Genomic DNA, 72,089 nt, shown 5'->3' with positions numbered 1-72,089 from the left:
TCATTAGTGCAGCACTATGCAAATTCTGTACTGCAAATGTTTTGCAACATGAGTTAAGGTGTCTGTAGTCCAAGACTAGATGATACGAATCGTCTGGTTGGAGACAGGAAACAAAGGATTGTTCATTTGAGAGGTGCATGTTACAATCACCCCCTGGTATTCAAGTTGATCTAAAATCTCCCTGACCTGTTTTTTAGCTTCTTGCTTAACTGGGTACTTCCTTTGTGCAGTCGGTTGACATTTTAACTGGATTTTGTGAGGAGGAGAGTCCTCATCCCATCCTACATGATTTTTATATAATGCTGGTGCCTGGGCTACTGCCCATTTCCTTGCATATATATATTTAGTGTGAATCGGAATGTGATTTGAGAAGGCAGGCATAATCATTTCTTCGCCACGAGGGCACTCCCTGACAAACTCCGGGGGCCAATCTTTCTATAACAGGATGTCATAGCCTTTTGAGAGATTATCCCAAAATAGACCCCTTATTTTTCTAGTCTTATCACCCTTTATACGCAGTGTTATTTCGTATATCTTATGAGGTTCGCTAACTCTGGTGTAGGCAGTTTCTACTTGAATGTATTCATTCGTGTCCACTGTCTCCAGATGACTCATCAGGATCTTGCGAGCTATGGTGATTTCTGCTGCACTGTCTAGCATTGTCTGTGCCCACTCCCCGTTTTTCAACTGTGTCCTCAGTATTCTCGGCATGTTCGATTACTCTAATACTGGCTACCTTCTTTCTTGGAAATTGTAATTTTTTACTTTGAGCAGGTTCCTTGTCTTTGGACTTGGTGTGCTCTCCTGGGTCTGACCGTCCTCTTCTTTCCAATTTCTGCAAAAAAGATCGAGAGGGACGTGTATCCATACTTTGATATCTATCAGGCTTTTTCAAGGTATCCCTATTTCTAAGGTTATATCTTTTCTCAGAGGGCTCCTCCACCTGTAGCCTCATGTCTTTTAAAGCAGCACCCCGTGCTTGAAAGACATACTCATTGATTACCAAGTACTGCTCAAACAGATGCTCAAGCATGTAGAAGGTTGAGTTCCAAAGTGTTGCCACCTCCTGGATGAGTCCTCTGACTGGCACTTTACGGGCACGATGAATGATCCTCAGCTGCTTCCGAGCCTTAAAAGAATGGCTGAAATGTGTACAGATTCTTCGATAGGTGGTCAGTAACTTGCTGGCAGTGTTTTCTTTTTTCAAGAAATCTTGAACAACAATGTTAATGCTGTGTGCCAAACATGGCACTCTGAAATAGCCACCATCATGCATGGCCTTAACTGTATTACTGCCATTATCCGTGGAAACATAACCAATCATGCGCCTTCTTGGATGCAGCCATTGAAAGACCTTACTGTTAAACTCCTCCAAAATGTTTTCTGCAGTGTAAAATTTCTCCATGGCAAACATGGCTACTGTTGATGTTTCCGAGTAGCTTAAAAAACGTATGACACTGTCAACACCTACAGCTATCTTGTCTCTAAGACCCGCAAAAGAGACCCAGTGTGCAGTGATGCACATGTAATCAACGGCTTGGCAACTGGTCCACATGTCGGTTGTCAGGTGGATAGTGTGAACAGCACTCTTCTGCAAAGCTGCCCCAAGAACTTCCAGCACATCTTGGTGTAGTGCTGGAACTGCAACACTGGCAAAATAGGACCGGCTAGGAACCTTCCATTTAGGGCATACATTTGCCATGAATTCTCAAAAACCCACCCCTTCCACTAAAGAAAAAGGGAGAAGGTCCAGCGCTAACATTTTCGCCAGCATTGTATTATATAGACGTGCTGTTGGGTGGTTGCGTTCAAAAGGCGCCTCCGACCAAAACATGCTTTTAATGGTGGTCTGGACCATTTTTTTCATATGTGATGATGATGATCCAGACTTCGTCGACCCAGTCCGGCTCATTGATGTACTTTTTCGCATTGGTTTCTCTCCCACACTCCTACTATGCCACCTAGATGTTGCCGGGGTAGAGGGTGAGGGCGCTACCACTGCAGTGCTGCTGGCTGGGCTACTGTGTGTACCAGAAAAATGTCGCTCGCTTCTGAATCTTCACCTCCCCCCTGCACGATCTGCTCATCGTCATCAGATGCAATATCAATGGATATATTTGGATTTGTACTTTTGGCTTTCCGGAAATTACTTAGGTGCGCCTCCCACTGTATGATGTGGTGTTTTTGTGTAGTGTAGTTCCTATTTTCCCTATAGGCCCTGCACATTGGAATAACATAAACAGCAGTGTCGACGTAGAAGTGCGGTCTTCTCGATCTCTATTGACTATGTTAGACTTAATTGGGTTTGTACCAACTAGCTCAGAGGTCACTGGAAACTTTCTTGACTGAATAGGAAGTGATCAGCTTCCCTGGCTCAGACAAGAAGGGATTCAGTTTTCCAACAACCGCATAAACATGACAACTTTGCTCCTCAGAATAAGAGTCAATCTCTAGAGTCGTGTGAAACAATAGACAGCTATTTCACTCAGTCAGTTGTGCAAAATTACTTTCACCTGGATGCAGAGAATAGAGAGACGGGCGTTTTCAATAAAAGGTATTATCTATTGAACAGTCTTTCTTCTCATGCAAGAGAAATGAATTGCCACAATTGCAAGACTTGTTATTATAAAAAGTGCGTACAGTAAAAGGAGGATTGCGAAATAATACTGTAAAAGCATTGATATGGTTTCTTAGCCATATGATAGTTAAAATGAGTAAAATATATACATTCATATATACATTTGGCTAACGTCCTCAACTGGTGCTTCTAACTACGCCTACCCCGGTGTACCTGACCTAAGCCTAATACTTGGGAGGGAGTAAGTAAGTAGCAATTTAAGTTAAGTTGGTTTTGCCAAGGGTTTGCTTCAAGAATTCTCTCTAAGGGTTTAGTCAGCACCGTACCTCTGGAATAGAATGTTGGAGGTCTGGTATCTCCTCTCAGGACTCGATATTCCAGTCACCCACAAGGGTAGGCTGGAAACGCTGGAGCTGGATTTTCCCGGCAGGAGAAAAGACAGCGTCTCTCTCAGCGCGTCAAGGAGGAGGAGGGGCAGCGTCCGTGGGCTTCTCGCATCTGCTGGGCTCTGCAAGGGACAGCTGTTCTGCTCCTGTATTCACACCACCATCGCGTTTGCTTAAGGCAATGGTGGTATTATTTATACCTGAAAGGTGCCTTGTTTGACGTAAGTTTTTGGACATAAGATGTCAATAAACATGTGAATCAAATATGCCAATCATGGATAACCAATCAGAATCACATTTTACACAGGGAGCACTTGCACTTTAGCACTGGTCAGCAGTAGTGAAGTGTCCAGAGAACATAAAGCAGCAAAACGAATTTCAGCACACACTCAAAATAACCGGAGGTAGAGCCAGAAAGACAGGGAAACCACGCCAAGGAAGCCAGGTCTAACAACCAGTATTTGCCAGGTTCTTCACCAATAGTTTTGTGAATGAGTCAGTATAGTTCTCTTGCCTTTCTGATAGTAATAGAGGAGAACCTTCTTGCAAAGCAGAATATACAAGAAAGACTGGATATACTGATTGTTTCAATCAGGTGACTATTAACATATAATCCAGACAGATGTTTCCTGTGAGGAAAAGTAACATGTTGCACCCTTGCGGTTCCAACCCTTGCAAGTAACGGTGGGAAATAGAGATTTTTATGGATAAGAGAGGTTTCTATTAGAAATAGTATATCTGGTCCTTCCTGATGGATGAAGTTGGGGATCTATACTTCATGGTTAGTTACTGATTTCTTGTTTAGTAGAGAACAGTTCATTGCTAGAAAAGATGTGTTTCTATGGATCGTGGTGAAAGTTACCAAATGGAGTGGCCTTTAAGGGAAAGTGTATAGAACACTTCACTACCACATGGAGAGGTTGAGAAGGATAAGTTCGTAAAACACTTAACTATTTCAGAAATGTTATTCTTGTGAACTCACCATCAAAATATGCAGCAAATCTACGGTGTTCTGAGTCAAGTATTTGGGTTGTTTTCCATTATGGGATGGCAAACTGGTTTAAATAATATGAATTAACCAGGACCGAACATGTAATATAGAATATCTTGCAGTTTGCAGCGAACTGTTATCCATGGATTCAGGCCCTTAGCTGTTCCCCGGTGCTGTGTGGCCAGTGCATGTATTTAAACAAGTATTTAAATAACATAGGGGGCATAGAGGAGAGAGAAGTTGCCAGATGATGGTGTCAACATGCATCAGGCTAAAAAACTGATTGCACCATTTTAACAAACTGTGAACGACCTCTCCAGCTGCTTATTTTTACACTCCTCTTCACTGGCTAAACCTATGTTTCATGGTTGTAGTACTTTCACGATGATTAATTACTGTATGGTTGAATTCACACAAATAATCAGTAAATAGGCCCCTACAACTTATGTAAAGTTTGTTTTTTGGGGAAGCACAAAGGTTCAGCAGAAGGTTTGAAAATATACATTGATCCTAGTTTTAATGGTGTACTCCTATTTTCCCTAATTGTTCTTCTGCTTCTGATGGTCGAAAGACATTTCACAGGCTTAATATTAGGTACAATGAGCCATTGCAAATGGGGAGACGTACCTTCCATTTCAAAGCCGACAAACATTTAACAAACAAATGTTTTTAAATGTAGTGAACCGAGGGGCTGAAAAGACTAAGGGTTTTGGTAGGGATGAAGGATTGGGCCCATGCCTAAAGCCTTAGTCTAGGGGGAGCCAGTTCAAAGGCATGCACCTGGACATCATGAAGATCCCAGAACAGTTCTGTCCAGGCACAGAGCCGTGGAACAGGAAGATCTCCCTAGTCTGTCACACCTTATATTGTGTAGGAGTATAGGCTCTGGCCGGTGCCTGAAGCCGTGGCTGAGGGCCACAGACATTCATGTGGGCAGGTGGCCGTTGGATCTAGGACCAACACTCACAAACCATGCAAGAAATCAAGGGATCATCCTGGACAACAAGCTCAGCATGATGGCTCAAGTCAATGTGGTGGGTACCTCTAGCTTCAACCTCCTATGCATGCTGCGAAAGATCTTTATATGGTTGCCTCATAACATCAGATGGAAGGTTATGCAAGCACTAATCACCAGCAGGATGGACTACGGCAACACATTCTACGTCGAAATCTCCAAACAACTCCACCACAGACTCCTGACCATCCAGAACACTTCTGCAAGACTCATACTCAGCCTCCCATGCCTCATGCACAACACACCAAACCTTGGAAGCTTCACTGGCTCCTAAATCACAAGCTCCCAAATCACAAGCACATTCAGTTCAAACTTCTGACACACACATACAAAGCCCTACACAAAACAAGACCAGAATACCTGAACAGCCGGATGCACTTTCGCCAACCCACCAGACACCTATGCTCTGCCTCACTCTCATTCACACACATTCCCCGTATCAGGAAAAGCAAAACTGGAGGTCTCCTGCATCTCACCCAAGATATGGAAAAACCTTCCTCAACACATCAGAGCCTCCTCCTCACTTCTTGGGTTCTGCAAGAAGCTGAAGACTAAGCTCTTGTACAAGCACTGTGGGGACCACACACCTACATACCTCCCCCAGTGCCAGGATTCTATGGTTATTAATGTGCTATACAAATTGTTAGACCTGGCACCATTGGCTTGGGTCTCCCTTCCATTTTTTGCTGTTGCTTCCTGTATTTTTGCTATATTTTTTGCTAGTCTAGATGTTTTGGGCACTTTGCCATTGCTATTCAGTGCCAAAGTGCAAGTGCTCCCTATTGGAAATTGTTGTAATTGATTGGTGACTTCCTGATTTCCTTATTTGATTTACTTGTCAGACCCATGTCCCATGCACCATGTGTGCCCAGGCCCTGTAAATCAAATACTGCTGGTGGGCTTGTTGCACTGGCTGTGCCACCAACAGAAGTAGCTTGTAAAATGTGACTCAGGCCTGCCATTGCAGAGCCTGTGTGCAGCCTGGGGCTGCCATGTCGATTTGGCAAGTGCACCCACTTGCCAGTCCCTAAACCTTTCCTTTTCTACATATTAGTCATCCCTAAGGTATGCCCAAGGTACCCCCATGTGCAGAGTCATTGTATGTAAAAGGCAGTACATGTCCTGATGTGTGTGGCATGTCCTGATAGTGAAATACAGCCAATCTCGTTTTCACTATTGCAAGGCTACCTGTTCCCATAGGACAGAATGGGCAGTTTGATTATAACATCTTATAATCCTTACTGACTCAGGGAACTAGGTAGAAATTCGAAATTAGTTTGCCTGAACTCAGAATGATAAAATACATCTTTAACTGAAGTTGTTTTTAACATTCTGTGTTTGAAAATACCACTTTTAGAAAGTAGGTACTTTCTTGCCTAACCATCCAGCCTGCCTCTGCTCGGGTTGTGTATTCCATGTCTGGTTTGTGAGTGACAGGGGTTGGGGTGGCTCTAGGAGACAGGGTGAGTCAGCACTAGGCTGAATAGACCTATCTCCATTGGGAGTGGTGGGAGGAGTAGCACCTGGGCCTCAATAGGGCAGTGCCTGCCTTCCACAATGCTGGCTCCACCTCCTGTGGTGCTTCTGATGGCCCTGGCCCCCACTGACAAAGGAAGAAGTTGTGCTCTGGCAGAATGCACCCAGAATGGGTTTGGACTAGGTACAAACACCCTCTGCCTTCAGAGACAAAGGATTTGTGCGTATAAAAAGGGGGAAGAGGACTCCAGAACTTCACATCACTTCTGGGAATCACGATGAACCTTTGCTGAGGAGAAGAACCAGGAAACTGAAGGAAGAGACTACCCCTGTGCTGTGTGCTGTTTTGGGGTTGGCCTGCAGTAGTTGCTTCATAGCCAAAGAAACGAGAAAAAGAAACTTTGCGTGTACTTTTGCAATCTTGAGGAAGAATCTCCGAGAACTTGAATTGTGCTTGCCTCCTGCCTGAAGTCTCAGGGATAAAAGACTTCACCACCACTACCCTGAATTCATTTGCTGGGAACTCTACCTGCAGAGAGGTGCCTGCTGTTGGTTGGGCCCTCTGAGAAGACTGCCTGTTGCTGGGTGCTGGGAGCTGGAAGCGAGGTGCAGTGAGGAGAAGCTCGTCACCGCTGCAGCAGTTGCTGTCACACCGCCGAAGAAGTGTGCCGCCGCCACAGCTGTTTGCCGTCTCATCATCGATGACGCGTGTCGCATCCCAGAGAAGTGTGTCGCAGGACCTGTTGTGGCTCAGAAGTTACCGAGTTCGCCGCATCCCCATTAGGCGAGCACGCATCGCATCACGAGTTGTTGCATCACATCAAGACGCCATTTTGTCACATTGCACCGGATCGTCACATCGTATCGAGTCGCCATCTTGTTGCATCGTCACCGGGCTGCAGTAAGAAATGACGCATCAACTCTCCACACAGTAAGGATGCGAAGCATCACTCCCCCTGTGCTGCAGTAAGGAACCAACGCATCCACTCTCCTGAGTGTAAGTAACAGCGCATCAACTTCCCTGCGACCCTTTCGTTTGTTTGCATGAAGCATCTAAGGTACTTTGAGAGTAAAGTCTTGATTTACTATCTACATTGAACTAAGCTATTTTATACCATTTTAAAGGCTATTTTTGAATTACAGTATTGTGGATTGTTGTTGTTTGGTCTTGTGTTAAGTCTAGTAAAGATTACTTATTTTTTAAACTGGTGTGGTGTCCATTTGTATTGTTTTCACTGTATTACTGTTTGTGTTCAGAAATGCTTTACACACTGCTTCTGAGATCAGCCTGTCTGTTCGTGCCACGCTACAAAGGGGGTGAGCAGGGGTTATTTCAGAAGTGTAGCCCCTTACCCTGACTAAGAATATATGCCCCTCAGGCGTCCTACACAGTCTCGGAGGCCTACGAGTATATTAAAGATCTCACGATACCAAGGCTCTCCTCGGAAGCGGCGTTTCTCTTGGAGGAGGATATTACGATTGAAGAGGTGCAGGCTGCTACCTATGCACTGGCATCTGGCAAGGCGCTAGGTCCGAATGGGCTTCCAGTTGAACTCCATAGGAGGACGATGCAAACGACGGCCCACTTCTTTCTCCGCAAGTTATCGGATAGCCTTGAGCGCGGGGAGCCACCGAGGGATCAGCGGCTAGCAACGATAGTTGCAATCCATAAGCCGGGTAAACTGGTTGCGGACTGCGCTTCCTATCGTCCGATATCCTTCAATAATGCTGAGCCCAAAATACTAGCTAAACTACTCACCTTAAGGCTGACTCCCCACCTTGCATCCCTGATTAGCCTGGGCCAATCTGGTTTTATGCCTCATCGAAGCACAGCTCTTAATCTTCGTCGGCTCCATGCAGTCATGGCACGCTCGGCACTTATAGAAGAACCGGCAGTCATCCTCTCTCTGGATGCAACCATGGCGTTCGACACAGTCGAATGGCCATACCTGTTTGCGGTGCTCCAACACATGGGCTTTGGCCCTAAGTTCTGTGCCTTGATACGCTTATTATATACCAAACCATGGGCACATGTTGCTGCCAATGGTCACATCTCACGAGACTTCCCTCTGGGCCGCGGCACGAGGCAGAGATGCCCCCTGTCCCCGGTGCTTTTTGCATTGCTTTTGGAGCCTCTCGCGATATGGGTCAGGTGGGAGCCATCCATCGAAGGACTCCATTGGACTGCTGGGTGGGAGGATCGCATAAGCCTCTATGCGGATGATATACTTTTATACCTCACCTCCCCCAAGAAATCCATCTCGAGTTATTGAACGTCTGTGAGAAATTTGGTAGGGTGTCCAGTTATATGATCAACTGGACCAAGTCCTTCCTCCATATTCTGTCTGGCACACCTCCCATGCTTCCTCAGAGCTGTCCCCTACGTGTTGCACCGGCACCATTCAAATATCTAGGTGTCTTTATTACCTCAGATCCCGACGAATTTTATGATTTGAACCTTCGACCATTACTGGAAAGGTTTAGGCACGACGTTAAGGTGTGGCAGCCTCTTCCCCTTACGCTCCTGGGAAAGGCGGCACTGTACAAGATGATGGCGATGCCGCGCTTTTTGTATATGCTTGAAAACTCCCCGTTTCTGGTCCCACCGGCTTACTTCAGGGCGATCGCTGTGGCGGTGTCACACCTGCTTTGGGGGCCCAGGATAAACTGACCAGAAATTGGTATGATGGGGGGATAGCGCTCCCGAACATTGACCTCTACTACTGGGCGTCTCACCTTAAACAGATTAATTTCTGGTTACATGCCCCGCAGACTGAGCCAGCGTACTTTGCCTGATAGGCACTCTCTTGAAGGTAGGGGTCTACTCCGTAATCTTTACTCCCGCCGCACTCCGTTGGACCTAGTGGGTCCGACCCACCACACAGTACAGTTATGGTACAAGGCCAATAGATGTCTTAAGTGCAAGGACGTTATCACACAAATGACACCACTGTGGGACTCCTGGCAACTGGGCTTCCTTCAAAACAGTAAGGGGTTCCAGGCTTGGGACTCCATTGGTATATCAGTGATAGGGGACACTTATGGAGGAAGGGTGACGTAGATGACTTTGGCCACCTGCAAACGCAATATGACATGTCCCAGACGGAGAAGTTCAGGTATCTGCAGATCACACATGCGTTGCACTCGGTTATACCGCGGGGCACTGTCCTACAGGAGTCATTCCCGCTTGAAGACAGACTTCTGACGGACCACATGCCGGATAAGGCCACTTCCTTTACTTACAGGAAACTCATTAATAACCTCCCGGATGTGATGTCAAAGTTGAAAATGAACTGGACTGAAGAGGTGGGTTCCTTTGATGACTCCGAATGGCAGGAGGCCCTTGCCTCACCCCATGAAAACCGCCATCCCCTCCAGGTTGAAACTGGTCCAATTAAAGATACTACACCGCACTTACTGCACTAGGACGACTTTGTACAAAATAGGTAGAGCCACGAACAAGTACTGCCTTCGTGGCTGTGGGGAGGAGGAAGCATTCTTCCACACCATTTGGGACTGTAGGCACATGACAGCGTCCTGGACAACAGTAATGCAGACTATTTCACAGACTATAGGTATCTCTCTACTGGCGGAGCCTCGCCGTTGTTTACTCAACGTGTGGGAGCCTAACGATTTGAACCATCGCCAGTTGGACTGGGTAACATTGGGCATGTTGATAGAAAAACACAATATTGCTTTGTTGTGGGGATCAACAGTCTCCGCGACCCTCAACAAATGGTGTAAAGATATGGATGAGGCGATGGTAGCGGAGAGGGCTGTTTTCATCCATCGTGGCTGCCCAAGTAAATGGGAAGGAATATGGGGGCCTGGAACAGGTTCAGAGGTTGTATTTGTGACCCACCATGAGCCACTGGGAAGGACGAGGACTTAGACTGATTGCCTGTAGAACCCTCGCTCAAATGCAGTCATGATGTGATATATTGTATTACCAATTATGTTTTCTTCCCGCAAAGCCTTGGATTAAATATGACTAATATGTAACCGTTGATTTATATGTGTATGATGTATCATGATGGAAATAATTTTAATGAAGCTGTCCTAACTGTTTTGTTAAGATGAAAATAAAAATAATTTTTTTTAAAACTAAAAAAATACCTTGGAAATTCACTGAAACAAACAAAAGTTACAGCAACATTATAAGTTAAGGAATAGTATAAAAAAACTGAAATTCACTGAAAAAAACCAAAGGTTACAGGGACATTATAGTTAGATTCAGATTTTACTTGTGCAAAACAGTGAAATTACACAGTTTTATGGCCCGATTCACAGATCTAACTTAAGACAAAATCCTTAACTTACAACTTTTGGTATTCACAGAAGGCATTTAGTAGTAGTAAAGTTAGGATTTTGTCTTAAGTCTGTCTTAAGTATGTCTTAAGTCTGTCCTAAGGCTGTCCTAAGTTTGTCTTAAGTCAGTCTTAAGTCTGTCTCAAGTTTGTCTTAAGACTGAACACAAGGCATTTAGTAGTAGTAAAGTTAGGATTTTGTCTTAAGTCTGTCTTAAGTCTGTCCTAAGTTTGTCTTAAGTTTGTCTTAAGACTGTCTTAAATCTGTCTTACGTCTGTCTTAAGTCTGGCTTAAGTTAAACTTAAGACAAAATCCTAACTTTACTACTACTAAGTGCCTTCTGTGAATACCAAAAGTAGTAAGACAGACTTAAGACAGACTTAAGGCAGGCTTAAGACAGACTTAAGACAAGCTTAGGACAGACTTAAGACAGACTTAAGAAAAAATCCTAACTTTACTACTACTAAATGCCTTGTGTGAATACCAAAAGTACTAAGTTTAGGATTTTTTCTTAAGTTAGTTCTGTGAATCAGGCTCATAGTCACCTGAGCTCAGGTAACTGTAACGGCTGAATTTCACTGGTTTTGTACAAGTGAAATCTGAGCTTAACTATATCCTCCCAGTAACCTTTGGAGTTTTCAGTGAATATAAATATATATATTCACTTAAAAACCAAAGGTTACAGGGACGGTATAGTTAGGCTCAGATTTCACTTGTACAAAACCTTAGAAATTCAGCAGTTATAGTTACCTGAGCTAACTATAATTTATGCCTCCACAATGTACTGCTTATGACCTCACATATTACATCATTCATGACATAGTCAGTAACATCACTGATGACATCTCAAATGACATCACTGGTGACATCATACAGTGATTGTAAGTATTTTCTAAAAGTTTCTTAGTGTTAAATATATAAACTAAGATACTACAAAAGATAAATGAGTATTCTTTGTATACAACTGAATGATACAATTTGTATCACATTTTATGTGAGTGGCTATGTGACTGTGTGTATCCATGTGTGAGGAGATATCTGAGTGGCTCTATGGTATGTGACTGGTTGTATGGGTAAGTAAGTGGCTGTGTTTTTTGCAGTGAATTGGCAAGGTTTTTTAAATTCAATTTCCGAACTATAACGTCCCTGTAACCTTGATTTTTTTCAGTGAATTACTAAGGTTTTTAATGTTCTATTCCCTAAGTAAAACATTGCTCTGATCTTTGTTTTTTGTGAATTTCAAAGGTATTTTAATGTTCTATTTCCAAACTATAACATACCTATAACCTTTGTTTTTTTCAGTGAATTACTAAGTTTTTTAATTGTATTTCCTAACTGTAACCTGTAGCCTTTGAGAGTGGGTGTGTGTGTGACTGTGTGGGTCTGTGAGAGGATGTGTGAGTGTCTGTGTAGATCTGTGAGTGGGTGTGTGAGTGCCTGTGTGGGTCTGTAAGTGTCTGTGTGGGCCTGTGAGTGCATTTGTGGGTCTGTGGGTGAGTCTGTTACTGGGTCTGTGAGTGGCACTATGGGTCTGTGAGTGGGTGTGAGTGGGTGTGTGAGAGGCTGTGTGGGTCTGTGAGTGGGTATGTGAGCAACTGTGTTTGGTATAGATTTTGAGCATTTGCATACAAGGGCACTTAAAAGGGAGAACCATGAACTCTGCTCTCACCAAGAGATGACAAGAAAGAAACCATTCAACTCAGTCACTACAGAAGAGATTGCGCTCTTATACATTACCGATACATTTACCTCCATCCGGCATTTCAGATGGTTTTTCAAAGTGGACTTGCAGAGAAAACACATTTGCTTTGCCTTTGACAAGTCCAAAGGATCTAGTTAAGCCTAACTACCAGGAGTTATGAAAGAGGATGATAAAGATGTGGCAGGGATACATACGAGGTGTGACAGCATGTATGTTAAGGGGCTTTCTTGGACTAAACAGATATGAAGGGGTGCAAGGAAGTCAGCTACTATGTACATGATATGCTAGGGAATGAGCGAAAGGAGTGATGGCCTTTTTGAAAAGCAACCAACATGGACATGGTTAATGCCAGGAATATTGTATGGCTATGGCCAAGGTTATTTCTAGTGTTCCAAGTGCACCGCTTCTGGTGGGGGAACACAATTTCATTCAACAAGATAATGGAAGTTTGGGGGAAGATGGAAAGGGGTTTGAGGGAACAGAAACAATACTTCTACTGACGGTCTCTGGTGACAGAAAAGAGATAGCTGAGGATAAGGCAGGGGAAGAGACAGGAAGGGCAAGAGAAGAGATTTACAGGAAATGGTCTGATTGGAGAATTCGCAAGAGGCAGCCTGGGTCTAGCATAGGCGGGCGATTTAAGAAAACAGAGGAGTAAATAGGATTTCCTAGGTGAACATGTTAAGATGCGGAAAGTTAAAGGTGGGAGGGGATCTGCTATGCACAGCCCCAAGAGCAGGGTAGTCTTTAGGGTGAGCGGATGGTTTAATTTTGTTAATATTACTAGGGGTTTAAGCATGTGTGACCCATCCCCTGCGTCCCGGCAACAAATCAATGGGGGAGGATATATATATATATATATATTACCTAATAGCTGTCACCAAGAAGGTAGTTATAGTTAGGAACTAGTTTCCATAGGAATAGCCTTTATTGACATGCTTATATCTTCGGCGCTGGGTGACAAATCTTCCCAAAAAGTTAAAAAACACTAAAGCATTTTTTGACTTGCCTATTTGTCAGTTGACAAATCATCACAAAATTTTACAAAAAAAGTGCACCGGTGATTCTTGTGCATGGAAATTTTCAGGGCAATTTCTCAAGCAAAGGCTGAGAAAAAGGGGTGTCAAAAATGTGCAATTTCCATGTTAATTTCCATAAGAATTTGTAGGCATGACTACAGCCCAAACAGCTGGATAGAATTACACCAAATTTGGCAGAAAGGTAGCTCTTGGTCTAGAAAGTGCCCTTTTTAGGTCGAGCGTGAGCCAGCGTGCAAGCGCTGCTCTGCGAAAAGCTGTGGTAGTTCAATACGGATAGAAGCTTCACACACTCTCACACCCTTATTTTTCATTGGCTTGTGTGTTTGTCCTTTATAAATGCTGGCCTCTGATTCATTATGAGACTTGTTAAACTCTTCTTAGTACAGCCATGTTGTCATTTGCATCCTCCCATGGTTACTGGCCCCTTTACTTGGTTGGTACACGGGGTGTGTACTATTTCCATTACTGTTTCTCCATTAGGTAGATGACGTGCACATGTAGCCTCATGCTGCATTGTCCGTGCCTTCTCCTCTCCTCTCCCACCCCCGCCTGCCCTCCCATTATCCATGCCTTCTCCCCGCCCTCCCTCCTGTTGTCTGTGATGCCAAGTTGCCAAGCATTTGCAATTTAATAGGTCTTGCATACATTGGAGATCTATTGTAGTGCAAATTCTTGTTATTTGCTGTAAATCCATACAGTAGTTTTCGAGATATTATTGTGAAAACAAATTTGTATATCTAGATGCATGAATAATTTGTAACATTCATAAATGCACACGCCAACAGGAATGCAGTGATTGGCTGGCCGCAACCTATGAAGAAATTTGTGGCTGACATTTTAAGTAATGGGACACGGTCCCTGGATCTGAAACTAATCACCAAAAGTGGTATAAGGGGTCAGGATGGCGAGAGCCCGAACCCCTGGCTGCAATATAGGAGTGTTTCAGAAACCCCTTATGTGTAAAATACAGTGAAAAACATTTTTTCCACATGTGCGATATTTGCGAATTTGTGGCGATGCTCAGCTTAGCTCCAGTGTAAGGTCTTGACGAAGTCGTGAAAATCGCCAAAAGAATTTAAAAAAATACATTCACACTCACTCACACACCCACTCATAAATCAACTTGGACATTCATGCACCTACTCAGTGACCCAGTCAGACACTCATGCACCCAGTCGTAGACCCACTCAGAGACTCCTGCACCCACTCACAGACCCACTTAGAAACTCATGCACCCACTCACAGACCTGCTCAGAGAGTCATGCCCCTACTCACAGACCCACTCAGAGACTCATGTACCCACTCACAGACCCACTCAGACAGTCACATACCCACTCACAGACCCACTCAGGCATTCAAACACCCACTCAGAGACCTACTCAGAAACTCAGCAACATTCATGTACCCTCTCAAAGGCCCACTCTGACACTTACACACCCACTCCGAAACTCATGCACCCACTCACAGACCCACTCAAAAACTCATGCACCCACTTACAGACCCAATCAGACATTCCTGCACACACTCAGAGACTCACTCAGCCATTAATGCACCCAATCCCAGACCCACTCAAACACTCATGTACCTACTCACAGACCCAATAATATACTCACACACACTGCCAGGCCCATTCAGAGACTCGTGCACCCACTCACAGACCCACTTGAAGACTCCTGTACATATTCACAGATCTACTCATATGCTCACACCCACTCAAAGATTCACACACCAACTCACAGACTTACTCAGACACTCAAACACCCACTCACAGACCCACTCAGAAATTCATGCACCCACTCACAGACCCACTCGGATACTTATGCACCCATTCACAGACCCATTCAGAGACTTACACACCCACTTAAAGACCCACTCAGAGACTCATGCACCTACTTACAGACCCACTCAGGAACTCCTGTACCCACTCACAGACCCACTTAGACATTCATGCACCCACTCATGCACCCACTCATAGACCCACTCAGACACTAACGCACCCACTCAAAGACCCACTCAGACACTCATGTACCCATTCACAGACCCACTAAGACACTTACACAACCACTGACAGATCCACTCAGAGTCTCATGCAGCCACTCACAGACCCACTCAGGGACTCCCGCTCCAACTCACAGATCCACTCATACAATCATGCACCCACTCTCTGATACACTCAGAGACCCATATACCCACTAATAGACCCACTCAGACACTCGCATACCCACTCACAGACCCACTCAGAGACTCTCGTATCCACTCACAGACCCACTCAGAGACTCTTGCACCCAAACACAAGCCCACTCATGCACCCACTCAAAGACCCACTCACAGACCCATGTATCTACTGACAGTACCACTCAGATACTTACACATCCACTCGCAGTCCCATTCAGACACTCATCTACTCACACACCAACCCTCCAACCTATGCAGTCACTCACACACCAACTCTCAAAGGTTACAGGTTACCGTTAGGAAATACAATGTAAAAAAGGTAGAAAAGCACTAAATAAACAAAGGTTGCAGGGACATTAAAGTTAGGAAATAACATAAAAAATGTAGAAATTCACTGCAAAAACCAATGATCACAGGGATAATATATTTACAAAATAGAATTTTAAAACACTTTAACATTCCCTGAAAAAAACAAAGGTTACAGGGATGTTCTAGTTAGGCTCAGATTTACCTCATGCAAAACCAGTGAAATTCAGCAGTTATAGTTACCTGAGCTCACTAAAACATATGCTCCCACAATGCACTGCTTATGACCTCACATATTATATCACTCATGAAATGGTTACTTACATCACCGATGATATCACTCATGAAATCTCAAATATCATCACTGATCACATCATCCACAGAACCAATCACACACCCATTCACACACCCATGCAACTACTCATACAACCACTCATATAGCCCATACAAAACACTCATACACCCACATAATCACTCACACAAACAGTCACAGATCCATTCAGCCACTCACACACCCACTGTTAGAACTGGCTATTTCTGGTTGGCTAAGGCTGACACCAAAGCTAGGCAGAAACCACCATTCTAGTCAGGGCAAGGGAGTCACACACAAAGATAACCCCTGCTCACCCCCTTGGTAGCTTGGTACGAGCAGACAGGCTTATCCTGGAGGCAATGTGTAAAGCATTTGCGCATGCACACAACAGCAACAACATCCTAGGCACACCACAAAAGGAACTCCACACAAGGTTATATAAAATAACTTTTGTATTGTCAAAACACATCAGATAGTAATCACACAATATACGCTGTGCCAACGGGCAGAGTCAATATTCACAAGGGATTATTTACAGGACAGGGCCACATGGGCCACTGTCAGAATCAGAACTTAGTAGAAATAACACTTCTAGAACATAGAATATAGGATATAAAATCACTGTAGTACAAATTAGCAAATATAGCACACAACCAGTAACTACTGGTAACAGGTAAGTACCACCTACGCAACCCTAACCACCTTAGGAGAATGTCACGCAGGGAACCAGGACCTCACTAGGACCACCTGTACTAGAAAGAACAACCACCACAATACGATTAGGGGTATCAGCAAGAACACATTACATATGATGCATCACAACATTCAGAGGTGTGGGGAAGAAAAACACATGATGCATAAAACATACATTCAGCGGTGTAAGAACAAGGCACATGATGCATCAAAAACACATTCAGAGGTGCAGGGAGGGAAAAAGACATGATGCATAAACCAACACATTCAGAGGTGTAAGAACAAGAAAGACGCATGATGCATAAAAACATTCAGAGGTGCCAGACCACAACTCAATAGCGCAAAAACACATGATGCCTAAAAACATTCAGAGGTGTAAGATCAAGGTGCGTAATCATATTAAATGCATTACATTTCCTAGCACCACATCACATTGCGCAAAACTCACATAAGCCGCCACCTGTGGCAGTCCCTAGGCCAACTGGCCTTGTTGGGGCTAAGACGCCCTGTGTCCCAATGTCAGGGGGCCTAAACGTGGCAGCTGCCCACAAAGTGCTGGGCAGCTATGTAGCAGGGAGCCTGTAAACAAATATGCCCCCTTCACGGTGTAGCCTCTCCAGGCTCGAGACAGATGCGGCACTTAGGAGCCTCTCAGGGCTCGTAGAACAGAGGAAATGCCGCCTAGAGCCCTTGTGGCTCTAAGAACAACTGTGGCAGGGGAGCGATGGGGTCCCTCACGGGGGACCCACAAACACTTGGGGCACCTTGAGCCTCCCAGGTTCCTAAAACAAATATGGCCCATTGTTCGAGCCCCCCCTCTGGGGGCTCGAGATCCAGGAAATGCCCCCGGAGCCCTTTAGGCTCAAAACACAAAATGCCACCTTTCGTCGGAGCGGCCCGCTATCAAGTGGGGCCGCTCTAGGAATTTGCCGGGACCTCCACAAGTCCTTTAAAGGACTAGGCTTCCCTGTGATAAAGTGGACAGCCACAGAAGGAGGCGGGCACCGGCAATGTGCCCCGACGCCCCCTCTCCCATAACCAATACCGGGCCACACTCACCGTAGCAGCTGGACGCGGTCTCCCTCTGTCTGGGCTTCTTTCGGCGGGGGAGCAGCGCGTCTCCTCGCTCGCTGCATCCTCTCCTCTTCGTGGCGGCCCCAGGGCTCCCTCAGCACACGGGAGCCCCGCAACAGCCCACACTTCATCTCCTTCTTTTCCCGGGGCTCCCTCTGCACACAGGAGCCCCGCAACAGCCGCACTTCTTCTCCTCCGGCCAGCGGCGGCGGGCGGAACTTCCTGCCGGATTGCAGGCCCCGCCCCCATCCCGGCAGGAGATGCCTAGCTTCCGTTTCGCGGAGGGCCGCGGCGGTGATTCAAAGGGCAGAAAGGAGGAGTGGGCACCCTCGGTATTAAAATAAAACATACCAGCGAGGTGGGCACTCGCAGAGGGGCCTATAAACGGGGGAGTACCCGTACCAGAAAAATAAAGTGCACGCGAAGCACTCGGGGGCACACAAAGGTCAGGAGCGCTTCACTCAGAGGGAAAACGACAGCGCTCTGCCCAGAACGGGAAACTAAAGCGCTCACAGGGCGCTAGGGGCACAGAAAGCACGAGGCACCTCAGGAATGGCCCCCCTTCAGAAACCAGGGACCCAGCAACAAGGCCCTCCTAGAAGCAGAGGGCAGGAGGGTCAAAAGGAAGTCTTTCAGCCCCCAAGCAAAGCAGAGGGGTCCCTAAAACAAAGTCCATCCAGCGTCCAGGGCCATCAGGTATCCAGGGGCTGGGCAGGGCCCAGGGAGGCAAGCCTTCCCCTGGTCCCAAGCAGCAGCATGCCCCTGGCAGGATTCAAGTCAGAAACAAGAACATTTTGTAAGGCGACACAGCCCCGATTTATACTGTAAAATCCTTTGTCTACCAGGGTGCAGGCAGTGTGAGAACCAGTTACAACTGGTTATAGGGAACTCCTTTCACTGGCCAGGCTGGGGACATCAGACGCACCACAGGGGGTGGAGCCAGCATTGTGTGGGGAAAGCCCAGCCCTATTCAGGCCCAGGTGCACCCCTCCCCTCACATCAGCATGCTATCACTCCATTCACCACCGGGGCAGACCCACCCAGACTCTTGGAGCCAGGCTCACCAGCCAGCTTCCGCCAATTACACGCCAGACACAAATTACACAAATATGCCAACTTCTAAAAGTGGCACTTCTACACTAGACACAATCATGCCGTATATACCATTGTGCAGCATTCAATCTCATGAGTTCGCACTTACCAAACTCGACCCTGCACTCCCCACACATCAGGAACTACCATGGGCATACATATTCCCCAATTCATTCTTATGGGAGGGCAGGTCACTCACCACACATACACAGAGAGCTCACGCACTTTACACTGTACCACAGTGAAAAAGTGCGCAGAGGCCTAAAATCACCAACACCAGGTCACAGAAACAGGCTAGGAAAAAGCAGAAAGTTTTGGGGTGAACCTGCCAAAAAGGGCCAGGTCCAACCCCCACCCACAGACCCATACAGCCACTCACACACCCACTCACAGACCCATATAAGCACCCACATACCCCCACAACAACTCACACACCTACAGAACTTTTCACAGACCCATGCAACCACTCCCACGCACACTCACTCATACACCAATGCAACCACTCACACACCCACTCACACACCCATACAGAAACTCAACACCTACTCAGACCCATACAGCCACTGACAAACCCTCTCACATACTCATACTTCTCACACACCCATACAACCACTCACACACCCATTCAACCACTCAAACAGTCAATTTCACAGACCCATACAGCTACTCACATATCCACTGACAGATCTATACAGCTACTCATACTACCAGTGACAGATCCATACAGCCACTCACACACCTACTCACATACCCAAACATCCACTCAGACACCCATCCACACATTAATATAGACAGTCACATAGCCACGCAGATGATATATGTTAGAAACAGTATCACTCATTAGTAGTACAAAACGAATAGTAATTTAACTTATGCAGCAGCTTATTGTATTTATTTAAGTCTCAGACATATTTACAAAACACTTACACTCACTGGATGATATCATCAGTGATATCATTTGAGATGTGATCAGTGATGTCACTGATCATGTCATGAGTGATATAACATGTGAGGTTATAAGCAGTGCCTTGCGGGTATGTAAGTTATAGTTAGCTCAGATAAGCATACCTGTTGTATTTCAATGATTTTGTGTGTGTAAAATCTGAGCCTAACTATAACATCCCTATGACTTTAGTTTTTTAGTAAAAAATGTATATATATATATATATATATATATATATATATATATAAATATATATATGTATGTATATATATAATAGCCAATAAACGCAAATTTCCACACGGACCCTGGTGTGCGAGTCGTTTCGTGGTTCCTGTGAGACGAACTTGATTTGGGAGCCCTTTCATTCATGTATGTATATATATATATATATATATATATATATATATATATATATATATATATATATATATATATATATATATATATATATATATATATATATATATATATATATATTACCTACTGGCGATAGCCAGTAGGTATATATAGTTAGAATTTTTTCTCTATGGGACTTTTGAAAATTCTATGTCTAATAACTTTGGCGTTTGTGGACGGAATCGGCTGAAATTGTCAGGAAAATGGCACATTTCGATTCTGAGCAGCCCCTGAAAATTTGGTGGAGTTTCGTCAAGGGGGGGCTGAGAAAAAAGGGGGGTCCCAAAACGCGTTTTTTCCATTCATTTTTCCATAGGGCGGTTGGACTCACTTTTAGCTCGAACGGCTGAATGGATTTGCACGAAACTTGGCAAAATTGTAGGGACTGTTAGCCCGATGTGCCTTTGCTAGGTCTCAATATATGTGCTCCAGTAGTTTTTGAGAAATTAACGTTCAAACCAAGATATATATCTGTAACAGCGCTCTGGGCAGCGATCCGGTCCGCTTACTTTTCGCTTATCGGAACTTTGCGCGCAGAAAGCTGATTGGCTCTCCGGTGTCTGTCAACATTCTAAACAGTCCGGAGCGGACGCCATCTTGTCTCTCGGTAGGATCGAGAGAGAAGAAGAGGTGGAAAACGAAGGGGGAATTTAATGAAAGGGGGCAAGGTATCCCACTCTTGACCCCCTAGGAATGTTGTTGGGGTTATTAAAGGGTCCCGTGGGGAAAATAAAAAAAAAATGATTTTTCACGGTAGAAGCGCGGCCGCGAACTGGTAGCGAAACGGGAATTCGCCATTTTGTGCTTCGTTAATTAAATTACTAGTTATAAGTGGGTGCGGGAGACGTATCCTAATCCCCTATGTTTCCTGAGGGTGGCTGAGGAGGCTGATATTTGTTGATACATCTCTTCCAGCGGCTGTGCGTGAGCTTTTTCTTTTTTTTGCTGCGTGACAGTCCGGAGCGGCCGCCATCTTGTCTCTCGGTAGGATCGAGAGAGAAGAAAAGGTGAAAAACTAAGGGGGAATTTAATGAAAGGGGGCAAGGTACCCCCCTCTTGACCCCCTAGGAATGTTGTTGGGGTTATTAAAGGGTCCCGTGGGGAAAATAAAAAAAAAAGATTTTTCACGGTAGAAGCGCTTCACGGGCCGCGAACTGGGCCGCAAACTGGTAGCGAAACGAGAATTCACCATTTTGTGCTTCGTTAATTAAAGTACTAGGTATAAGGGGGTGCGGGAGACGTATCCTAATCCCCTATGTTTCCTGAGGGTGGCTGAGGAGGCTGATATATGTTGATACATCTCTTCCAGCGGCTGCGCCATCTTGCCTTTTTTCGAATGCCACAATTTTGTCGTGCACGGCAGCCATTTTAGATGCCAGGCTGGTCCCAGGCTATCACCTAACCCTGCGGATGTAGTTTATGGCCCCAGCTGTAGAGAATTCAGACATGCCAATCCTCCTGATTCAGGCGTGTGACTACTGATTTCAGTGCTAGTCTCCCGCCTCCCGATTTCTGCAAGCAAAAACCCGGGGGCATATTACGAACAACTAGCGATAATTTTTGTCTCTAACTTGTTTAGAGACAAAAATTATCGCCGCACATCGGCGATTTTTATCGCAGATAAACCTTGCTATTATCGCAGAAAAGTCAGCGATATTCATGTATTATCGACCTAATGCTCTTAGCCATGTTATCCACCTCCCATTGGATAACATGGCTAAGAACTGCTCAGGGCAGGTGTTAGATTTTGGAGATATTCGCGCTTAGCGCGAATATCTCCAAAAGTTGGTAATAGAAGGTAGCGATGTTAGGGACTGTTTCCAGTCGCTAACATCTTGGCACGCCACTTTGCATGTCATTAGTGATAAGTATCACTGACATGCAAAGCGGGGCCCAAGATGGTCGCTATCTCCTTTTAGCTGTCACTAACTGGTGTTAGCGACAGCTTGGTAATAGGGAAATAATTTTATCTCCGCTTTCATGGCTTTTAAAGCCAAAAAAGCGGAGATAAACCCCCTTGATAATATGCCCCACGATTCCTTGGGGGTTTCAGCTGACAGGGCTTGGTATTGTGTTACATGGTAATTTTTCCAGGAAACGTCAGAGGGTCGATGCAGGGGTTCTAGAAGAGGTGATAAACCATTTAAGCCTCATGAACAAGCGCATGGTCTTTTAAAGATTTGTGAAGTACTCGGGGCGGCGGTGTGTGTGTGCCCTCTTTTAGGAGCGGGCGGGGGGGGCACTGCCAGCAACTTTCCAGGTCAGGTAGTGTTCAACACGTGCATCACCCTTTCTCTGCCTGCTATTGCGCTCCATGCTTCGGAAAGGTAAGAAAAAGAACGTGCATTTGACTTTGAAATGTCCGATCCTGCAGCAGCACACTTCCAAAGCCCACACATGACAATAACCCGATTCAAGGCCCCATTCACCCGTTTTTAAAAAAATAGATAACACTCCAACAAAGTAAGGTTATAAAACTTTATTAACTACTAACTTTAACGAACGGAACAAAAACTAAAAACATTTAAACATTTCTCAACACAAAAAGCAACAATGGTTAGAAGCTGTCTTTTGTGCGAATAGTCCCAAGGCAGCACAACGTGCAGAGTTCTGGACGGCACCCAGGTGATGTCGCCTGGGTGCCGCACTGGTTTAGGGATCCTACAATGCTGCTCCGAAAATTGGCGTGGGGCGTCCCGGGTGGGGCGGGGGGAGGCCTCGTCAGTAGCGGTCTTTTGTGCGAATAGTCCCAAGGCAGCACAACGTGCAGAGTTCTGGACGGCACCCAGGTGATGTCGCCTGGGTGCCGCACTGGTTTAGGGATCCTACAATGCAGCACAGAAAAACAGCGTGGGGCGTCCCGGGTGGTGCGGGGGGAGGCCTCGTCAGTAGCGGTCTGTGTCCAGTGTCACATGGCTGACACAACATGTACGACAGGCACCCAGGTGATGTCCAGTAAACTGCCGCACTGGTTTTGGTATCCTACAATGCTGCTCCGAAAATTGGCGTGCGGCGGCCCGGGGGGGGGCGTGGGGGAGCCGGCGTGAACGGGCCTCCCCAGGTGGCGGCCATCTAGCTGAGTTGCGCTCGCTCTTGCGGCCACAGCGTCTCGCTCACCATGTTGTTGAGTTGCTCCCACTCTTGCAGTGCAGCGATAGGCGGCTGCCACATGGCTCTTAAAATGGCGGACAGCTCCTCGGTTTTAGGCCTGGTCCACTGAAATGGCCCTGGGACACTTTGGAACTCGGACGCTTGCCTGCTAGGGCTTGGGCTCCATTCTCGAAAAGCGTCCCCTCAGCCGTGAAGATTGTATAAAAGTCTTGGGGGCCCCCGACTCCCGCAGGCTTCCGGTGGGGAGCGGCTGCCATGATTGCTTGCGGAATGACCACGACGGAGCCACGAGATGGTGGTGCTCTCATGGACGCCAGCTTCAGTCTGAATGATCCAGAAACAAGGTGGGGCTTTCATCGTTTGGGAAAAAAAAATGTTCTAAACCAATGAAAAGTGTTATTTTTAGGTCATATGACCAAGCCTTCCATCTTTAGGAAACCAAAAGTAAAATGAACCAATGAAAAGTTTTATAAACAAGTCACATGACCTGTTATGCGGCATAGGGCTACAAAAAGCGTAGAAAATCCGTTGGCACGTGAGGCGGCGTCAGTAGCGGACCGATGTGCGAATAGGCCGAAGGCAGCACAACGGGCCGAGATCCGGATGGCACCGAGGTGGTGTCCAGCAAATTGCCGCACTGGTGTGGCCATCCTACAATGCTGCGCCGAAAGACGGCGTGTCCAGCTGAGTTGCGGTCACTGTTGCGGTACAGTGACTCGAACGCGCCGAGATGCGGATGGCACCGAGGTGGTGTCCAGCAAATTGCCGCACTGGTGTGGCCATCCTACAATGCTGCGCCGAAAGACGGCGTGTCCAGCTGAATTGCGGTCACTGTTGCGGTACAGTGACTCGAACGCGCCGAGATCCGGATGGCACCGAGGTGGTGTCCAGCAAATTGCCGCACTGGTGTGGCCATCCTACAATGCTGCGCCGAAAGACGGCGTGTCCAGCTGAATTGCGGTCACTGTTGCGGTACAGTGACTCAAACGCGCCGAGATCCGGATGGCACCGAGGTGGTGTCCAGCAAATTGCCGCACTGGTGTGGCCATCCTACAATGCTGCGCCGACAGACGGCGTGTCCAGCTGAGTTGCGGTCACTGTTGCGGTACAGTGAGTCGAACGCGCCGAGATCTGGATGGCCCCGAGGTGGTGTCCAGCAAATTGCCGCACTGGTGTGGCCATCCTACAATGCTGCGCCGAAAGTCGGCGTGGAGTGCCCCGTTGGTTTATGAGGTGATGTCAGTAGTGGACCGATGTGTGAATAGGTCGGAACCAGCACAAGGCGCCCTGCACTGTTGAGCCTTTTTCAATGCCTGTTTTTTGTTGTTTCCCCTCCATCAAAAACAAAACAAAAATACAAGGCGCCAAGATCCGAATGGCAAGTCCTGGATGTTGAGTGCCTCAGTTGAGAGTTCTGAGCAGTGCTTGTAAGACTGTCTGAAGCTTATTTGCACCTGCTGCAGCTTCACTAGGTCCGGCGGAACTTTTTGCCTTTTCCTTTCTGCTTCTTTTCCTACAATGCGTTTCATCTGAAGACACGACCAGGTCCCTGAATGTGTGCAGGGGGACGCTATTGATTGAATGAAAATGGCGGCTTGACACAAAGCTGACTCAAGCGTTACTGTTGGTGCTATACAGACAAAAATTGGTTTTCAGTTTGTACATTCTTCAGGTTTTTTTTTTCCATCCAAGTCTGATTGAGAGTTTGTAGAAAAATGGCTTCAGATTTTCCACATACTACTCTTCAACATTCTTCCTAAATGTAACAATGTGAAATTAACTAGGAGAACGGCTGTTTCTGTTTCCTTTCAAAATGCTGCCACCAATATTTTCTGAATGGAAGACACCATCTTGTAGCATAAAGGGCCGAAAGGGGTTCTGGTCTGGCCGATGGTTGGTGGAGACATTTTGACTATATCTTGGACCTGCCCGGCCTCGCCCAAAATGGCGCCGGTATAAATGGGACTCGTAACTCCTTGCCCGCAAATGTATATCTAGAAAATGTTATTGTAAGTGGCCCTGTCGTATTTTAATTACAAAATGTACGTCCACCGATTCCGCAACTGTTAGACACCTTTGTTCTTGTCACCTAATGGCCCGCTCGTTACGTTCTTCTACAGTGTAAATGTCTCCTCATCATATACGATTTCAGTTTGCTCCGTGGCCGGCCCACGTGGTTATAGGCCCGTATTTGTATAGTGACATTTTCACAATAAAGGTTTTTAAAACAAAACACGGTAGTAGTATTTTCATTTGTAAAGTTTTTACTTTTAGTGACTGTTTTCGAATCAGTAAAAGGCAAGTGAAATAAAGCAGTCCAATTACATGACGGATAAAAGGTATAATATGTAGGAACGCAGTAAAGATAAATGGTCAAGGGCAGTTGTGTTTTTCATGTCTGCAACATAAAGTGATCGATAAGAATCTGATAATCAGGCGTATCGGCGACTAAGACAGCAGGCCGAATCTCTTTTACTAACGGCTCCGTCATGGAAGGAAGAAACGCCCTTTTTCTCGAAAAAGGAATATATTTTACTAGCAAGACAGTTGTAAATTTTCCGGGAAAGTACATTAGCCTGGAATATTATAACATATGTTTGAAAAAAAAATATTGTTCGAAAATAATAAAAAGCGTAATTTTTAGGTCATATGACCAAGCTTTTCATCATTAAATTAACAAAAGTAAAATGAACCAATGAAAAGTTTTATTAACAAGTCACATGACCTGTTATGCTTACGTTACGCGCTGCGCGCCGCGCCTCGGATCACTTCCGGGTGCGCTAACGCGGCGTGTCATAAAACGCATTACGCGACAACGTAGGTCAAGAATATAGTCTAAATGTCTCCACCAACCAGCGTTCAGAACACAACCCCTTTCAGCAGTCCAAAAAGTTCTGTTAAATGACAACGGAGGGGACAGGCAACAAGAACCATCAGTCAAAGAGGGGAGGGCAAGTTCTTCTCTTCCGGGTCATGTTGGGGCGCTACCGGAACTGATCGAATTGGTAGTCTACAGTGTTTCTGGATGTTTCAGACTAAAGCTGGCGTCAGCATGAGACCACTACCATCTCGTAGCTCCGTCGTGGCCATTCCACGAGCAATCATGGCAGCCGCTCCCCACCAGAAGCCTGCGGGAGTCGGAGGCCCCCAAGACTTTTGTAGAATCTTCACGGCTGAGGGGACGCTTTTCGAGAATGGGACCCAAGCCCTAGCAGACAAGCGTCCGAGTTCCAAGGTGTCCCAGGGCCATTTTAGTGGACCAGGCCCAAAACCGAAGAGCCGGCCGCCATTTTGAGAGTCCTGTGGCAGCCGCCTATCGCTGCACCGCAAGAGCGGGCACATCTCAACTACATGGTGAGCGAGACGCTGTAGTCGCAAGAGCGGGCGGTAAACAGCTGAATGGCGGAAGAGGCACAGTGTAGCAAAAGCGGGCGGAATGGCAACTAAAACGATAAAGGGGCGCCCCACTACAGCTTGTCTTCAGGTCAAACGGATTGTGGGACAAGGTCCAGAATTGAAGAGTCATCAAAAGGCAAAAAGTTCCGCCGGACCCCGGGAGCCGGCCGCCTATGTTGGGGGCGATCTCAGGCTACACCAGTGCTATAAGACTTGGGGAGGGTGTCGGAGCCAAGCGTCTTCTCCGAGTCCATGGCCATCACACCGCCCCTCAGGGGCCTCCGTCAAGCTGTTTAGGAAGGTAACATATCACATTGTTTTCTAATGCAGTCAGGTCCACAAACGACACTCACTTACTTTGAGAATAGTGAAGCTGCAGTAGGTGGAAATAAGCTTCAGACAGTGTTACAAGCACTGCTCAGAACTCTTAACTATGGCACCGAACATCCAGAACTTATGCTATTTGAGAATGGTAGTGACATCGAAGCATCTCAGGGACCAAAACCATTAACGTACTTTCACGTATGAAAATCTTACTTGGGGAGGGGGCAGGAGCGAAGCGCCCCCTCCCAGTCAGCGCCACCACACCGTATGTTGAAAATCTGAAGCCATCGTTCTACAAAGTCAACCAAACTTGGATTGAAAAATCTAGAAAAATGTACAAACTGAAAACCAGTTTTGGTCTGCATAGCATCAGTAGCAACGCTTGAGTCAGCTTTGTGTCAAGCCGCCATTTTGATTCAACAAAGCACAGGCATTGAAAAAGGCTGAAATTCAGAACTCTAAACTATGGCACCCAACATCCAGGAGCTTGCCATCCGGATCTTGGAGCCTTGTGCTGTTTTCGATCTATTCACACATCGGTCCACTACTGACATCATCTTATAAACCAACGTTATGTAAATAGTTTTTTAATAAAATGTTTTACCCTGTTTCTTTGCTGGTGTGTTGTCTATATTTTTAATATTTGCATAGGGTTTGTCGTTATTTTGTGCGGGATGGGTGATGGAGCCGAGCTGTCTTGCAGCCCTCATGGTGTGGAGCTCAGTTCATCTCACTATTTTCGTATTTCTCATGAAGGGTTGTTCCTAATATTTCTATTTTAGCGAGGTCAAAAAGAGATCCAATTAGTGGCCTACTGATTTTGCTCGATTACTTTTATTTTTTTACACGATTTTTCACTATCTGCAAAGACTAAACAGAGTATTGCGACTTTGTGCTTGTTTGTAATTAGAGAATGATCCAAATAGAACCAATTCTAAAACAGTAAATGCTTGGACAACAATCAATCAAATGGAGAGACAAGGAGGCACGACGGATTACAACGGGGGTAAAGGCCTGCGTTAACTACCCTTCAGTATCTGCAAAGAGAGAGTACTACTAAGGCAAAAGAGGGGAGGGGGGGGGGGTGCAGCGTTCAAAGCACAACAGCGTGCATAAATACGAAAATGTTTTTATCTATCACGTACTTGACATTTTAAAGCTTTTCATATTTGCTATTAAAAAACCAATGAAATTCACAGAAAAAACCATAGGTTATAGTGGATATATAGTTAGGAATTTGCATTTACAAAACCTTGAAAATTCAATGAAAAAACCATAGGTTATAGGCCATATATAGTTAGGGATTTGCATTTACAAAACCTTATTTTACTCGCATAAAACCATTGAAATTCCATATATAGTTATAAGCGCTAACTATATATCGCGCACCCGCAATCCACTGCTGATGATGTCACATATTACATCATTCATGACATGGTTAGTGACATCACTGATGACATCACTGATGACATCTCAAATGACATCACTGATGATATCACTGACATCTCATTTGACATTACTGATTATACCACTGATGATATCATTTATGTGATAATACATCTTCAGACTCTAATATAACCTTAGATACACTCAGTGTAAACAGGCACTCACAGACTGTCACACATCCATGGAGTTACTCACACACCTAGTCAGTCATGCAAAGAATCAATCACAACTCCATTTCCTCAACTATATAGTTATACACACTTTACTTATTCAAACATATAGTAACACATATTTACTCTCTTATACAATCCCTGATACAAGCTCACAGTGATTCATACAGCCACTCACACATTCACTGGCTCTTATCCACAGTTATTTATATATGTCAACTCTCACATGTATTGTGTTTTACATACATACTTACTTGCACATGTAGCACTGAGATATCCATTCACTCACCAATACACTCGTACACAGTTAACCACCCATACAGCTGTTTCCACATGCACTCTTGAACTCATACACCTAGTGAATCAACTGCTTACACATCTATGCACAGAGTCACACACCTCCCAGCCACCCACACACACACTCAGCCTCCCATTCAAATACTTGGGCAACCAATCAATAACCCATATAGCCACTCTTATAGCTACTGATCAACACATGCAGCAGCTTACACAACAACATACATACTGATGCACAAATTAAGACAGTTTAGTCACTAACCCATGCACTCAGTGAGACACATTTAATCACTCACTCATACAGTCAGTCATGCACCTACTAAATCCTTCATCCAGACACTTATACATCCACTCATTCTTCAATATGTAAGACATATTTTAACTTTACAGAAACATACAGTCACTGGATGTTGTCATCAGTGATGTCATCAGTGATGTCATTTGAGATGTCATCAGTGATGTCATCAGTGATGTCACTAACCATGTCATGAATGATGTAATATGTGACATCATCAGCAGTGGATTGCGGGTGCGCGATATATAGTTAGCGCTTATAACTATATATGGAATTTCAATGGTTTTATGCGAGTAAAATAAGGTTTTGTAAATGCAAATCCCTAACTATATATGGCCTATAACCTATGGTTTTTTCATTGAATTTTCAAGGTTTTGTAAATGCAAATTCCTAACTATATATCCACTATAACCTATGTTTTTTTCTGTGAATATATATATATATATATATATATATATATATATATATATATATATATATATATATATATATATATATATATATATGTATATATATGTATATATATTTAGATATAGATACAAGCAGACACAAAAGTCTCCCCAGGTTCCAGAAGACAGCTGTGCATTCATGGGTGTGTGTGCCTGTAATATACAGTCCGACTCCTAAGACAATAATTCAGGTAGCTCTGCAGTGTCACACTGTTTATTAGTACAAATCCACCAAGTACAGTGTCAGATTCCTAACACGTTGCAGCAAGCACCTTGTTCACGGATAGGGAGTGACCAGTAAGCATTACTTCTTAAAGGGCACAGAGTGTCACCATAAAAGATGGCCAATACAAACAGTGCCCTCTTACACTGTTAACAACCTTCTCTATGCAGTGGTTTGGCGATTTGGGTGAACATACTTTCATATGTATACAATGGCATTAGAGAGACATGCCAAATGAAAGCAAGTAGAAGATACTTTGTTTCCTGAAATTACATTAATGGGTGAAGTAACTAATTACTTCCCAACAAAAAAGTTACTTAGCTCTACAACAAAAATATGACAAACTTGAGAAACTACAGAAACAAGAAATGAACAAATGTACACATGGTCGGAAACCGTTTCTCTTCAAAAGTATATAGAGTACAGTAGACCACCACTGGGTTTGAGAATTTCCCACATTTAAATATATCCAGCCCTCTATGCTAGAGGAATGGTCAGCTAACAATGCCAAATGCTCTCAGGAAATGTTTCACATTAGTGAAGTCTGCATGGAAGGATTGTGAGAGACTTCTGAAAGAAATTGTTGAGTTTATCGAAGAGTTGAAGGAATTACACTCCAAAGAAAGGGTTGAGGAAAACACTATGAAAATAAAACATAATTAGGCCTAACAAAGCCAATTGATCAGACACTGGCTGCCAACCTATTGTCTTTTCTTTTTTGAAAAATGTTTGTACATTTTTCAGATAGATAGAAAGAGTCAAAATGATAGATTAATAGAGGGTTGTTGAAAAGATAGATATACAGAGGATTTTGAAAATATGTTGTAAATTAACATCGATTAGATTACGCATTAGCAGAAGACATCCTGTATTTAGAGATTATCTTGTCCGTTTATGGAATCCATTTTGTATTTCTGTCAGCCATTTTGTTTGCCATGTGCTCACTATGTGCTCTGTCCTACCTTCCTGTTAACTGCTCTAGAAATCTGCCTAGAGACAAGATATATTCATCCTCCTTTGCTTTGTGTGTTTGTGTGTGTTTGTATTTATATAGCGCCTTCTACCCAGAGGTCTCGTAGCGCTGTATTCATACAGATGTGGAACCCTTCCTGGATTTCCTGTGTGATATCCACTCCTGGGCACCCCCAAGATGAAGCCAGGCATCCAAGCGCTGCTGGGGCCGTTGTGGAGATTAGGCAAGCTATTGCCCAGAGTCACAGAGTGGGACCCATGATTAGACTAGGCACAGAGGCGAGAATTATCGGGTCCGGGGAGATTGAGTCCAAGAGCTGCCGAGGCGGGAATTGAACCCTGGTCCCAGGCCAGACATCTGCATCAGGGTCTACAGTTCTAACCATTGAGCCACGCTTCTCTTCTTTGCACATGCCCAGTAGAGCTTTCAGCTGTTCCTAACTTATAACTGTCAAGATGTGTCACACTCTCTGTATGATCTTATATGCATTTGAAACCAACACTCTGTGCCTTGTACCGCCTTCATTTCAGCCCCTGTGTGGGTATAAAAGGACCAAGCTCCTTCTAGTCAGTGTGCTACCTCATACACTACCGAAGGGTGTTGTATGGTTGTGGTTCCACCTCATGAGGTTTAATAAATACTTTGTTTTCTATTCCAGTTTCTGTGCCAACTTCTTACTATTGGTCTGAGGACTCTGAGCAAAGAAGGGCTAATCCCTTGCATTGGCAGGCCTTGCTGAGGCTTGCTACAACAAATTGGCCCTCCAACGTGGTGCTCATCGGCAACTCGGATGCAAGAAAGACTGCTCAAGATGAAGGATTGCAATCCCGCTTTGGACGTGATAACTGCTGGAGGAGACCCGAGTCTTGGCATCCACAGCGTTTTTCCGGTCCTCGACTGAGATCTCTTCTGTTGATTTGCCGTGCAGTGACCGTTTGGCTTCCACATCCTTAAAGTGGCCAGATGCGTTACCTCTGGAATTGCTGTCCATAAGATCGGTGCCACACTCACTATCTGGGCTCACACCTTACGAGGTGGTATTTGGAAGACCAATGAATATTTGGGGAGTTCCTAAGCCGCGCCCCATAAATGATGTACCTTGTGTTCTGTTGAATGATTATTTGGCACAATTAACTGACAGTTTGATCTCTATTCATCAACAGGTTCGAGAAGTTCTTCCAGACAGATCTACAGGTGAGACCCATGACCTCCGGTCCCAGTGACCAGGTGATGATCAAAGCCTTCGACAGATCGAACAGCTTGGAGCCGAGGTGGCAAGGTACGGAGCAGGTGCTGTTTGCTACAAGGACAGCGGTTCGAGTGAGGAACAGAAAGAATTGGCTCCATACCACGCACTGCAAGAATGTATCGCCCGCCGTGGTGGGACCTGCTGTGCTGACTGATCATCGAGAGATTTTGGAGACGGAGAAAGGTCAAGCTATCTCACCGGACGAATCTGCGGAAGTGTTCCCAGACCACACGATTCCTGGAGCATCGCAATACGATTTGAGACCAAGAAAAGAATCTGCAGTTTTGAAAAAGACAGGTTGAGCTACCACCCTGGGTTAGCGGAAACGGAATGCCGATATGACAAGGGGGGATCAGCCCTGCGTAGTGTAGTGACACCCGTATTGATCTTCGGTGAAGAAATCAGCGGCTGCCCACGGGATAAGAGCTCCAACGATTGTTTCAACGAGTTTGCATAAATATTAAATTATCACTGTCCCTCAACAAGCGAATCATTTGTGCTGTAGGGTTTGTTGAGAAAGTGGCTCCTGCTCGACAGCTTTTTGTTGCCACTACGCCGGTTCCAGTGGAACATAACTATTTTACGCTTCCCTATCATGAACAGAAGCATCAACAATCCTACCTAAATACCACCATTATCCAGATGTTGCATCATACACATACTGCCATGAATACCACCAATTGTTGGGTGTGTGGGATGATACCTGCACACCAAAAGAAAGGAGGAACGCCTTTTGTTCCTCTACCGTTTTCCCATAATGGTTCATGTCAAGCTTGGTATGCCCTTTTATTTGTTTATGGAAAACCTTCAGTAGGTGGAATAATTTTTCAATTAACCTCATCCGTGCTGCCACGATTTACCGCCGGTGCTGGGGCCCAATGTTAATGGGTGTGGTCATGACGTAACAGTTCCGTCATGAGCACAGCCCAACCGATGCTCATGACGGAACCGTTCCGTCATGAGCATCGAAAGGGCTAAATAAAGAATGTTACCAAGATAAAGACGGTTACCCTCAAGCTAAAGGGACTAAATGGGAATGGGATGAATACCAAACGGACAATATTTCAACACCATATGTCTTCACAAATGTGAGGAATATGAAGAACATTGGACCCTTTGTGATTTCTGTAACCAGAGCAAAAGCAGATTTATGTATTAGCAGTGTTGGGAGAATTCATGTAGGACGAAGTGAATGTATTTCTGTACTGAACATTGAGGGCATAAATAATAGTAGTTTTATATCGTCGCACAACACCTATTTTGTGTGCGGTAATAAAGGATATTACCAATTACCTGTTGGTTGGTCAGGGGTATGTTATGTATCATTTTTGTTACCACCTGTGTTTTTAGCACCTGCATCATATCATCGTGACCTGAAACTGTACAATGATATTTCTAAGAATAGATATAAACGGACAACAAGTACTGACGAGATTGATCAGACAGACACCACTCTGCAACAATATGTTGGTTTCAATATTTTTTTTTTTTAGGCTGCTGCATTGAATAGCAGAAAAATCAGATGATTGACTCGTGTAGTGGAAGCTGTCACCAATCAGACAGCTATGGCACTTGGGAACATTACAGAAGAACTGCAAATTGCAAGAATTGTAGCCAAAGTCAAAGTCAAAAAGTTTATTTGTACTGGTACTCAACAGAGGACCACAAAATATTTTATACAAGTTACATATAAAAAGAGATTCAATATTATCAATACAGAGATAAAAACGATTTTAGAAATTTATACAAGTTAAAACAAACAAATTCATTCGGAGGTTGTTTGCAAAGAGCGATAAGTTCTCTCACTGTCGTAATTCTACATGAGCAATATATTGGTGCTAAAAATCTAGTGCGGGCAGAAACTACGATCTTGTTCGGACATACAAATAGAACATTTTCCAGAGTCTGATCACCCCCAGCGCACAATGTACATAAAGCAGATTCCCCCGGGAACCATTTTGAGGTAAATGAAAGTAAGGGAAGGATGCCCAGTCGAAGCATAGCAATTGTTCTCCTTGCACCGTGTGTTAAGGTTAGCCCGATATAAGGCCGACTTTGTTTAAATTCTAAAGAATCAACAAATGGTTTATAGGTAGGTAATTTGGTGCAGTGTCGAGAGTCCACTTCGTAGCTGAGTTTTGGGGTGAAGCATTTTAAGAACAGTTTTAGTTGTGCTGGTGACCAATTTAGCAGCATTTCAACTGTGATATTTGCTACATGAAATGCTTCAGCCATGTTCTCTCTGAAGACTTGCTTTTTAGCATCAGACTCAAAGGTTTCTTTTTTCAACAGTGACCTTAATGTGTTCTCTTTTGCGTGCAATAAGTTGTAGGCCCACCTTATTACATTTGCAATTGCTACTGCATAGGAACTTGTCACTGATAGTTCCAGTCTCAGTGCTTGGACAGGAACTGCATCTGACAGTTTCATAATTTTTCTTAAAATCTTCCCCTCTTTTCAATCCATAAAAGCCCATTGTTTTATGGGGATGTACTCCATCGCGTAAGAAAGTACAGGAGATATTTTTACTCTATAGAGGTTTATCAGAGAGGAGAAATGTCTATTCCCTGTTGCGCTATAGAGTCTCTGGAGGGCCGCGACATGTATATCTGATTTCCTTGACAAATTGTTCAGTTGCGTGGTGTTAGATAAGTTTTTTGAAAGGATCCTGCCGAGGTAACTTCTTCTATCTTTTCCCCTCCTAATCTCCAGGTATATTTTGCGCTTTGTTTCCTCCCCGAGAAGGCCAGCACTTTTGTTTTTTGAATGTTTGGGACTAGATAGTTTTCTTTAGAGTATCTGTGCAAAATGTCAAATGACGTTTGTAGTCCAAAGGGGGTAAGATCCAACAACACTATGTCGTCAGCATACAGTAAAGCAATTATTTTTTGATCAGCAATTTTTGGAGGTAGGTTGGAGCCCAATTGCAGGTAATGACACAGGTCGCTTAGGTAGAGGGAGAATAATATTGGGGCTAGCAGGCACCCTTGCTTTAGTCCGTTTTCAGTTTTGATTCTTTCCGTGTAACCTCTTTCTCCCCCCATTTGAACTTGACACCAAGTATTGGTGTGTAAGCTAATTATAGACTGTAGTAATTGTTCGTTTATGCCAAGTTTCCTCAATTTTTCCCACAATGTTGGTCGGTCTACCCGGTCAAATGCTGTAGAATAATCTATAAAGGCAGCGTATACAACCTGATTTTTTTGTGTTATATATTTGTCGATAATGGTTTGGGTAACTGCGATGTTGTCAGTTACCGAATGTTTAGGTCTGAAACCTGCTTGAAACATCGGTATCTGGCCTGTCGTGAAGGCCCATTCTTTTAGACGATGTAAGATTTCTGCTGCAAATACCTTGCCCACGGAGTCCATAAGTGCTATTTGACGGAAATTGCTTGCCCGGGTTTTGCTTCCCTTTTTGTGAATCGGGATGATTATACTTTCCTGCCATGATTTTGGAACTTGGCCAGTATCTAAGATATAATTGAAAAGGGGATGTAGCAACTGACTCCATTCCTTTGGGGCGATTTTTAGTGCTTTGATCGGAATCTGATCAGGGCCAGAAGCTCCTGTTGATCTTGCATTACGTATGTTTAGTTCGACAGATGTTGCGGTGATTTTATTTAGTGGATGTTTAACTTTTTCTTTGTTGTAGACCCCACTGCTTTCCGATGGAACTATTAAGTTTGGTCTGTAAAGGTCTGTCAGAAAACTTTCCCAGGCATCCGGAGGGACCGGTATTGATTGTAATTTCTTTTTGGATCCAGTAAGTTTTCCTATTAGGTACCAATATTTGCGCTGGTCGTTCTTATTTGCCGCTATCTGGATATCTACCCAATTACGATCTTGTAAGGTTTTTTTATGTCTCAGATTCTCGCGTCTTAATTGATTTTTGGTTTTATTTATTTCCTTTTTTATTTCTGAAGTGGGATTCATATATTGTGCACGTATGTATTTGTTTAATTTTTTCTTTACTTCAGAATTCTTAAAGGTGCGCTTATTTTTATCTTTATTCTTACTGTTGCCAGCTGAATCCTTTGCTGTCATATTCAGGATAAGAGATCTGAACTCTTTTATAATGGATTCAAAGTTTTCGATGGGATTTTCTGAGAATATTTTCGTTAAGAGCTGTGAATGATCAATCAGAGACGTAATTTTGTCGATGGTATGAGAGTTCCAGAATATGCGTCTCTTTTCGCTGTTCACCACTATATTGCTTTTTTGATATATTATGTGACAGGCTGCAGAAGATTTAGGTAACCAATCTGTAGTCAGGTGCATTAGGGTATGATCGCTTTCATGACAGAACTGGTTGAGCAGATATGAGACTGTTTCTAGCAAATCATTACTTGTGATTATATAATCAATTATAGATGAAGTCCCATTACCCCGCCTGGTATAATTTGCAGGGATATCCCCTTCCATTCTACCATTCACTATTACTCCATTGATATTTGTCAATGTTGATAATAACAGTTTCCCTCTTTTATCAGTCAGTATGCCCTCCGGGAATTGTGGAGATATGATGTCCAGACCTTCTTCTGAGTGTTGTTTTGCCCATTTATTAATTTCTAAGTTAGAAATTTTACTATTGAAGTCGCCGACAATTAAAAAGGATGAGTGAAGATGGTTTTCTATTATGCTCTCAATCCTTTCCATGATATTTAAGAATATTATATCATGCTTTTTACCTGGAGGAGCGTATACATTAAAGAGGAGAATTGTTTTAGGGTGAGCTGTACTGTATGTTTTAGCGGAGATTTTGATGCACTGTAGGTTTTCTAAGTTAGTATCTAATAGTTCCTGGGCCCACAGATATTCTTCACTTAATAGAATGGCTAAACCGCCTTTAGCATGACCTCAATGAGTGTTTATTGCTGGAATTTCGTAAACGTAATAGTTTTGAACAGTGGTAGGTTCGGTTGCCCATGTTTCTTGTAAAATCAAGATATCCGGTCGATTTCTGGTAGCCGTGGACAGTTTGTTCTTAATTCCACCTGCGATGTTCCAGGAGGTTATTTTTATGCCGGTGCTAAACAGATTGTTGTTGAGGTCTCTTGGGTTTGTTGCTATTCAGAGTCTCTGAAACCCAAGCCCAAGATTTCGTGCTATTATCGTTCACAAGTATCTTAGGAGCTTGATACCAAACGGCCCGTTGACCTTTGTTCACCAGAATTTTTAGTTTTTCTTGCCCTGCAGAATAAGTATCTGAGTGCATGATTGCTTGGTCTTCCAACGCTTCATAATCTCTTGGAAATTGTTTCCTGTATGAATTGGAGAGTGCACTGATTTGGGCATCATACCCAATTTGAACTGTATTGACCATTGATTCTTTTCTTTCCACTACATCATAGCCTTGTTTGTATAGTATCTCCTTATCATTCAGAATGATTTCTGGGATAACAGACGACCAAAATGTTACCCTTACTAATTTAGTGTTGTCTTTAATGGGAAAAGTTACTAAATCAAGTTCGTTACTACTCAGTGATTGTAGAGGTGGAGTTCTGGACTTTTTGGTTCCGTCCAGAGGTGTCAGGGAACAACACCCAAAGACCCCGGAGTTCCACCTGCCTTGGTGCACAAATGAACAGAAACACGGGCTTCTCGATTGTGGCGTCAAAGACCAAAGGTTTATTACTGCAGGGACACAGAAGTCACAGATACTACACACGGGCAGAATCTAGGAGCCTGTTCAAATTGTACACAGCGGGTTGCTCCTTATATACTAGTTTTTGGCCTTCAGGCGAATTCTTCACATGTTGGTACATTCCCAAAACCTTTGTGTCATAAACAATAAATATTTGGCGTGCACAGGAACCGTTGATAAAATCTGATACGAAACATCTACGAAGAGGGGTTCCCACTAGTTCATCACAATTCCCTGTCAATATTGCATTCAGGACCCGGACCGCCTCATCGTAAAGTTCGTTACCTCCCCCTAATAAAGTTTCAGAAAGAAAGGAACGGAGCCAGGTGCGGAAGATAGGAAAGCGGGATAAGAGATGCTTGTGGGTTGTAAATGGGCAAGGCTACCGGCTTCGGCCGCCTAATCATGATCAGCACAATGGACACGAAGACCAGTTTGGCAGGACTGGCCTCGGGCAGAGGAGGCAGTCTTTGTCGAGTCATGCAGCTACAGCGTGATCTGGTTTAAGGTGCACGTATCATGAAAGAGGTGAATCTCCGGCTAAGGCTACGTGTCCTTAATCGAAATGAAGTGATCAGAGGTTATTGCGTATGTGAGGGCAAGAAACACAAAATGGCTGCCATGATCTAAGATGGATGCCGTGGGTAGATTAGAAATGTGTTAATAAAAGGAGTGCTCTTGCTTGTAGCGTAGCGAAAACACCAGGGTATGCTAAATGGATCATTTGCGGTTCACTGATACCAATATTATGTATTTCTGACAAACTTGAAAACACGGGTTCAAATCGTCACGGAACCGTCACGGAACCTCAGACCCTCCTTTTGCCCTTACATAGGCAATTACTCAGTCTATGTCAGAATCTAGTTCTATGCTCATCAGGTCAGTGACATGCTGTTGTATCATCATCCTTTCTCGTGCCTTTTCTCCAAACGCAGGTGGTTTTCTGAGACAAGTTGCAGCACAAAGACTACACAGAGCAGGACCACACTGGATAATCAGGCAGCATGAGAATAGGAATACTAAGATGACACCAATGACCATTAGAACCTTCCATCCCCACGCTGATATCAGAGTCCAAAACCACTCCATGAAGGACCAGTTTCCCTTGTCTACATGTATAGAGTCGGAAATCTTGTGTAGCTTAGAGATCGCCTCATAGACTGTTGGAGCATTATTAGGAATAAAGACACAGCAGCTCGATTGGATCATTCTGCATACCCCACCTCGATCTGCAAGTATAACGTCTAGAACCATACGGTTCTGCAACGTCATGAGTCTATCCGCCTGAAGCTCAGCTGTCAAGTTGCTAAGGGCACCAGCAGTTTCGGTAATAGTAGATTCAACTACCCGTGTTAGCTGACGTATGTTTCTACTATTGGCCATAGGCCCCCAGAACGGAAGGAAGCCTTTGAAGAAGTCTCCAGCTTCCTGACCAGCGGTATCTTCCTTGCTGAAGACACCTCTCGCTACTCTGGTTCTGTGGTAATCAGATGAAGCAGTGTATGTCGGAGGCAAAAATCGAGCAATATAACATGATCCTGAAAAGTCGGCAGGCAACCATGTATAAGCTCTGTCTCGACAAATGAAGTAGGTACCCCTAGCAGTGAGAAAGGCAGGGGAAGAGTTAGCCGGAAACACATAAGTCTCTACGCACTCACTCCTCCCTAGCTGAGCTCTCGGATTTCTCCCATTACCTTGCAAGCAGACCTGACCTCGGTGAGGTACGACCCAGATTGGAGTTGAGCTTTTACGCTTGCTTTCTCCTAAACTAAGGCGATACTCTGAAGTATTCCAACTTAAATATACTCGTAATTCGTCTCTAGGGTAAGATGGAGTATTATTGACGTCCTTGACCATGTCAATAATTCCCTGGACTAAGGCTTTGTTGGCAGAGTTATATTTAGTGGAACGCGGTGGACGTGGAGGATAGGTTTCAAGGGCATAAGCAAAGATGGTTTGGAGGGCCTGAAATGATCCATTGTAGCTGTAAGGCAAAACCAGATAGGGAATACCTTTATCCATAGTGTGGGGTATCAAGCCACACACCCAGCAGTCTGTAGTGTTAACTACCAGTTGGTGTTGGTGCAAGAGCTGTACAAAAGTGTTGTTGGTGAATTCTGAGCGTCGGGCTTGCTCATGTTCCGGAAACGAGTGAAAAGAGTGTATAGAAGAAACAGTAGAAATGGCAGGATCAAGGGGAGGTACTGTAGTAACTGGCACAAAAATCAAATTTATACTAAAGACGATTCCACCCACCAATGTTGCTAAAATAATCAAGAATGTAATGGCACATTGCATCAAAAAGCATTTGCTATGAAGAATTCTATGACGTCTGTTTCTGCGAACATAAATCACATTTTCTCGTTGCAGCGCAGGAAGCTCCATCTTCTACAATCCACTCGCGACCACTGATGATGTGTACGTAGATGAAAATGCCTCTATCAGCCCTGGGAGTTCCCAGAACCAACAGAAAGATCGATCTTGTGTCAGACCCCTGCAGATTCAACTAGGCACACAGCCACGACCCTACGGCTACCCAGACGGCAAGGCAATTTTAAAAACAATAAACAATAGCAAACTTCCTGGCTGAAGGCAAAAGTTCAATATATCAAAATCACAATATGCAGTTGCCTGCTTTATTTGTCCATTTTACGGCTTCTTAAGTTATATCTCTGTTTCGCTGGTACTGTCTGATCGGCAAATAGTGTATCACTAGCAGCTGTTGCAGTGTTTAAGTTCGCAGATGGCAAAGTTTCTTCTGATGCTGGAGACAAATGTTCAGTGTTCAAAGGAGTCTTTTCAGGAGGAGAGTCAGGTTTTAGAGTGTCAGTAATCAATTCGGCATCGCTGAAAGAGATGAACTTCGGTGTGCTTTCAGATTCGGAGGCACCAATTCCCTTCTTCACCCAGTCGTCGTAAGGGAGCGGAAAAGGGACACGCTTAACATGGGATGCGTGTACCCAGTGCTTGCGGCCAGCTACACGAACTGCTGTCCTCGTTGCAAGTAGGATTTGGAAGGGCCCCACAAATCTCGGCTGAAGGTTCTTCGTCCTCGCGAAGTTTTTGATGACGACGAAGTCTCCCGGTTTCAGCTGATGCCCTGGACTCTCCGGAGGTTTTGGCAAAGCATCGAAAACCTGTTGATGAATAAGACTCAATTTAGCAGTCAAGTCGTAAAGGTAGTCTATCAACATAGGATATTCTATGGAACAAAATTCTTTAGGCCTTGGCACACCCCAGATATTTGCCGGGCGACCAAAGACTATTTCATAAGGGCTAAGCCCTATTCTAGAATGTACCGTTGCTCTCGTTGATAACAAGGCCAAAGGAAGTGCGTCTGGCCAGGCTAAACCTGTGGATGCTTGTATTTTAGCTATTTTCAGCTTGAGGGTGCCATTGTAACCCTCCACTAAACCAGCAGACTGGGGATGGTTTGCACTGTGGAATTTCTGTTTCAGCCCTAGGCCGGCACACACACTCTGCATAGTACAGGGCTATTACAGACATTTCCCCTAGTTTCTTCAATCACATCTTTCTTAATTAAATCTTGCACAATCAATAAAAGTGCACGCTCTCCTTCACTAGATATTTTATATTGGGGAATTCTTGGAAATTTTACATTTGTTTTCAAGGTTACCACATACGGTGGAATTTCTAAGAGACCTACATCATTAGGACCAGTCGCCCAAAGAGAATCAGGGAGTGAGCGTAGCTCTGGCGGGAGTGCGTCCATTGACAAGTACATCGGAGAGGTGATATTTTTACCCAACGTGAGTTGTACTCCTTCCGGAGAACAGTACAATGTCGCATATAGTCGTTTTAACAAATCTAAACCAAGCAGATTTTCATTACAACCTGTCGTCAAAATCAGGGGTGCTTTCAATTGGCACGGTCCAACAGAAATAGACAAAGGACCAGATATCGGGTTGTAAACAGGGGCGCCTGAAAAACCTACGGAAACAATTGTTGAGCCGGACAAAGGTGCGCCAGGGAGTTTCGCATGAATGATAGAACTTTTTGCGGCACCAGTATCCAACAGAAACGGTTCGACTACACCTGATGTTGCTACTGCGACATAAGGCCCACTCTGATTCACTGGAACTGATACTACTCCCTCTCTCTGTCCATGGCTGTCCTAGTACCCATTTTGCTGAAAACCCTCATCTACTTCACAATAGTCCTCAACAAGATATTGTTGAGATCTATTTTGCTGAGTAGATTGTCCATTTCGTTGATCAAAGTGATTGGAAGGACGATCATTCGTTTGTGGAGGCATAGCACCTCGTCCTCGACCTCTAGAATTCTGTACAAAACCACCACGACCTCTCTGAGCTGCTGCTGCATTATTTTGCGCTAAGATCGGACATTCATTTTTATAGTGACCCTCTTTCTTACAGTACGCACACTGATTCCACTGATATTGAGGTCTTGATGAACTATAATCTGTCCTTTGGTACGAACCTTGCTGTGTATTAGATTGATTCATGCGAGGCGGATACGCCTGCTGCAAAAGAACTTTAGTTTTTAAATCTTTCGTTTTCTTTTCTGATTTCTCCTTTTCCTCTTTATCCCTATTTTCGTAGTACTGTGCAGTCGCAAGTATTTGCGCTGTTGTGGATACAGCCCACGCACTTTCTGAGTCTTTTAATTTATTGCATAATTCAGGTAACAAATTATGCACAAATTTATTGACAAACAGTCTTTGTCCTCCTTCTGTACTCATGTCCTGACCACTATGATCTACAAAAGTCTCTTCAAACCTTGTGAAGAAGTCGGAGACACTTTCGTCTTTCTTCTGCCTGCATGCTGACAGCTTGTCCCAATTTACACGCAATGCTGGCATCAGAGTCTTCATTAGATCAATTATTCTACCTGGTAGATTAGCAATTAGGGGTTCGGGTTTCGCACCACCTATTTGCTGACCATCTGCTGCAGTGATAGCTGCCCAATCACCACCTAAGGCAGCTTGATGATCCTCTCTACGAATTTTAGCCCACACTGGTTGCGGAACTACATTGCCAAATAACATATCGATGTCGGCTAAGTTCATTATACAAGCCTCAACTGTCTGTGTTAATTCCTTGTAATATCCAGCAGGATTCTTACGTGGATCTGGCAAGGCCTGCTTTACCGCTAGCACTTCAGCTCGCTTCCATGGAATGTGTATCCACACTCTTTGGAACTGCGCTGGAGCAGCTGCAATACCAGCATTATCATCACGTGCCACTGCTTCGCGCCAGATTGGAGGAACTTCCCTCATAGGATATTGGCGACTTAGCTTCATTTTTCCTCTTTCTAAATCTCTCGGCGAACGAAGAGATGGATCATTCCTAAAACTTAAAATAAGTTCCATCGCTTCTTTTATATTATCACCCACTATCATTCCAGCAGCAAACTCTTTCTGAACTTTAATTAAATCTTCCAAATCTGATTCAACATCATCTTCTTCTATTTCTTCACGTAACAACGAGCACATCTCATCAAAGACATACCGTTGTGTTGGTTCCTTCCACTGCATAAATGTGTCTAGCACATCTCTCGTACTATATCTTCTACTCTTCGAAATCCATCTGAGAGCTGTGGAATCTAAAATTCCCCGTTCCTCAGTACTTGGAAGCTGACTACGTCTCTGAACTGAGTCAGGAGTAGGAGTCTTAATTAAAGTTTTATATAAAGGAGACAGCATATTAGTAACAGAATCAGTGATTCTTCGACGAACAGAAAGTGGAGTTAGCACACTCGCAGACGTAGAGAACGCAGTAGGGGTAGGAATAGATAACGGAACAGTAGGAGTATCGAGAAAAATAGTTTGTGGAATAGTAGGTACAGAAGCTGGCAGTTCAGGAAGAGAAGGAGCTGTAGGAACATTCACATTCATCACAGGAGGTACGGGAACTTGATTCTGGGGGACAGGAGCAGGAACACCAGGTTGTCCAGCAACCGGCAATTGAACATTCGGGACAAGTGGAGCCGTAGCACCTTGTGCATACGGTGGAGGTGACCGTAACAGATAAGATAACAGAGGATCGTTTTCGGAATCCTCCAGTATCTTAGCCATTTTCGATGGCAAGGCAGGATAGCACTTGTCAATCGCTAAGTTATGCTCTCCAATGGCTACATCTATGGCCTTCTCACACTCGTTAGCCTGCAACTGCTTAGCCGCTTGCTCTAGAGTCAACTCTTCTTGTTCTTTCTGTTCTTTCTTCAACCTTTTCATTTCTCTCTGTTTGGATTCTTTTCGCCAATAACGGAAAGAATCAAACATTGCCGGCCGGGCTTTCTTCCTAAACAATTTCACTTCTAAGTTGTCGAGAATCTCGGGTTCAAAACTACCATGCAGTGGGCAACTAAGGACACCATCCTTCGCAGTGTAACGGACCCATACCTCATTATAAGATATAGGACCCACACCATGTTTACAATATAAATCATATAGGGGAGTCCCAATCGGAGGAACCAGACAAGAGTCCTCCAATCGTGAGTCACGGTTGCAACCAAAGCAAGACAACATTTTCCGACTTACCATTTTTCAGTCCGGAACACAAAACAAACAAAACACAAAACAGATATGTGCACTTGAACCAAGAATTTAGGCCTACCAAAACGAACTGTTGTATCGATACCCAAACTAAACCAAATAGATTATCTTAACCAGAACAACCTGTGATAATCCTACCAAGAACCAAACCAAACCAAGAACCAATCAAGGATTTTAACAATCCTCACAAAGTAACCAGCTAGCTATCACTAAATACTTAACTGAGTCACTGAAGACGTCACCAAGGAGAAACCCGTCACGTTTCGCCGTACTAAGGACTGCACCTCGGGTCCAAGACAGGGCGACGGTCAAGGCAACGGCCCACTGCAGCCGTCCTGAACGGGAAACCCTCGTGGAAGAGAACTTCGGGCCACTTTTGTGATATGCCGGGATCGATGAAGTGGGGCGCCTCCCTCAGGAATCTTCACACGAAGCTTCTCGAACTCTTCAGGCTTTTGGACCGGTACCGAATGACGTCGCCCCACGTTGGGCGCCAATTGGAGTTCTGGACTTTTTGGTTCCGTCCAGAGGTGTCAGGGAACAACACCCAAAGACCCCGGAGTTCCACCTGCCTTGGTGCACAAATGAACAGAAACACGGGCTTCTCGATGGTGGCGTCAAAGACCAAAGGTTTATTACTGCAGGGACACAGAAGTCACAGATACTACACACGGGCAGAATCTAGGAGCCTGTTCAAATTGTACAAAGCGGGTTGCTCCTTATATACTAGTTTTGGGCCTTCAGGCGAATTCTTCACATGTTGGTACATTCCCAAAACCTTTGTGTCATAAACAATAAATATTTGGCGTGCACAGGAACCGTTGATAAAATCTGATACGAAACATCTACGAAGAGGGGTTCCCACTAGTTCATCACAATTCCCTGTCAATATTGCATTCAGGACCCGGACCGCCTCATCGTAAAGTTCGTTACCTCCCCCTAATAAAGTTTCAGAAAGAAAGGAACGGAGCCAGGTGCGGAAGATAGGAAAGCGGGATAAGAGATGCTTGTGGGTTGTAAATGGGCAAGGCTACCGGCTTCGGCCGCCTAATCATGATCAGCACAATGGACACGAAGACCAGTTTGGCAGGACTGGCCTCGGGCAGAGGAGGCAGTCTTTGTCGAGTCATGCAGCTACAGCGTGATCTGGTTTAAGGTGCACGTATCATGAAAGAGGTGAATCTCCGGCTAAGGCTACGTGTCCTTAATCGAAATGAAGTGATCAGAGGTTATTGCGTATGTGAGGGCAAGAAACACAAAATGGCTGCCATGATCTAAGATGGATGCCGTGGGTAGATTAGAAATGTGTTAATAAAAGGAGTGCTCTTGCTTGTAGCGTAGCGAAAACACCAGGGTATGCTAAATGGAACATTTGCGGTTCACTGATACCAATATTATGTATTTCTGACAAACTTGAAAACACGGGTTCAAATCGTCACGGAACCGTCACGGAACCTCAGAGGCTTAATATGGCGTAGTAGATGTATTATCCTTCTTCTGTTGAGTGGGGATGAGTCACTAGGAAAAAGTTCTTCGAATTGTATAATTTTGGGAGAAGACTCTTTCTCTCTTTGTTTGTTCCTGTCTATATGTTCCATGATTTTATTATTGAAAATTTGAGTTGGCTCCTCTAGAAGTCTGAAAGAGACAAATTCTTGCGCTCTTGGGTCTAGTTGTGGCGACTTCTCTTCAAGGTTTTTCCTAGTTACTGATTTTGCAATACTTTCAGATGCTATTATTTTTCCAACTTTTTCCTCTTCAAGGTTTTGTTTTATAACTGACTGTCGAAATTTTAGTTTGTGAGCTTTCTTTTTTTGAATCCTCCTTATTGGTTTTTTTCTCCTTCTTTTCATTCCTTCTATGTTACTTTCCAGATTCTTTTTATCTGAAGGTTTTCCGTTATCTTGTACTGATGTATTAGACATGTGTATTTCCTGGTTATCTGATACAGAATTATTTACCAGTGTAGTTGTTTCGCTTTTTTTTGTGAATATTGGGAAATTGTTAATTTTTTGCTGATGTTTTTCTTTGAAAAGTTTTTTTAAGGAGTATATTGTTGAATCATTTGAATGTTCCATCTTTTGTTTTTGTTGTGTTTGAGTCTTAAAAGTTTGGGTACCGAAATCACGTGTACTTTTCTTCTGTTCATTATTATGTTCTTTCGATATATCATTTTGCTCAGATTTTGTTTTCGTTGGTAGATTATTTGCCTCTACTAAGAGGAGGTCTTTTTTCTTTTTCTTATTAACTAGATGTTTTAATATCCCTATTTGAACATCCAGGGTTTGATCAGAATTATCAAGAATATTTCCCAAAAAAGAGAGGACAGATTCTAGAATCTCTTGCAGTGAAAACAGGGCTTTTGATATGGGTAATGCCGTGTTAATAATGTTATTATTTGTTTTGAAGTTGATATTGAAAGGATCGGATGAGAGATCGAGTAAGGTGATTGGAAGAGATGTTTTATCCTTATTGTTCTGGCTAGTTACATGATCCGAGTTTTGCAGTTTTAGGATTGATTTATTGATATTTGAGTTGCCAAATAGCGCTGAACTCCCTCCATTTTTGATAGGAGTAGAAGTTTTTAGAGTAGTCTGTTCTTGTTGAGGGTTTAGTAAATCAGCTGGAGTACAGGGTAATTTACTACTTAGATCGGTGGCCAGAAGACACAGTTTTGATTGTTGGTTAGGTATCGTTGGAGTGCTTTCTAATTCCCTTAAGATTACAGAAACGTTGGGAGAGGTTTCTCTGGCAGATGCATTCAATTCTTGAGTGTCTTTAGCTGTGAGTGTAGTAAAGTATGTGCTAATTGCCGGTGTTAACATTATCCGACCAGGTTTAATTGCCTTGTCGGTAGATTTCCGAACAGCATTCTCTGTCCCCATTCTTTTCATAAATATCGTACGGGAACGTAATTCTTTGAAGCCCATTTATTTTCCTATATACTTTAGATTGTTGTGGGTTATAGGTTCTCAGACAAAAACACCGATGTAAGCTCTGATGTAAGCTGCAAGTTAATTGGGCATTCCCAGGTGACTTACCGAGTGCGGTGTTCTCTGTAGTAATAGTCGGGATGAAAGGGGGGGCCCGGCCCGTCCTCAGGCGTCCCCGGACGGCCACAGACGGCCCGCCCTTTGCCCGGGCTTATCCCCGCGCTTGGTCCCGCGCGCGTCGCGGGAAGCGAGATGTATTTTATACGTTTCATTGGGGGCGTGTCCGTGGGCGGGTCGCCTGGGGGAAGAGGAACCAGCTGATCTCCGCTAAGGTTTCTGGTCCTCGCAGTCCCCCAGGCTAGGTGCACTCGCTGTATGCACCCTGGCCTCAACCCCTCTGACTCCAGCTGGGAGCGACAGGAAGAGCGTGCCGAGTGCAGCTCACGCTCACACCAGCGAGTCAGGGGGAGGCAGCGCCACGATACGGTGAACAATGAGCGTCAGCTCCAAACAGCCAGCACAGGTTGCAAACGGTGAAAGAGATTTTCTTGCACAGCAGAACAAGGTACAAAAGATCAGCAGCAGTTCTAAGCTCCAGTGAGTGGCGCCCGCGAAGCGGGTGTCACGAAGCTATATCCAGCTCGTTGGGGGTGTGTCCATGGGCGGGTCGCCTGGGGGAAGAGGAACCAGCTGATCCCCGCTAAGGTTTCTGGTCCTCGCAGTCCCCCAGGCTAGGTGCACTCGCTGTATGCACCCTGGCCTCAACCCCTCTGACTCCAGCTGGGAGCGACAGGCAGAGCATGCCGAGTGCAGCTCACGCTCACACCAGCGAGTCAGGGGGAGGCAGCGCCACGATACGGTGAACAATGAGCGTCAGCTCCAAACAGCCAGCACAGGTTGCAAACGGTGAAAGAGATTTTCTTGCACAGCAGAACAAGGTACAAAAGATCAGCAGCAGTTCTAAGCTCCAGTGAGAATTGTAGCACTCCAAAATCGGATGGTGCTTGATATGATTTTGGCTGATCGAGGTAGTGCATGCCGCTTCATCGGTAGCAGTTGCTGCATTTTCATCCCAGTCCACTGGAAAGGGGCGACCATTCGGTCCCCCCGAACGTATGGCGGAGTACCATGATCCCCCCGGGAAGCCATCTTGGGCGGGAGGCGAGTCTCGGCTGGTATGCCCGAAGCGGCGTAGCCGGGGCGCGCCTTTTTCCCGCCCTGGAGTGGGCTGGCCTAGACACTGACGCGGCCGGCCACGCCCTTGGGGCAGGCAGGGGCGGGTTTACGCCCGCCCTGAAGACGGATAAAAGGAGCAACAAGCAAAGAAAGCATCCTCTTGTTCCTGTGCTCTGAAGCTGCACCTCCTCGCTGCACGTGAGCTCGAGACGGAACGAAGAGCCAATTTTGAGCGTTGTAATCTTTCTTGTTTGTTTTACAGATACTCTGTTGGAGAATGCCCAAGAAAGCGGGAAAGCGAATGACTACCGACCAGATGCTGCGTGTTCTTATGAAAGAGGTGACCGAGCTAAAGAGGCGAATGGCGGATAAAGACGAGGAAGGGGGACCGAAACGTCCTTTGGCAGGAGCAGCTCCGGGAGGGAAAGGCAAGAGGCCCAGAAGGGGAGCAGCTGGGGGAGACATCCCGGTTCCCTGTACCCCACTCGAAGAACCAACTCCGGTGCTGGAAGAGGGGAATCCGATTCCCGTGGTGGTCACCCCCGTGTCCGGGGAGGATATGCCGCCCGAGCTGGCAGCACAGTTAGCAGCGTGGTTGGGTAAAGGTAGCAAGGGCGCCACGGCTGACGACGCGCGGGTGTTGATGAAGCAACTGCGTGAAACAAGGGAAGCGGCGAAGGCACCATCGCCGGCTGCGGCAGTAGAGAAGCCACCTGGGACAGGTCCAGTCGCAGATACAGCTTCCGGTTCAGGTAAGCGGCCATTGCCGATTGCGAGGGATGAGTCTGCACCCTCACAAAGGGAAAAGTTGGGTCAGCATGTCCCTCTGGCTATTAAAGAGAAGATATGGGCAGAGGAGTATATAAACATCTTCTCGTTGCTTACCGATCATTATGAGATGGAGCATGTTAAGAGCCAGAAGGAGCTCATGCATCCGAGTGTTTGGCGCGCAAAGATGGCCGCCTTTAAGGTAAATGAAAACATTGGCACTTGGGGCAGAGCGTGGGGGATTTTTACATCCATCATGGGTGAACGTAGGCCCCGAATTGCTGTCCGAATTGCCGATTTATCAGTCACGGATCATGGGGTATTCTGTATCACACGAGGGCAATCAATGGTTCTGTTACGATAATATTTTCAGAAAAGCGAAAGAACATGATAAAAACTTAACTTGGGATTGTTATGATTCTGTGTCTTGGTCCAAAATGGAAGATACTGGTATATTGAAGTTGCCATTGGTAGGGAGTAGCGTGGGTGAATCCTCCCGCCAATATGCTGGGACGCCCTTTCGATCAAGTACGAGTAACAACAACCACTCGAGGCCGATCGGCAACGCAGGTAAAAGAGGGATTTGTTGGAACTTTAACAGGGGTAAATGTACGAGGCCCCAGGGGTCATGCAAATTTAGGCACGAATGTGGTGGGTGTGGGCAATCATCCCATCCTGAGTCCATGTGCAGAGCCAAAACGGGTGATAACGGGGGTAGAGGAGGCGCCAAACAGGTCTGATATAGTCCGAGGGGCGCCCTTACCTACTCCGATTGATACCATGGCAATGATTCCCTGGCTCAGCGAATACCCGGATCACGCGTCCGCTGGGGTGTTGCGGAACGGGTTTTCATATGGTTTCCGCATCCCAGTGGGGGAGTTTCAGGGTACAGCGAAATGTAAAAACCAAATATCGGTCTTGCAACATACGACCGTGGTACAGGAAAAGATCATGAAAGAGGTTACTCGAGGTCGAGTAGCCGGTCCATTTAATGTGCCACCAGTTGCTAACTTTGTTTGTTCCCCTTTAGGGGTGGTCCCCAAGAAGGACCCGGGTGAGTTTCGGCTGATACATAATTTATCAGCCCCACGTGGTCTTTCCGTAAACGATGCGATAGACCCGGAAGTGTGTTCGGTGCGGTACGCATCCTTCGATGAGGCCGTAGCCATATTGAATCGCCTGGGGCCCGGTGCGCTGATGGCAAAATCTGATATCGAGTCAGCGTTCCGGTTGCTCCCGGTACATCCAGACGACCAGCGTCTCCTTGGTTTCATGTTTCAGGGTCACTATTACATGGATAGGTGTATGCCAATGGGGTGCTCTATATCTTGTGCCTATTTTGAAAAGTTCAGTTGTTTCCTGCAATGGGTCTTCACAAAGAAGACGGGGTTTCAACATGTTATGCATTATCTCGATGACTTTTTGTTTCTGGGGGCAGCCGGGGATCCGGAATGTGAACAAGCTTTGACTGAATTTTGTGTCTTGATGAATCAGTTTGGTGTGCCATTGGCACCAGGTAAGACTGTGGGTCCCTCGACTTGCCTCGAGTTTCTGGGGATCGAGCTCGATTCTGAAGAAGGTTGTTTTCGTTTACCAGGAGACAAAGTGTTAAGATTCAGGGCGTGCCTGCAAACGTGTATAAGTGAGTCTAAGGTTAAGCAGCATCAATTACAACAATTGGTGGGACAGTTGAATTTTGCCCTAAGAGTAATACCGATGGCCCGCCCCTTTTCCCGCTCGATCGCTCAAGCCATGGTCGGCCTGAAGGAGGGTCATCATCGCACGAGGCTCTCGGCAGAGGTTCGCCAGGACATGCGCATTTGGTTGGCATTTCTGGCGGATTTCAATGGTCGAATAGTCTGGAACAAACCGGCGGTGTCCTCTGAGGAGCTGGGGCTGTGGACAGATTCGGCAGGGAGCATTGGTTTTGGTGCCATATTCGGCACTCAGTGGTCGGCACAAAAATGGCCGTCATGGTGGCATGATAGTGGACTGACAAGTAACATTGCTTTTCTGGAACTTTTCCCCATTTTGGTGGCCCTGAGAACTTGGCCCGAAGGGTTCAAAGATCACTCTGTGGTATTCTGGTCTGATAACATGACCGTGGTTGAGTGTATCAATAGCCAGGCAGCACGATGCAAATGGATTCTGAGATTGCTCAAGGAAATTGTATCACTGTGTATGCAATTGAATGTGCTATTTAGGGCAAGACATGAGCCGGGGGTGAAGAACCAGGCGGCTGATGCGCTTTCTCGTTTTCGTATGCAGGCCTTCTGGGGTTTTCTGCCCACAGCGGACCCGGTGGCGGCACCCTTTCCCGAAGCTCTCTGGTCTCTCGGTGCCCCGAACTTCGTAACCTCGTGTGAGAGAGTTTAGCACCCAGGACGAGGAAGGCATATGAAGGGGCGTTCCGTTCTTATTGGGCCTTTTTGGGGGCTGCTAGAGGGGAGCTTTGGGGCCAGGAGGAGTTGGTAGTGAAATTCCTGCTGTCTTTACATCAGGCAGGCAAATCAGTGGCTACGGCCCAGAGGCATCGGGCCGCCATTTCCTTTGTGGCTAGGGCTCATGGGATCCAGGACCCGACAGCGTCTTTCGTTGTGCAAAAAGCGCTACGTGGGTGGCAACGCCTTGAGGGTCGCAGAGTAGATGAAAGGCGCCCGATAGGTTTGGATAGGTTGGCCCTGTTATTATCCATACTCCCTGCAACGTGTTCATCCCAGTATGAGACAGTGTTATTCCGAGCCGCTTTTACGCTGGCATTCCATGGGGCTATGCGGGTAAGCGAACTAGTGGCAAGGAACAAGCAGGATGTGATGGGGGGACTGTGCCGAGAGCACGTTCAGGTTAGAGGGGGGACAATGACTGTCTCGTTTGTCAGGTCCAAGACCGATCAGGGTGCGATGGGTGACTGCATAATCATACAAAGGATTCCCGGGTCCTCCATGTGCCCGGTGAGTTGTGTAGAGGAATATTTAGCACAAAGGGTGGCATCATGGGGGGGGACCTTGTTGAGACACGCTGACGCCACCCCACTGACGAGGTTTCAGTTTCAGCGGGTGCTTGCGATGTCGATTTCTGCCGCGGGCTTGAACCCCGGCGAGTTTGGGACCCATTCCTTTCGGATAGGGGCTGCTACAGAGGCTACAGCCAGGGGTCTGAATGTCGAACAAGTTAAACGTGTGGGGCGTTGGTCCTCCAACTGTTATAAAAGGTATGTGCGGTTGCACATGTTGTGTAGCTGTAATGATGTACTCACGCTTCTTGTTTTTGTTTGGTTTCAGTTGCGCAAGCCTACGAGGCGGGGCGGACTATGCAGTCGACCCAACACCGGGCCAGCGGTCAGACATCACCGGCTGTGAAAAAGGAGGTGTGGGTCGTGGGCCACTCATACGTGAGGCGTGCCGCGGACGTATTCAAAGCAGGTGACATGATTCACGTGGCTGGGGAATACGGGTACAGTGTGTCCTTCTACGGAAGGGGCGGACTCTGTATTGACCAGTTTCAATCATTTTTCGAGGGTTTGCTAGGGCGGACGAGGTCACCGCCATCTATAGTCATAGTACATCTTGGGGGCAATGATTTGGTCACCACTGGTAGACGACTTCTTCTTGAGGCGATGCTTTCCACTGTAAGTTGGTTAGCGAGGAGAGTTCCAGGGTGCACAATTGCATGGTCCCATATGATCCCACGAAAAGTATGGCGGGGGGCTATTTCTGTTTCTGCTCTGAATCATTCAGTAAGAAAAATTAATAACAAAGTGAGTAGATTGTTCCGTTCCAATACACTGCATGCGATTTCGCATGGTTGTATTACTGGTGACAGTATGTATTTGGGGGATGGTGTTCATTTGTCCCGGGTGGGGAACGAGTTACTCATAGGAGACTTGATAGCTTGGCTAAAGACTTTAAGGCATGACCTTTAGGTAGGAGTGTTGTGGGGGGTCCGGATAGCCGGTCAACTATCCGGCCTGTGGCGGTAAGGTCATGATCGGTGAGCACTAATTGGAAGATCCCTATGAGTGGGCGTCACCCATTACGGATGGGAGCGCTCGAGGGAGGTGGCCATTGGCCCCTCAACGGGGAGGCGGTCCCTTCTAAGGATGGGCCGCCGAAAGGAAAGGAAAGGCGGTCAAGGCCCCTTCCTGGGTAGGAGGGGCTACAGCCCCCTCCTGTGGAATTTCCCGGGGCCAGGACATCTGCGACGGCAGATGTGGTAAGTGTGTGGGGTTTGGGGGGGGGTCTACGCTACCTTCTAGATACCTCACACGAGTCCTCGGACGACCTTTAAGTGGCGTCGAGTTTATTGGGGCCCCCGTCAAGTCAAGGGAAATTGGTAGTTGCACTTGAGGTACACCTCTGTGCGGTCGCCCCTCACAAGTGAGGGGGATATTTCTGGTTTAGGGATCTTGACACCGGTTACGACCTTGCCGTTGGCCCTTAAACGTTAGGATGTACAATTTCAAAATTTCAAGTTAATGTTTTGTAGGATGTTAGTTCGGCTAGGAGAACCTTTGTATTAGAGAATATGTTAAGGTTAGCCAAACATCGCAATGTGGTAATGAAATTGTACATAATATGAAACTGTTATTTTAATGTTTTAATTTTGTTTCATATTTTAATAAATACGGCCGGGAGGGTCACTCCCTCCCGTCTTCCAAAAGTTCAGAACTGTTTCCGGTTTCCCATCCTTGGGGATTGTGTTGAGAGGGGGTGGCGGGTATCTCAGCCATATCACCGTCAGTTTATGACGCAATCTCTAAGCTACATAAGATTGCTGCAGACATTCACCCAGAGACTGGTACATGGACATTTTCAAACTGGATATGGACACTCTTTGTTACTTGGGGCTGGAAGCTACTGACTATTCTATGTATACTGCTGGTGATACTATTTACATGCTGTACTTGTATACAATGTGGTCCCATGATTTGCTCCATATGCATCACTGCTTGTATACCGGCAAAAAGAGGTATTACAAAAGAACAAATGCTAAATAGTGAAGTTACTGAGATGATAAACATCAATGTACAGGATGCAGATCTAGATTACCCTAGACAGACGAATGTCTTCAGCTAATGCTGAAAGGGTCATCTATTGTAAATTAACAGTGATTAGATTAAGCATTAGCAGAAGACATCCTGTATTTAGAGATTATCTTGTCCGTTTATGGAATCCGTTTTGTATTTCTGTCAGCCACTTTGTTTGCCATGTGCTCTCCATGTGCTCTGTCCTACCTTCCTGTTAACTGCTCTCGAAATCTGCCTAGAGACTAGATATATTTATCCTCCTTTGCTTTGCACATGGCCAGTAGAGGTTACAGCTGTTCCTAACTTGTAACTGTCAAGATGTGTCCACCAGAATTAGCTTCCTTTCAGCCCTTCCCACTTGTGGCTAGCACACTCTCTGTATGACCTTATATGCATTTGAAACCAACACTCTGTGCCTTGTACTGCCTTCATTTCAGCCCCTGTGTGGGTATAAAAGGACCAAGCTCCTTCTAGTCAGTGTGCTACTCCATACACTACCGAAGGGTGTTGTAAGGTTGTGGTTCCACCTCATGAGGTTTAATAAATACTTTGTTTTCTATTCCAGTTTCTGTGCCAACTTCTTACTATTGGTCTGAGGATTCTGAGCAAAGAAGGGCGAATCCCTTGCACTGGCAAGCCTTGCTGAGGCTTGCTACGACAAAGACACATAGAGGTTGATCGATAGATAGATAGATAGATAGATAGATAGATAGATAGATAGATAGATAGATAGATAGATAGATAGATAGATAGATAGATAGATAGATAGATAGATAGATAGATAGATAGATTTTTTTTAATTTAATGCGATTTTATATAGCGCAAACATTTCCCGAAGGTGTCAGGGCACTTTACATAAGAACCAGCTGTGATACATAAAGACTTAGGATTACATGCGTTGCATACAAGATACAAACAGAAAAAAATTGCAAATGTACAAGTTATAGAGTCACACAAGGAGGAGATACAAACAGAAAAATAAATTGCAAATGTAAAGGTAGTAAAGTCATTCAAGGAAGGGATATGAATGGATATACTCTAAGAGTCACATAGGAATGGTAGATAGTACAAAGGTCTACTGCATATACTAGTGATTAGAGTTATCTCTATATACAGGGTTGATAGATAGATAGACACACAGGGTTAAATAGATAGATAGACAGCTACACAGGTAGATAGACAACTAGGCAGGTAGATAGGTAGACAGAAAGGTAGATAAACTGATAGACAGATAGGTAAATAAATAGACAAACTATAAAGATTGATAGGTAGAGTTGCATAGTTAGATGGATAAATAAGGTAACTGGAATTAACAGCACATCTTTTATTAGTAATATAATAGCTAAATGTTTATATAAGCATGATATACACAAGCAATAAAAGCAAAGTAGAAAGACCTCCAAGTAGGACATAGAGGTTAAATTGGTTTAAAGTTTAACGGTACTCTGTACTCCTCAGTTAAACTACACACCCGCATGACATACAGGAGTACATAAACTTCATTGTGTGCATGGTAAAAAAAGGGAAACTTTATACAGAACAGCTTTAAATGGGCACAGTCTGGTGTGCTGGCATTTAGCAGCAGTAAGAAAAACAAAGACCACCTCAAAAGGAATCAAAAACAGTATTAGCCTGTGACAGGGAAGGATACAGCTGGAACATGCCCTGTGATCATATTCAGAAGAAAATAAAATGTCCTGCAACCACACCAGCCTGTACCCACAAAGGCAACAATAAGGTGATTAAGTTAAAAAAAAACTGTCTCTGAAGGTAAGTATCTGCATGGTTGTGCTCTTTGTGAAAGGGCTAAATGCACTCACTCAAAATGAAGTTAGCCAGAGGCTGAAGTAGGCTGCCCAATTGTCCCATTCTGTATGCTGTAGTTGGAAAAAGCAAAATGTGAATGACACAACAATAGACTAATGGATGAAGTGACCTCTCGGGACGCCCCTTTAAGTAAGTATAATATCCATATAATTTCATTAAAGTAAAAAAGTCTTGGCTAATTCAGACCTAAAACTACAGAGTAAGTGTTGAGCTTTGGAAGGGTTAGATATACCTTTAAATTCCTAATGATTTAAAATGCATTTAAATACCTAGCAAACATAAAAAAACATGCACTACAAATAAAAAATAAATGTAATATAAAGATAATACAAATTATTTAACAAATTAAAAATAAAGTAATAAATGTAAAATAAATACAACTCCCTCCGTACTACCCAAAAAACTGCCAACAAAAATATTCAAATAAATTATTAACAAAACATGAATCACATTACATAATAACTACATTAAATGAATATAATTACAACAATAATAAATGTACATTAATATTAGAAGTTTGATTATTAAATGCACATATCAACATATTAACAATTTCTTAAATAACTGTTGTAAACCAACAATGAAATCATTTACATAAATAATTATAAAGTAACCTTTACACCAAACTAATAAAACTTATTTCAAATAAAAAATTTTTTTTTTTTTTTAATAGGCTTCCACTCCAATCCGCTACAAACCCACCAACCCATTAGTAAATCATGAATTAGTTTTAACATTTTGAGAAATTTAAATTACACATTAAAATCACAAAACACAAACAAAAACAATACAAGTTGACCAATTACATAATTCCCCTAATGAATTATCAATTAAATATTGAATTAACATAAACGAATATAAAATAAAAACAATAAACTATCAATTAAATAACTTCCCAACCTGCTCTCCTACAAATCCAACAACCCACTACTCAATTGTAAATTAAATTGTTGAACATGTAAATTACACAACAAAAATCACAGAATACCAAAAATGGTTAAGGGTTACCCTTACCCATTCTTGGTCGCATCGCTCTGATTAAAATGTCAATTCTTCCCCTTTTTAACTTTTTATTTTCGACTATTCCAGTATTTCTTCCCGGATCTTTTTTTGCGCGTACAGAATCCTTGTTTTCTAAATTTGTCTGGGCAAAAAAACGCCTAGAATTGACATACAAACTTTATATGAAGAAACCGAATTTGGAGGCCTTTCCTTACCAAACTTAAAAGAGTATTATTTTGCATACTTTGCGTTTTATTTAGATAGATTCAAAGATACAATTCCAGGCACTGGCTTATTTATGAATATTTTCTTTGACCTAATTTCTTTAGAAATTCAGATCCCTTCCCCTCTCTTTGTTCCTAAATCACCCAAATTTGTTCGATACAAGATCCTGAATTGGTTTTTCAAACAACGGGATGCCATGATTAAGAAATATTCCCTTCCCCTTTTTAATCTAACCACTCCTCTAATAGGCGCCTTAGCTGTTTAAGGATTAAAATTGATCCCTCAATTATTATAAAATGGGGACGTGTTGGGTTTAAAAGGTTAACCGATTTTATGAGGCATGGGTCTTGGCTATCTGTTAATGCAATGTCACGCTTAATTCCCGGTAATTTCTTATTAATTGGGTCTTTTAGGGTGATTTATGAATCTTTGGTACAACTCGATCTTAGTCATATTAGTACCCCATCACAGCTTGCAGAAGATCTTTTTGTTAATGTTTCAATAAAGAAACCTGGGGAATGGAAGCAGTGTTTGGCACAAAATCGAGAGGAAGAGCTGAGTGCCAAAGCTATACGAAAATGGCATACACAGGAGAATTTAGTGTTACCCATCGTTATATGGAAAACTATTACTAAGTTCAATTTTGGTTCACTACGGGGAGCTAATTGGCGCAGAATGCTTTTCTTTAGTAAATGGCTTCTATATCGCACCCCTGCAATGATTGCCAAAATGTACGACAATACGTCCGCCAACTGTTTTAGATGTCTTCATTGCGATCAAGCTAATTGGTATCATATAATGGCCCACTGTCCAAAAATTCAGTCTTTTTGGGAAGACATTTTCAATTTTCTTAAAACTTATTATGCAATTAAGATACTTTTCACTGTAAATTTAATATTGTTTGGCTTCGATCGAGATTGTAAATTCCCAGAATTTTTGGCTAAATTGGTATATATTGCAATGGCTGTTGCTAGATCTCTCCTATTACAGAATTGGCGAACACTGCAGGTTCCGGTGTTTCTAGCGTGGTTTGATAAAATGAGAAGGGTCAGGAAATATGAACAGATGTACGCGAAACGGGTGGGGGGGATAAAAAAGTTTGCAAAGACCTGGGGATTGTATTTTGAGTAACCTTTTCTTTTTATATTATGTTATGCTGGCAAGAATGACCATGTAGTTTTGTGAAGATTTTTTCTTTCTGTATTTGATTTAAGAACACTAAAACTTACACCAATATAAAAAAAAATTAAAAAATCACAAAATACACTTAAGTATTTAAAATAACAATGAATTGATTAATTCACTGAATTATTTACATATTGTATGCAAAAAATTATTTAAATACAAGCAATATTTTATAATTTATTTCTGCCTTCATCCCCCAAAAACCCAATAACCTTCTACTACATATTAAATTACGTATTAAATGAAAAATAAACATAACTGCACATTAAAACTTTCAAACTGCACTAAGAACAATTATTATTTTTTTTAAAAATAATATCTAAAAATCCATAGTGCTTAATATATAAATATATGAAAAGTAAAGATATCTCATGTTCCCATCTCGGTTAAAGGTAATAGACAAGGGACAAACTAAAATCTTTTTTTCTGAGATAAAAGCACAGGAATATCTCGAGGAGATTAAGAAAAGAAAAGAAGGTGCAAATAACATGGCGGTTGCACTAATTAGGACAAAGAAACCTTAATAACAATAATATGTACTTTTTCAATGCTTGAAAAGAGGGGAAAAAAAATGGAATCCTTGTGTGAAATAAGATAGCAAATGGTAGAATGGCATAAGGATCTAGACGGTAACCAGAGCAGGGGGGCAGGGGGGGAGTAGCGATTGACACCTGGGATGACAGCTGTCACGTATAGGTCATGACTGACCTATTTGCCTGTAAGGGGGGGTGGGGGGGAGTGGGGTGGGGGAGGGGTACATGGCACTTGGATGATTTTTGTTTGAATATATATATACAGGAAAGAGTTCAAGAAATATGTAAAATACAATGGCTGAGGAGTTTAATTTCGAAAGCTGTTAATAAGACACGGTGTAGGGAAAATGCTAACTTGTTGGGACAGATAACTGATGTACATTAATGGGTACACGTATAATCACGGTAAATGTGTGTGGGTTAAATGATCGGGTTAAGAGGCAGCGAGTGGCAATGTGGTTAGGAACTCTAAATGTGGATTTTGTGTGCCTACAGGAAACTCATATAGAGGGGGGTCAGGCTTATCTCTTAGACCAGCTGGGATATCAAGTACTAGCCCATACTAAACAGGGTGCAAGGAACAGAGGGGTGGCAGTTCTGTCCAAGGAAAGAGACCTTATCATAAGAAAAAAACTGGAAGATCAATGGGGGAGGTGGGTCATTATAGAGGTTAAAATGAAGGAAGAGTGGGTTACTCTAGTGTGTGTCTATGGCTCAACAGAAGATGATCCGGACATTTTTGACTTTTTGGACTTGGAATTGCCCGCATGGTCACCAATTGTAATCCTAGCCGGAGATTTAAAAATTAATGGGGCAGGAGGGCTTGGTTTGATGTCTAATATGGGTTATCAGGGTAGAAAAAGGAGAGTTTGGTCCTCATTATGTAACCTTGTAAGGAACAATGCACTGATAGATCTGTGGGGGACAATCTATCCAGACAAACAGGGGTTTACTTATTATTCAGCACCCCATAGGGTTTGTGCTAGGCTTGATTACTTTTTGGTATCAAACTCTCTTCAGTCAAAAGCGAAAATTGAAAAGCTACCATGAATAATGTCTGATCATAACCCTCTAGTTCTAACAGTAAATCTTGATAGTAAGAGACCGGAACGCACTTGGACATTTGAGAGGGGACTGCTGAAGGATGAGGCATATGTAGCACATATGAAAGAATGGATCATTGAGTTTTCAAATATCAATAGAGGCGCACGGAAGTTGGGAATGTGTGGGATGCATTCAAGCCAGCCATTCGAGGGGAGACATTAATTTACAGTGCAGCGAGTAGGAGGAAAGAAAGACAAAAAGAGGAAGAACTTATTAAAAGGGTAATAGAAGCAGAGGATGAGTTAACTGATACCGTTACAAGGGGGGCTCCTCTTGATCAGGTATTAATAAAAATAGCTAAGGCAAAGATGGAGGCACAGGAGAGCGTAGCCAACAAAGCTGCTAAAATATACTTAGCGAATAGAGAGAGATGCTACAAGTTTAATGAATCTGTGGGGCGCACTTTAGCTATAAGAACTAGGCAGAATGCATCTATTGCACAAGTGCGAGGAGTACAGGATGAAGCTGGAAGAGTAATCTCAGAAACAGAGGGTATAAGAGAAGTATTTAGAAAATACTACACCGCATTATATAATCAAGAAATACAAACTGATATTTCTAGGATAGGTGATTATCTCCGAGAAGTGCCAGTAACGAAGCTATTGGAGAATGAGGTAAAAGGATTAGAGGAGCCCTTGACCCCTGAAGAGATTTTTATTGCCTTGACCAGCCTGCCATCCGGGAAGGCTGCTGGACCTGATCAGATCCCAGTTGAATTTTTTAAGACCTTTTGGGACATAATTAAACAGGATTTTACACATACACTACAGCAGGCGCAGGGGGGGGACATCTATTCCGAAAAGCTGGTCAGGTGCCGATATCGTCATAATTTTGAAGAAGGATAAGCCAACTGAACAACCTGGATCATATAGACCCATAACATTAATGAATGCGGACACAAAAATATATTCAAAAGCGTTAGCTCTTAGAATAGCAACAGTAATCAACAGACTTGTCAGCATTAATCAACACAGGTTTATACCAGGGAGAGGCACTATCCACCATATACGAAAAGCGATCACCCTTCTTGATGTTGCAGAGGTATCAGGAGACCCGATGGCAATTATGCTATTGGATGCTGAGAAAGCTTACGATCGGGTCTCCTGGGACTTTTTATGGTTTATATTGAGGAGGTTGGGCTTTGGAGAAGGTATGGTGAAAGCAATCCAAGTGTTGTATGAGAATCCAACTGCTCGTATTCGAGTAAATGCAGGGTATACACTCCCATTTAAAATAAAAAGGGGAACGGGGCAGGGCTGCCCCTGTTCCCCTCTCCTATTTGCTTTATACATGGACCCCTATATACGCCGTATACAATTAAATAATAATATCTGTCCAGTAGAGACCTATGGAACTCAATGTTAAATTTTGGCCTACGCAGATGACGTGGCAATTGTGACCACTAAACCTACTGAAGCAATGGCAATGGTAGAGATTGAAGCCCAACAGTTTGGAGAAGTGTCTGGTTATGCTCTCAATACTAGTAAAACGCAGATTATTAAAAACTGTAAAACACATTGTTTAGATAATAGGGTGGTAGAAAGTGGAGTTTATTTAGGGGTAAAAATCACAGCGGAGCTAGATAAATTAGTGGAGTTAAATATTGCACCTATAATAAGCAAAGCGAAAAAGGAATTAGACAGGCTGCATAACATACATTTCTCAATAGTTGGGCGAACAAATATAATTAAAATGATTTTCTTACCGAAGTTCTTGTATACATTCCGAGCTATACCTCTATTATTTGAACCAAAATGGTTTAAAATACTGGAACATATGATAAATAGATTTGTTTGGGCCCATGAGAAGCCCCGAAGGGCATTAAGATTTATGGCTTTACCTAGGGAGCGTGGAGGATGGGCCCTGCCAGACTTAAAAGTATATTACTGGGCGGCATCTTTGCAATGGATGGCAGGACTGTTAGGAGGGGGAGAAAAAGAAGGACAAAACCAGCTAGGAACCTTAGCAATATATACACTGGCTCTGGGAGAACAAGCTGAAAACCTCCTGTTGAAAATTACTGATCATGGCTATTTTAAGAGGACTAAATTTAAAACGATTATAGCAGCACATAGAATATGGACGTCATTTGCTAAAAAATTTGGACTAGGAAGGTACAATGCCTATACTAGGTTTAGAGGGAATCCCAATCTACCTGATGAAATATTTGCAGGGGTGGTTTTAATGACTGGCTAAGTCGCGGGATCACAAAGGTGGGGGATATTATGGGAGCACAGGGGGTAATGCAATTTGGTGACTTACAGGCAATATATGGATTGGATACAACACATTTTTTTAAGTATCTGCAAATAAGAAGCTTTATCAGGACAAAAACTGGAGGGGTGGAGGGATTTAGTTTAAATCACATCATGGACATTATAGAGAATGGAACAGAGGGTTCAATAAGAAGATTTTACTCTGAGCTGATAGAACATCAGGCTGATGATCTGATTAAATTTGAGAATAAATGGATGAAGAAACTGGGAGTTGATAAGAGCTGCTTTTATAGATCACTGGAATTGGGTCAGAGACTCCTATGTTCAGCACCACTGCAAGCCCAACATTATAAGACTCTTTATCTATCATATCATACGCCAGCTAGGATAGCACAGTGGGGTGGTACAAATGGGATTACATGTCCAAGGTGTGATAGTGATGAAGCTGACCTTATCCATATGCTTGCGAGCTGCACTCATTTGAAAACCACCTTTGATGGAATAGAAACATTTTTTAATAATACATTGAGGATAGAAATCATACTTACTCCAGCAGTGGTGATGCTTGGAATTAATCAAAATGCTACCAGTGCAGCTTATGAATACTTTATATTTGTAGCTATGGCCGTCTTGAGATGGTGTTTTACCTCAGCTTGGCTGGATCGCGTACCACCTACATTCCACCAACGGTTAATGAAGCTATTAAACATATACAATCTTGAAAAAGCAATTTATGCTAGGAAAGGGGCAACTAGTAAGAAAATAGGTAAGGAAATATGGGATCCTATTCAAAATGGAGAGATATAGATCCAGGGTAGGAATTAATAAAGCTGTGTACCACTGATTGATTTATTTGTCTGCCAGAACTGAAGAAGGTATATGATTTATGTATGTCTAAATCAAAATATAAGGGATTATAGTATGAATGTTTAAGTCTTCAAATTGTATAGTTTTAGACACACGTGTGGACTATATAAATCTGGATCTTATAGTAGTTTACGTTATTATTGTATTGTTTGTATTCTTTTCTCGATTTGGATGTTAATTTCTAATACCCTGTATGTATATTATTATTTTTTTTTGTGCTATGTACCCATATGAAAATGGGGGGAAAAAACTAATGAAAATACTTTAAAAAAAAAGAAAAGTAAAAATAGTATGTACAATAGTATGTAAAACCAAAACCATATTATATACCTAGAAAAACAATATTCTTATCTTCTATGATCAGTCCCATTATATTTTTAATTTGACAAGTTTTTCCACATCATATTGTTGCTTCGCAAGTTTTAAAAAATGTGTACTGTTATCATTTACCCTTTGGCCATTGGATGAAGCATATAAAAGAGCGGAGCTGAACATGCCTGGAGGTTTTAAATATTGATCTTCAGAGCTTGCTCCCACGGAGGATTCTGGGAGTCCCCATGAAGCCTAGTCACACCCTTTTGACTGGAAGAAGGATCTCGTCAGAGGACAGGCCCCTCTTTTCTCCATCAATAACTAGAGCAAGATGACTAGGCTTTCCTGCAGTCAGAGTGGCCAGGGTGAAAGGAAAGGAGGGGCTTCTAAGTGGAGGTAACCAACCTCATGGTGCCCTGGCTGTGAGAAAACTTCAAAGGAGCCTTCATAAGGACTTCCAGGACATCACATAATGCTAACCTTTGAATCCCACACACAAATCATGATTTCTTTTTTTAATCCAAAGCCTCATTAATTAGATTGCCATGGTAAATGTTGCATAGGCTTAACTTAATACACTCCTAATTTACAGTGTAAACTACTTTAAAGATTTTATGAGAATCTCCAAAGGGTTGCACATTTGTATGTGTTGCAGACATTTTCAAAGGCAATCATCTTGAGTCTGAACTGGAAGCACTCGTTTACTATAGGTTTGCGTCCAGAAGATTTGTTCTGTTTTCACCATTGCAACTTTCATCTGCTGCTGTAAATGTTCACAGACTCTATACAGACAGATCACGCATGGACATAGATAAGTTGACCAGTTGACAGAGAGTCAAATAAATATCATTTCCTCTCTGCATCTGAAGGATAGATTGATAGACTGGAGGATGAATGTCAACTTCCTAAAATTAAATGCAAATAAAACATTACTCTTTATCTTAAGAAGCAACCCATCCTGTTGGGGTTACATCCTATGGTCCCCAGAGGTATGAAACCTTCAATCTACTGATTAGAAGAAAGCCAAAGTCCTCAAAGTTATATTCAAATATTCCATTTTGCACACATTAATGGGGTTATATCATCCTTATTTTGTGTTTATTTCTCTCTTTTTTTTACCAGTGACCAGTGAACACACACTCAACAGTTATCTTTGCCTTGATAATATCACATTTAGACTATTGTAATAATATATTCCTGTGTCTCCAGGGAGACCTTCTGGCAAAACTCCATCTCACCCAAAACCTTTTCACCAGTATGGTTTGTAAGCTTTGCAAATTTGATCCCATTACAGATGATTATCATTCTCAGCAGTACCTTCCAAAAGAGAAATGTATAGTAGTTAATACCCTCTGTATTGCACACAGGGTATTTTATGCCCTTAAAAATCAATATTAAAAACATTGACCACCCACATGCCATTTTGCTCCTTTCGCTCTCCTCGCTTTTTGCTATTCTTTGCTCCACAAGTGCAGAAAACTCAAGTTGGAGGTTGTTCCTTTCACCATTTAGCCTCCGGACTCTGGACCGCTGTACCCCTCAATATTAGAGCACTAGAGAAAAATCTAGCATTTAGACATGCCCTGAAAACCTATATATATTTTCCTAACCCTATACAATACATTTTGGACCTCCTTTATGAGGCCCCTTGTGCCATCGGAACAAGGGGCCACTTTTTGTGAAGTTCCGTGGCGCAGAAGCCTGCATGATATTTATCAGGCAGCACTAGCCCACTTTTTTTGGCGTACTGCTGCCTTATAAATGTCGGTCCTTTTACCACAGCATTCTGTGTTAAAGGGGCATGCAATGGGTGTTGCTGAGGGCGTTCCCAGCAACATACATTGTCTTTTGGCTCTGCCCAAGATTTATGAGAAATCGTAAATCTAAGGCAGTGCCAAAAGCTTACGCCTCCCCAGGGGAGGCGTAAGGTCAGCGTGACCGGGAGAAATATCTTTATTTCTCCTTGTTTTTCCTTTTTCTATTTGTGCTGCATTCTGCAGCACACATGGAAAGAGGAAAAGCCTCTTGTGATTATTTTTGTAGAGAGAGGTTTCCCTTCCTGTACAAAAATAATCGTCCCTGCAAGGTCGGCACCTTGCACCATTGTGCAAAGGTGCCTGGCGCAGGCAGCCCATTGTGCACCGACGCGGAGAAACGGACAGGAATGCACTGTATCTTATAGATACGGCGCATTCCTGCCCTTTTCTTTTGCCGTAGGGAAACACAGCAGGAAGGCCTGCTGCGCTTCCCTACAGTTAAACCTCATAAATGAGGCACTTTGTGTTTACTGTTTTAGTTAGTACCACAAAACCTCAGATTTCGACAGACAGACAGACAGACAGACAGACAGACAGACAGACAGACCGACCGACCGACCGACCGATCGATAGAAAATGCAAATTATTTTTCATCAATGTTTTCTCCCATTCTCATTGTTTTCCAAGCTTTGTCTTCCTCCGTTCTCTCTTTCCTGCCTTTTCCCTCTTGGTCTGGGTCAAAGAAATATGATTGATAGATAGATAGATAGATAGATAGATAGATAGATAGATAGATAGATAGATAGATAGATAGATAGATAGATAGATAGATAGATAGATAGATAGATAGATAGATAGATAGATAGATAGATAGATAGATAGATAGATAGATAGATAGATAGATAGATAGATAGATGGTAAAATGGAACAAAAAAGTAATGGGGCTAAACTGGATATATCTGCATAAACGAATTGGATAAAATCAGGCGTGAAGGTTATTTCCTATTCATGGCTCATTATTTCTACGCAACTGGATTTTGATGGAGGTAAATGGGCCGGAATCAGAGTAGACACAGAGTAGTATCCCCACACCAAAAAACGTATAACTTGTACTATGCCCCTATTTGGTTAGATAGATGGAATCGTTGATAGATGGGCAGCTAGACAGCTAGTTGGGTGAGCTAACTTGTTGAAGAATAGATAAGTAGGTAAAGTCAGAGCTCTGAACTCACAACTTTTCACAAATTCCATTCATTCTAACACACAAATGTCTGTTCTCTATTTTGTACATACATTTCACAGTCAGGGAACGCCTCCTCCATGCACGAAAGGTTTTTCTGTCCAGATGATCATTACGTCCGCACCACTTCTCATGCAAAAATGCAACCCGACCCAATCGCCCACCAAATATAGATTCCTGCATTTTTGTCTACAACAGACCCCCGTAAGTATTCCTTGTATGCAATGAAGCGATTTGACATTTACAAAAACAAAATAAAATCCCAGCGAGAGATTTTATGTCAGTAGCAGCATTGATTTGACAGCTTGCTCTCTGGGGAAGAGATATTGTTCGAAGCATTAAAGACTTAATGCTTCCAAAGTCCTTTCTTACCACCAGTCCCAAGGCAGAGTCTCCGGGCCTGGGCAAAGCAGGCAGCCGTGGTGCCAGCTGGGAGTTTGACAGTGTTATGACGAATCGCAACTGTTGATCAGTGAATTGTTACACTGCTGATGACAGTGCAGCAAATTACTTTTGAAATTAACTGTGGGGACACGAAGAGGTCCCGCTGTTTATCTGAGAGAAAGAGGGCAGTGTACAAATAGTGCAGCGCAGTAGTTATTGTTCAGTAAACTCTCCTTAGCAGCTGGGGGCAGGTATTACATCGACGCCATCTTTTCAAGCCCTAGTCATCTGAGGAAACGCAGAAAAAAAGGACGCGCGCAAAACAGATTTCTCTGTAAACGTTTTCTTTGCTGCCTCATACAGCGTGGGTTGTGAACTATTGTTTTCGCTTCTCGAATTTGCCACCCTGGATCCTGAAATTGCACTCCCTCGGTAACCCCGATTAATTTCTAAGATAAACTGCACATTCACAAGAATTTTTCCAAGGAATTCGCTTTCACCCTTTGCCATGTAGCATTGCGGCTTGAAGTTGCTGCCTGGTATTTACAGCCCTCGTTTTGTTGATGTGTGCAAAACAGAGTGCGCTTGAGAACCCCAGGTATCACTGACGGCTTCGGTAGCAGCCCTGCACGTATGCTTTTCTAAGGGTTAGGTACGTATTCAGAGCATGTGCCTCTTACAATGCAGAACGCAGGAGACTTGTTTTGTAAGATTAATGAAGGTCACAAAAATTCTCAAAAGTATTCTGATAATTAAGGCTTTGTTTATCAAAAACAAGTTATATTAAGAGCAAAAAGATTCATGGTAATTATTCATAATCTTAACAATTCAAGTGTAGCCACCTCATTTGTGCATTTAATTCTTCTTGTTAATGTTTTGCATAAATCTGCATAATTACTTGAGTTGCCTGTTGTAATTTTGACAGCTACTCAGTTCATGTGCACCAAAGTATATCGAGAGCTTGATGTGCTGAATATTTATAATTTTATGTATGTTCTTGGGATAATATTTTTTCAACAGCGTTTCTAGTTTTTCCAGAGTTGACATGATGTACTCGCAGAGATTGCCAAACAAAGATCTCCTTACAGGGGTTGCACGTGATGAGGCTGAGGCTGTATTTAAAGGCGCAGCGCCTTGGTGCTTTAATTTGGGGGTTTCTTGCGGAACATAGCCTCTGAATTATGCATTTCATCAAATCCTTCTGATGAAAAGAATAAGCACAGCATTGTCTGCATTGTGCTTTGTAAAGCAGAACACATGGTTGATTATTTTCCACAATGCTCTCTGCATGCCTAAGTGGGGCTTAAGGCTGGATTCAATTTGCCAGCTCATATCAAATACTGCTAAAGACAGCACAAGTGATAAAACATTTGCGAACAATTACACATAAATCTGAAGTTATCCCAAGTAGAAGTGAGGCTGGATCGCTGGTATACACAAGGGTTATGGCAACCGATGAATTGTACTAATAAGACCATGGTGCTATCATCGCCCTACAAAGTCAGTAAGGGAATGAAGGGGAAGGCATTTTCTATGGTAAATAACTCTTGCACTGAGTGAAAGTGAAGGAGATGAAATGAAGAAGAGAGGAAGGGCTGTATTGACTTTTAATCAATAGCAGACATATTGAAATGTCAGAAACAGACAATCAATACCATTCCATTAAGGTCCAATCTAGTTTCTGGTTAGACGAAGGTTGTCTAGAAGGAGTTGGTGCAAAAAATAACCCCTCCCCTCTTCATCAACAGCACTCCGGTGCTAGATTAGCATTCTATAGGGCCCTACATACTTACATTAATTACTTATTATACTATTGTCTCCTTAACAGTTAGCATATAGATGTATCCTGACTAGGTCTGACATAAACTGACATAAACATTTTTTGAAAATAAGTAGTACTTCCTAAAAAGCTTAAAATGATCCACTTTAAACGACGTAGTACACATGCAGGGGTATGTTTCCAGAATGCCCTTGTCAGAATATCGTCTGACATGAACATCATATCTTAAATATTGTCTACAAAAGCATTGCCTTATTGGTATTATTAATAGTAAATCTACTCCCAAAGCGACAAAATTGTATGAAAACAATATTTAGGACACAATATTTAGGTGAGACAATATTTCTAGTTACAATATTCTGAAACACAACCTGTGCAGGCAGTGATAGATTGCATTCTGTACTTGGAAAACACATTGTGTTCTTAAAAATGTCCGACCGTCACATTGGTTTTATATCTCACACCAAAGACATCAAAAATATTTGCAATAAAAAAATTATTTCAATAAGAATTTAATTGGAAAATAATAAAAGGGCCATGGAATCAGCATTTTTTAAAAAATATATTTATTGGGAGAAATGTGACATAGCGCTGGCCTGTCTCCAAGGGGCACTTGGGCACCTTACAACAACCGTTCTTTATTTTAGCAGAAGAGTTGCAAACGTGATGCTTATTGTAGAAGAGTACAGTGTGAGGGACAGAGTTGAGACCAGTTTACAGAAACTAGGATGTGATGGCGAGCAGCGGGAGAACATACAACTGTGACCATTACCTAATAACACTTGGACTGTTAGACTTTGCTTTAAAACAAAAAATACAGTTATGTATTAATTTCAGGTACCTGGTATGAAGTACTTTGCCATAAACATTGTTATTCTCGCCCTTTGAACAGTACTTGCTATTTTTGTGAATCCATTGAAAAGCATACTTGGTGAAAATCATAACAATCTTGGTCTTTTTTTAAATTTTCAGGCATGTAACATGCACTGTTTTCGTTTAATAACATTGTGAAGGCTGTTGGTTAACCTTAAAAAATAAACATACGAATTATTTGTTGAATTTTGTGAACAGATGTTGAGAATAAACATTATGAAGTACTAAAACATTTTGCTGCAGCCTGTAGTAGAACCATAGCAACGTTTTTACGGTGTTCACTTTCAGATAAAATCAGTTGTAGTCCAGTAACGCCAAATAAAGCATGCTAGGTGCATTTATTGCCATACAAGCTTATTATACTCTCAGTTTACTAAAAAGGGCATACAATGCATTGCGGGACTGCGCTGGACCATAAGAGCAGCAATTCCACAAGGAGGAAAAGGAAAATTGCTCTATGGGGCTGATTTAGAGTTTGGAAGTAATGGAAAATCAACATGTCTAGGAGAGGACGTGGTACATTCACAGCAGAATGCACCATTATAAAAGTCTTCACTGTACTAATCCTCTGGTGGATACAAAATCATTACTGGACTCTCGGGGAGATATAGGGGCAGATTTATGTTAACTGGCGCATCCCGAGGAATGCGCCAGTTAACGTGCACCACAGTGCGCCACAGCTACGCCACCCATGGTGCGCCGCATTTATAATGTGGCGCACCATGGTGAAAAAACGGCACAGATGCGTCACGCATCTGTGCCGGAAATGTGGTGCATTGCTGGAGTTGCGTCGCAAGCGCGACACAGCTCCAGCAAGGCTCGGGGGTGCCCCATTCTACTTATGCTGCATCAAGACCTAAGCCTGCTTCAAGCAGGCGCAGGGTTTTGATGCTGCATTGCCCTGAAAGTGACTGAGTGAAATCTCATAGATTTCACTCAGCCACTTTCAGGAGGCGTTCCTGCGCAGGAACGCCCCCCCCCCCCCGCGCAGGAACGCCTCCTTATGGCGCAGCGCTTTACAACGTGACGCATCTCCTAGATGCGTCACGTTGTAAATAGGGTGCATTGTTTGCGCCGCAGTTGCGTCAAATAAAGTGACGCAATTGCGGCGCAAAGAGGCGCAACGGCCTCATAAATCTGCCCCTTCGTACTTTATCCATAATCAGAGGATCTCCATTTTCTCCCATCTCTAAATCAGGCCCTAAATGTTGCTTTTGAGACTAAGCCACATGTCAAATACGAGTTAGAACATTCTAAAAAGGAGTTGAAAAAGACAATACTTCTCACTCTTTTTAAAGGTATTGTGTTTATTTATTGGTGAGTTTCCGTATTTAGTTTTGTGGAAGGGTTAGTGACAGTGTGAGAATTGTTCAATGACTGGATAGATGATTGAGTGTATAAAGGGTGAATACATGAGTTACAGAGTGCATGAGAAATTAATGTGCGAGCACTACATTTATGAGAGCCACAGAATAATCCTACAGGTTTCCTAATGATGATAAATAAAATAAGAAAATAAAATAAAACAACTCTGATAATTAATGAGCAAATACAGAGTAAGTAACCACTGAATAAAGACAGAGAAATATCTGGATAATTGATACCGACTGACCTGTAAACAGTCCATTTTTGGTCCTATAGAAAATTAAAGTCTCTGTGAATCGATAGAAGTTATTATATATATGTTTGCTAGCACAATAACCAAATGTTCATTAACTGCCTATTGTACAATTTCCTGCAGAATCACTGTCCTCTATGTTTGTTATTCATAGATTTTCTATTTCTTTGTTCAAATTGACACATTTGAATGCATGTATACAACCTCAACCATTTATGTTCTTATACTGTAAAGCGCTCTGATACCCTCGTGGGTCATGTTCGCGCTATATAAAACTTTATAAATAAAAATAAAATGAATACCCACTCTGCCACACACGAAGCAATCAGCAGGCACATTTGATCAGAGATTGTGCAATGAAATACCATCATTTTAGGCACTATGCAATGAACACAAATTGCATTCCTGCAAAGTGTAATCTACTTGAAAACGAAAGGCCTATAAAATATCTAGCTGAGTGTGACAATATAAGGCACAAAAGCCCATAGATATACACAAAGACAAAACAATACTAGTAGCAAAAAGTCCTTTAGACACCACACAATGATAAACCACATTAATTCCTTCTTTTAATGTATACATTATATCCTGAAAATACATAAAGAAAAAGAGATACTGTAAACAGCCGAGCGAGACCAATACTTGCATGTATAGCAAT

This window comes from Lissotriton vulgaris, chromosome 6, assembly GCF_964263255.1.
Source record: "Lissotriton vulgaris chromosome 6, aLisVul1.2, whole genome shotgun sequence".
NCBI classification, from domain to species: Eukaryota; Metazoa; Chordata; class Amphibia; order Caudata; family Salamandridae; genus Lissotriton; species Lissotriton vulgaris.
This window is presented reverse-complemented; position numbering follows the sequence as displayed.